The sequence below is a fragment of the Sceloporus occidentalis genome, unplaced genomic scaffold (genome assembly GCF_023333645.1).
Source record: "Sceloporus occidentalis isolate IW3139 unplaced genomic scaffold, rSceOcc1.0.p SCAF_52, whole genome shotgun sequence".
Lineage (NCBI taxonomy): Eukaryota > Metazoa > Chordata > Lepidosauria > Squamata > Phrynosomatidae > Sceloporus > Sceloporus occidentalis.
In genome coordinates this window covers 101771-163888 of record NW_028317032.1, presented here as the reverse complement: position 1 = coordinate 163888, position 62118 = coordinate 101771, and the positions used below count along the sequence as shown (strand labels likewise).

The 62118-nt window shown below is 42.2% G+C and overlaps 1 protein-coding gene across 1 annotated transcript; it reads right to left on the bottom strand.

Annotated features, from left to right (window-relative positions):
- Window positions 1-1688: 1688 nt before the first annotated feature.
- On the bottom strand, window positions 1689-49892 carry LOC149288304 (dorsal-ventral patterning tolloid-like protein 1). The gene is made up of 23 exons (XM_089491857.1): window positions 49825-49892; window positions 39395-39588; window positions 38788-38862; window positions 38183-38300; window positions 37775-37953; window positions 37415-37496; window positions 36916-37043; window positions 36458-36570; window positions 35943-36168; window positions 34647-34765; window positions 34133-34355; window positions 27756-27837; window positions 27260-27387; window positions 10238-10312; window positions 9069-9203; window positions 8871-8988; window positions 8456-8634; window positions 8163-8244; window positions 7621-7748; window positions 7180-7292; window positions 6709-6934; window positions 4997-5121; window positions 1689-1871 (listed from the first exon to the last, which is right to left on the bottom strand). The coding sequence occupies exons 1-23, from the start codon at window positions 49890-49892 to the stop codon at window positions 1689-1691; spliced, it is 3099 nt and encodes a 1032-aa protein (XP_089347983.1).
- Between the last annotated feature and the right edge of the window lie 12226 nt (window positions 49893-62118).

Sequence of the window (62118 nt, the reverse complement as noted above, 5' to 3'; positions counted from 1 at the left end):
CAGCAATAACTTGAAGTAATCATTATCTGTATGACTTTATCAGTCCCTCAGATTGTTGTGGCGGAATTTTGGCCCACTTGTCTTTACAACGTTGCTTCAGTGCATTGAGGTTTGCGGGCATTTGTTTATGCACGCAAACCTCAATGCACTGAAGCAACGTTGTAAAGACAAGTGGGCCAAAATTAAGATCCTGCCACAACATTTCAGCCGGGTTGACTTTGACTGGGCCATTGCAACACCTTGATTTTTTTCTTTTTCAGTCATTCTGTTGTAAATTTTCTGGTGTGCTTGGAATCATTGTCCTGTTGCATGACCCAATATCTGCCAAGCTTTAGCTGTCAGACATTTGGCCTCACATTTGATTCTAGAATACAGAGGAGTTCATGGTCGACTCAATCACTGCAAGGTCCCGAGGTTATGTGGCTGCAAAACAAGCCCAAATCATCACCCTTCCACCACCATGCTTGACAGTTGGTATGAAGTGTTTTTTCTGTGTATGTTAATTTACAGATTGGAGTGATCATTTCTACAATTTGCAAATTTTTCCCTGTTCTCACATCTTCAACATTTTTTAGAGAATCCCTCATGAATGCATGGTAAGCTTTTTTTACGATGGGTACTATAGCATCATGCATCTGAATATTGTTCACAACTTGTGGATATTGTTCAGAAGTTCACAATCTGGATATTGTTCCAGTGGCCAACTTTTTCACTGAAAAATCCTGATATGTAGATGGCTCTATAGTTATTCATCTATTTTATTTTGGAGACACTAATAATGCAGGGATTTTCTAGTATTAGTATAGTTTCGGTATCAGGGTCAATTTCCATATGACTTAAAAACAATTGTTGTTGTCATTATTGTTGTCATTATTGTTGTTGGGTCATTGGGTGGGAAGATACGGAGACTGAAGACCTGAATGTGCCACTAAAAAACCTCCCCAGATATCTCGTCTGATGATGCTTTATGTCCTTCAGGATACTGTTAAAAAATACAGTATAAATGATATAATAAGGTGAAGGTAAAGTGCTTTCTTCAAAACAGCTTACTTGTTGAACCTCAAGCTTACCTTTTGCTACACTAAAGGCCAATTCTCCTACTCACACTAGTGAAAAAAAACTCACAAGTGATTGTGCTCTGGCGCAATCATCATATTTTAAGCAACTCCAAAATGAGACATTGATAGAAAATCATGGTTTAACCAAAAACTCCACGGAGGGGGGGGATAAATCGACTGATCAGCTTCTGTCAGGCCCCATTCAGGCTGCGGAGCTGCTTATCTCTAGTTTCCCCTGTCTCGCTACAGTACCCGTCTCGCTACAGTTCCCCCTATGCTGTAATCCATTCCTGGATTTCCTTATGCTCTGTCCTGTACTTCTGATACTTTGTTTCCAGTCCTGCTCTTATCTTCAGCTCCTGTTTCCTTTATAAGGTGTTCCCCACCCGTTTGTTAGATTCAATGTTAAGTTTCAGCTTATTAGGCAGGGTTTAGCGCTAGGACCAGGGCCGGCCTTAGGTGTGTGCGAGCTGTGCGGCCGCACAGGGCGCCACGGCAACAGGGGCGCCGTGCGGCCGTCCCATCACCAACACCGAGGCGGCAGGGAGAGGAGGAGAGAAAGGGGCACCGAGTGGTCGCACATGAAAAAGTTTTTAGCAACCGCTCGGCCCCCTTTGTCTCCTCAGCTCCCTACCACCGCCCTGACTGTGGTGGTGAGAGCTCGTAGCCTCTGTCGTGGTGCGGCGCTTCATGATGAGCGTCGGAAAATGACGTCATATTCCGACGCTCAGCAGTGAAGCTGCGTGCACCGCGGCAGGACAGAGAGACTGAGGCCTCATGTTCCCACCACATGATTTCACCAGGGTAAGTGAACTGCAAGGGAAGGGGAAAGGGGGTACATAGTAAGAAGGGGGGAGGGGGTAGATAGTGAGAAGGGGGGTAGATAGTAAGAAGGGGAGAGAGGGGGTAGATAGTGAGAAGGGGGAGGAGATTGTGAGAAAAGGAGGTTGTAAGAATCTTGAAAGAAAGAGTGAGAATGAGTAAGAGAATTAATGTGTGGATGAATTGTGTGAATGCGTAAGGATGAATGAATTGGTATGTGCCCTCTTTTCCCTGAATCATCTGAGGATCTTGGTTCCTCTCTCCTCTCTCCATGTCCCAGTTAAGATATCCTATCCTTGCTTAAAGGAGAAGCGTCTGAGGATCTCGGCTCCTCACTCCATCCCCTGTGTTCCTTGCCTTGTTCCGGGTCCTTTGTTGTGTCCTGTACCTTGTATGTCTTGTCTGGCTATGTTTCTTGCTCAGTCCCCCTTGCTTGCTGTTACTCTGCTTAGCTTCTGTCACGGAAGCCTCTGTGCCATGGGCTCCTGGAGGGGACTGAGTGTCAGCCTCCTTCCTACAGACTATGGGCCCTGGTAAGGAGTGCCACGTTCTCCAAATCATAAGAGACTCTAAAGACTGTGGAGCTCGGAAACAGATTTGGGGTTCGTGCATTTTGGGACTGTGACGGTTCCTAGAGTCACCCTACCCCTCAGTTAATGTTATCCAGTGACATGAAGCCCTTTTGTGTGTCATTAATAAATTATTATTTCCTAACCGTTTACACACAGCACACTAAGGTCTAGAATCTAATCTAATTAAGACAATGTGTATTCCTTATTTTAGTGGTGTCTGTGCCCTATTGTATTACTGCCCTGTTGTCTCTGGGTGGTGTTTTGTATCCCAATATCTTGTTTTTTGTTAATGTGTGTTTTGCTGGATATATCCAGCCCTGTGTGTCTAAAATAAATCAGTTCTCCTCTTGTTGTACCTTAAGACTAGTCTTGCCTGGTTATTTGGGTACTGGATAGCGATATCCCTTTACTTTGCTTGGGGATATTGGCGACGGGTTGCGGTGGTTGTAGTCCTAGCGGGAGAAGTCGTCTCTTGGCGGACAGGGACAACCTGAGGTCCCTGGTCGATCCGTCACAGCTTCCTTACTCCCAGCCTGCAGCATCCTGCACATTTGTCAGTAGAGCTATGTCTCATGCCTGCTCCAGGGTGCCTGCAGGATATCACCTTTTGTTCTGGACAACATCCGCTGCTATGTCAGGGGTATGTGGCCGCACAACCCTAGGTGCTCAACACCCTGGAAAGCTCAGTCGCCCTGCACCAGGCACTGTCCATCTCCGCTACTGTGCACAGGGCCGGCCCGACAATGGAGCCGAGTGGGGCAACCGCTCCAGGCGGCACTTTTGAAGGGGCGGCACTTTGCCGCCCCAAGCCCTTTTTTTTTTTTTTTTTTTTTAACGCGAAAGAGAGAGAAAGGGGCTGTCACTACCTGCTCGGCGCCCCTCTCTCTCTCCTCTGCGGTGAGTCTTCCTGTTCGGTCTCGGTGCCGTCTTGTAATTCCGGCGCTCAGCATTACAAGCCGGCACCGAGACCGAACAGGGAGACTCGCCGCAGGACTGCTGAAAGGTAAGTACAAGGGGGGGGTGGCGGCAGGGACGGAGGGAGAGGAAGGGTAGATAAGGGGGGGCTCTCGACCCCTGGCTTGGACTTTGGACTACGTTATATGGACATTATTTCTCTGCGCTTTATTATTTTTTGTATATAAATAAAGTTGATTGCACCGCATTTATGTTTCCATCTGGTTTGTGGTTCTTGACACAATCATAGTTTTTAATAAATATGAAAAAAATAGTTTACATGTGAATTAATATTTACTAGTAAAACTTTTTTCTTATAGGGTAGTCTTATATTCAGGCTTTTTCTTTTTTCCTAAAATAATATTCAAATTTTAGGGCGTCGTCTTATAATCGAACAAATACGGTATTTCTTAATTTTTGCTGTCTGCCACTAGGGAGTGATGTTGCCTGCATCCCCTCCCTGGTACTTATGATACTGCTGGGAAGATGGGCAGGCTGCACCATCTTTAGGGCACTAACTCAGCTTCTCAGATTCTACCTGCATCCCCTTCCAGCTGCTCCTGCTGCTGCTGAGGTTGCCTACCTCCCGTCCCTGTAACCCTGTCAGTGCTTCACACTCTGCCACTGCCCATCTCCCTGCTCTCCCCAAGGATGCTGAGGGCCATACAGGATGAGGCCTCCATGCAGAAAAGTGGGGAGCTTGTGGGTGGAGACCAGCGGTGACCAGCACTTCAGCTAGGGACTTGGCTGGGGCCCTGGTGACCGACACCTAATCGTCCTTGGCCATCGATACTTGTGAGCAGAGACCAGCGGCACTCTGCCCCACTGCCAGCTCTTTCGTTGGGCTTTCAACTGCAACTTCAGTGGCCAATACTCGGGAGTCCTGCGCCACTGATCCCCTGCATGTTGGGGACAGAGGCCAGCGGCGCTCTGCCCTGATGCCAGCTCTTCTGTGAGGTTGAATCATATTCTACGTCCATGGTCTCCAGTGCATGCTGCTGAATACGTTCTAGCAGTCTTTGGTATGCCCTCCAGTTCCCACTCCTGGTTAGCCAGACTGATCAAATCCAGTTCCAGCTCTGGCAAGATCCAGCTGGTTTCTCTGGCGCCCCCAAATTTCCTAGAAGCTATATTCCTAGTCTCTTCCAACATTGCTGTCTTCCTCAAAACCCTTCCATAATAAGCCGGGGCCCTCAAAACCAAGACAAGCCGTCTTCCTCAGGACTGTATCACTCCTGGACGATTTCTCTGTCGAGGTCCAGATGGTGGTTTGGAAATGCCCCGTGAGGAGAAAGCATATCCCACAGCTACCACCAATTTGTAGTGGATCTCGTTACCTTGGCTGGATACAACCGCTTAAGTCGGCTTCCCCCCGTCAACCACCAACAACTGAGCCTCTCGCTCGTTCCCTGTCGATACCATAGTATCGGCCGCTGACTGATACTCCCCAGACTGAATGGTTGAGGGTCAACCAGGAACTACTCACTTTATTAGGGGACAAGCACACATATTTATACCAACCTCCCCCAAACAAATAGAACACAACAGTACAAGTCCCAGGAGAAATTGGGGAAATGTGGCACTCTGTACCATGGCGAAGAAGTAGTCCCAGTGGACCCCTTGTACCCATCTCCCCAAAAACAGAACCCTTTCCACTGTGGTAAGCGGGGACAGTTTAATATGGTTTATGGAGCGTGGACATTTCACTGGCAGACCTATATACAAACAATCATTAACATTTACATCTATGAACTTAATTGAAACAGGGGTATTGACAGCAAGTCCTTTCTGGCTAGAGATGTGAAATGATTGCAGGATCAGCCATGCACATTGCCACGAAATACAAAATCATAATTTCTGACGTCTAAAAACGTAAATTATGTACATATTACAGACCCAATCTCACATAATTTAAAAAAGGACAATTGCCGTTATTGAAACATCGATGTACAGAACATCTCTATACGTATTAATATTTAACATATTCATGTTGATTTCATGGATTCCTCTCATTCTTTTGTTTCATATCATTCAGGAGTCACTGCAAGACAGAGAATCAGTGTTATTATTGTATAAAGTGACTTGATACAATATTAATATGTAAATGCCCTTTCTGAATAGCAGACTTTGTAATTAAATAGACATGCCAGCCATAATCTGCAGAATTCCATTTTCATTAGCCCCTTATCCGCCCCCCCTTGGCTATTTTCCATGCAGGAGATGAATTTGTCCGAACTTTTTCTTGCACATGATATACAAATTGCCTGTATGTTCCAGTGTTGCTTGGTGAATGGCGTGGATGGGGGTCTGTTCAGATCCCCGTGCACATGCGTGAAATGCTCTCCCACTGATATGAATGGGAGCTCATTCTGCCATTGATTGGTTGGTTCAAGCAGCCAATCAGTGACAAGAATCGTCCAACCACAGGAGTGGAAGGCAGCTGGAGCTTCTACCTCAGTGAAGTGCTTTTTTGAATAATGTATTTTAAAGTACTCATAGAGCACCTTAATATGGATTCTTCTTTAGCGGGGGTGTCAGGGACAGTAAACTGTCCTTTACTAATAATTTTCACTAATATGTTCAAGTACCATATACTATCTTAGATATAAATACCAAACAGTACCTGTACAAGGAAACGGAAGAAGGCTAAGGGGGTTATGTTTTAGCAAATACTGTATATTAGGAATTTAGTTTCCCTCAAAAATGTAAGGAGGCTTCTGTAACATTTATATCACTAATCTAAATACTAATCTAATACTTTGTCACTATTTGCAAGGCCTGGATTACACGATAGGGTAGTACACATACAAATAATTACTATGAGAACTGTTTTCTAGCCAGATACCAGAAAAGTAATCAAAAGTAAGGCAGGCGCCATACCATAATCCTTTTATGTACACACACTTTATATTCCCCAGGGAGCATCACTGTCCAGAAACCTCCATAATTTCTCAGCAGGAGCAGAAAATAGCACTGGAGATCTCCCGGTTTGGCAAAATGTATTGTTTAACAGCACATAAAATTCATCAGTTATATAGGAAGAGGTATTATTTGGGCTTAATGAAGCCAGCGGCCTCACGTGTTTCATGCCGCGGGGCACTTAATCATAGGCCCATTTTGAGCTTCAGTCCTATTTTTTTGCTTCTAGCCACCATTATCAAATTTGTACTCAAACATCCGCTCTTAATAACAACTGATTTATTCAAAAGGTCATTACTTTCTTAGTTTAGTACTGAAGAACCCTCCAATTCTACCAAACTTGCCCTAAGGGGTGATGCGTTTGATTTATTATTAAATCTTACCAGTATTATAGTCAGCAGTAAATCCATTTGGAACAACTCTGTTTTTGCTCACAAATTCCACCAACATATTTGTCCCTGAAGAAAATATAGGTGGAAGTACCACATCTCCGCAGGTCTTGTCCAGAAGAACTTGGGCTGATTTACTAGCTCCATCGTAGATTTTGATGTAACTGTCATCACATCCAGTGGATTGAGGAATTTTTATGTCACGGAGCTGCAGATAGACCTTGGAGGGAAATAGATCATTTGGGGTATTGCAAACAAAACTAAACATAGAAACATAGACGGCAGATAAGAGCCATTCGGCCCATCTAGTCTGCCCATATTTCCCGACGTAAGACTCAGATCAAATCACTCTTTGAGTTAAATGGATTAACTATTACTGCTTAAATATAATAATTAAAAGTATTTAGAATAAAAAGCAGTATTATTGATGAGATTAAAAGGGCATTACAATGAGAAAACATTCACCTTGTTTTTTGGGATTTGGATCAACCACAGACAGCCGTCATCGAGTTGCTTGAGGGAGCTGCTGTTGGCTCTAAAGGATCCTGAAGGACTCATGAACTTTGAACGACAGAGATCTAAAGAAAATAGGAAAATATATTTTACTAAAATACAGTGCAAATAGTCGTATCATTAATCATACATCACTAGGATTTCTTTCTTTAATATATTCTGTCTGGCTGGTTTTGTGCTGTGGGCTGGTTTTACTAAGTGGATTTTATGTATATGGTAACAGAGGCTGCTATATAGTGTCATATGTACGTTGTTAGGAGCAGTCCACTAGAACTTAATCATATTCAAGTAACATTAAAGTATTGCATATTTTACTACTCGCATCATTATAATAGATTGCTCTAAACAGAGGGTCTTAAGCGACACGGGGTAAATCAATAGACAATGCCTTACTGCATTTGTAGAGGGTGTTCAGCTTCATGATATCGAGACTGCTCAATCCTACCCTCTGTCCAAGAGGAACTTTGGGGTCAGGTTTTGGGATTAAGGTTGTTTTGTTATGTGGACTGCTAAAGGCAGAGCTGTAACAATGGAGACAATATGTTGTTAAAACAGAGAAATCTGAGAAAATTGGAGGAATTAGAAAATGCCCTCATGTTGCAGACAGGGCCTGACTGGGAATGACTAGTCAGCCCTGGCACTTTAAGGCTTGCGGCCTCCTCTCAATCGTCTGGATTTGAGAGGCCGCTTACGTAACGTTTTTATGCGTGTGGCCAGGCATATCCAGACGGTGGCTGCACACCGCAATACCCGATCTGCCACTGGAGCAGCAGATTGGAGTGTGGAGTGATGGAGTGTGGAGCGATGGAATGTGGCGCGATGGAGTGTGGAGCAATGTCAGCCAGCGGCCCACTAGGTATTTGCCAGATTGCCAGTCAGGGCCTGCTTGCAGAGACAAGTGTCCATTCTCTTCCATGATCCAATTGTCTACCTACCTGTGGTAATGCATCACAGAGTTGTAGTCATATGGGAGATTCAGGTTATTGGTGTTCTCCTTCAAAAAGTTTTCTTGAGCACCTAAAAGATGATACATAGACACAATATAATGATACCCATTACGGTTTCCATGTCACTGACATATTATCAAAGCCATGAACCTCCCAGAACTACTCCAGATCTGTTCCCAATCATCCAATTATAGCTTTGTGTACAAAGCAGTACAGATAAAACCACAATCCTCCATGCCATTTCTGATTCACTCATGCATATTTGTGTCTGCGTTGCTCACCTTTTATGATGTTCTCCCATATGACATCGATATATTCATCCCTGTCGCTCCTGGTATGTTCGTGGTAAAAGCCAAGTGAGTGCATTATTTCATGCTGGGCTGTTCCATAGCGGACACAACCAACTTTGTCCAGACTCAGCATCTGTTTGCCACCAGTTCTTCCAATGGAGGACCAACACCTAAGAATAAAATGTTATTGTGTATGAAGAACAAAGTGAACCAATAGAAATCTCATCTCAGTGGGTAACGATAAATAGCAAGTTATGAGTCTGTATATACAGATGAAAGGCAGGAAGAAAATCACTGTTGTTGTTTTAGTCTGTACCTGCCTGGAAAAAGATACTGACGACTGTTAGAAGGTCTAGTTAGGCTATCAACACTGCATTTTGCCCCCATAGGTTAAGCTGAGACTTACCCTGATACTGGTTCTATGCTTAAATAGTCTCTTTCTGAATTCCTGCTCACAAACTTAATGCAGCTCATGACTTCTAACTCCTCCAAAGCAGACATAATCAACAATGTCTCTGAATTACCTGAGGACAGAAAGAACACATGAGTGGCTGGAATCAACATTACATGTCTCTGTTTAAAGTTAATTTCTGAGGCTACTTACTGTATTTAGAGGAAATGACATAAGGGATGTAAACTGTCCCATCTCGGGATATTGTCCACAAACAATTCTCACAGTTTTTTGCTCTGCGGGAAACTTGATAAGCAATGTCCCCTCCAATTAGAGGTTTGGGGATACCTGCAAAGAAAAGGGTCAGATTAATATTTTTATTTTTTTTACATGAGTGAATGAAAAATATAGGGTTTTTAGTAGACTTGTGTCTATTCGTATTCGGGCGAACATGCAAACGAACACGTTTTAGTTGTTCAGCCCGAATACCGAACATACGAACATGGCAATGGCAAAACGTATACGAAGACGAAGACACACAACACGAAGAATCTTCGTGTTCGTCTTCGTTTACTAATCTCCCTGGTCCCTTCCCCATCTAGCCTACCTCATCTATGCAGCATTGCAGGGGTTAACGGGAGCGGAAATCCGTAAGTTCGCCGTCAGGAGTTAAAGGGCCGTGCAGGCGACTCTATTGGTCGCCTGCAGGGGTCTCCTCTGGCATCATCAAATTGGTGGATAAGACCAGTGTTCTCCCCCGGCCAAGTTGCGGCACCAGGCTTTTTAAAGTCTGTACCAGCGACTCTATTGGTCGCCAGCAGGTGGCTCGTCTGCCATCAACCAATGAAGTGCAAGTGCATTGATGACAGAGGAGGTCCCTGCCCGCGATCAATAGAGTTGCTCGTACTGGCCTTTAAAATCCTGGCTCCAAGGCTGCTGCGTAGTGCGCACCGCGTTAACCCCGTATTAACCCCTTCTACAAAAAACGAAGAAAAAAACGAACACGAAGAATGTACACGAATATTCGCCCGAACCGAACACAGGAACAGGCGAATATTCCTGGAATATGAAGATTTTTTCCCCCACGAAGACGAACACAAAGAGTTGGCCGGTGCCCAAGTCTAGATTTTAGTCATTAAACTATAAATTTACAGGTGAGATGAAACATTAGGAAGTTTGACTTTACTTAGAGGGTGATAGATACATTGAATAGCCTACTAGCAGGATTGGTAGAGTTTAATACAGTAAGAGATGGGATAGGTACAGTATATGACTTCTGAACCTTAAACAAGACCAATGAACAAAGTTTAAAGTTGAGTAGATGTCGGATATTAAGTTATAATAAAAACAATGATTGATCTTAGTATTGATACAAATCTCACCTTTGTTCCTGTCTTCAATTTGCTCAAATATAGTCTTATGGTCATCATCCTCATAAGTGGGCTCATCATTGGTTTCTGTGAAGGAACAGGGAGGGTTTTATCATACGGAAGTGCAAAATGAGACATTTTTGTAGTAGAAGAGTACACTGGTGGATCTAACTAATGCTGGGTTGATGATCATGTTGGGATAATTCAGGACCAACTGTACTGTATTGGGAAACTAGCCAGCTGTCTTGAGTGCTGAGCTTTTGGGTCGGGGCACAACCATCATTCCCCCTTCTAGACACCAGAAACCCCTAATTTAGGCATAGTTTAATTCACTTATAAGAAGTCCAAGAGCATCAGGAGATGTATGGAGATTGGGAAGGCAGTGATCAGTAAGGGTTTACTGATAGGTCTAGTTACGGATCCAATACTTACCACTCCACTTATCCTGACCGTCCTGTGAAGATGAAAGCAGATACAGTGGGATGAGTGTAAATTAATGTGCAGGCATATCTACTCCAACAAGAAAACAAACTTTCAATGGACAAACAAGATAGAGAGAGCTTAGAACATTAAAGATAATGCAGAATCACAGCGTCTTGAAGCTATTCACTTACCCCTAAAGGAAGAGCCAGGGAAATGCTCCACCCGACAGTAAGCAGTACAAGGAACTTGGTCAGCTCCATTGTTAGATGAAGAAAAGCTCCTGACAGAGACAATGTACCGGGGCAGACATCTATATATATATATAGACCTAATGATGAGAGTGACAACCAATCAACAGGCAGCCCTGAGAGAGGCCCGCCCTCCAGGTTGGAGGGAAAAAAAAATCTACCTCGAATTACAAATTTTGGTAAAGTTAATTAAATAAATGAACATTTCCATTTAAAAATAAGAATACATGAACATTTTTATAGAAAGTAATGTTTTTTAATACATTTAAAATAAAATGTAGAAATTAAAAGCAATTTCTTTGAAATGATTTAAATTTTTGCATGTACTGTAAAACGAACAAATAGTGAAAAATAAAGCTGTTCAATTACTGTGTTCAAAAACCTTCATGGTATAAACTGATTTCATCATATTCTGTAGCGCTGTACAGTGGGATATAAAAATCAAGGGGTAAGACTGCAGCCCCTGTGATTTAGATCAATTTAGTTCAATACAGGAGTGAGGGATCCAGGAACACAGCTTGTAGATGGCTCTGGAATTTTGAGTTACACTCCTGTTAAAATAAACAAGAAATAATGCAACCTCATTGCCAGGCAGGCTGTTTTTTTGCATGCGGGGGGGGGGGCTTTCAAAAACATGACACGTTTGGGTATCCCTGGTGCATTAGGTGTTTTGGGCTAGACCGTCATCACTATCTTCAATGAGCTTCACGAGAGTTGTGTTCCACCAGCGCATTATTCTCCTATTTGTGATGTTAAAGGAATCTTGACTTAACCGATGATTTTTCCTGCAATGGTGGCAAGTTCCCAGCATGTAAATTAACTTAACTGTTATTATTATTATTATTATTGGACACTTGCATAGGGCCATAATTCCTTCATCATGGAAGAACGGACTGTGGAACGGGTGGAACAGTGGAACAGATACACCAAATGGTGAACTTAACATGTCAACTTGGCAGGTGGCTACATTATCTCTCCTTATAGACAACTACCACTGGTCTTGTCAGTGGCATATTTGTGCTGGGTGTCCAGGGCATTGTTCATGCGCAGACACATATAACGTTCCATGTTGAGAAAATTAAACTTTTGACTTCCCACCAACACAAAAACACATGATTTTTTTGTTCAGATGGAGGCATTGAAACATTCCATATACTTCCCCCCCATGCCCTATGTTTCATGAGAAATTTTCCATATGCCATTCATAACTCAACCCATGTATGTATCATTTATTCTCATGATGTGTAGCCATGTCTCGTGGCCTGTAATATTCAAGATGTTATAAGCTTAATAAATATCACAGATGGATCTAGCTTATTTTTTTTATAGTGCAGTTTATAAAAATATGAAAGTATAAAAAAAAAACAAAAACAAAAACAAAAAAACATTTGTGGCTAGGGATTCGTTTGTATTAATGGTGCTGATCTCCAACACCATCGACACCTCTGATGTGTGGCAGGTCATGGTATGATAAATCTCATTTCTAAAATACGATTCCTGTTGATTCAGAAATGAATTACCCTTTAAAAAAAAAACCCTGTTACTGTTTCATATTCTATGCAGACTCCCTGGAGGTAATTAACATTAGCTAACTGGTTGTACTGGTAGGTGCACTGGCTGTATTACCATATGAAAGCTCTTCATTTAGTTTGAGTAATTGTTCACAGTTTATTGTCTCCGTGATCATTGATTGTCCATCAGAAATTGTTTGAGGAATTTCCCAAAGACACAATATAACAGATTTGGGCTTCAGTCCCATTGCCTCACCAGTTTTTCTATATTGGTAAAACAATGGAAGTATACATAAAAGTAAAAATACAAGATGGAGAAACAAAAAAAATGTAACTTCCTTGTCTTCAGAAGAGTTTGGTCAGTTTGGAGAGTTTTTTTGTCTGAACGATACACACTGACACTACCCTCTTCACATGCACACTGTCACACTACTGTATACACATGCAAACTACATACTGCAGTCATTACTACAACAAGAGAACATAGTCTTAAATTTCCTGAGAGGGTAGTGGATGCATGGGATAGCCTTCCAGCTGAGGTGGTTGAGCTTAGTACAGTGAAGGAGTTTAAGCATGCATGGGATAGGCATAAGGCAATCCTAGATATAAAATAAACACAGGGAAGAGATGTAAGGGGGTGCTGAGTTGTTAAGGGCTCTGTAGGTCAGGGTCAAAAGTTTTAATTTGATTCTGAAGGGTAAGAGGAACCAATGAAGTGATTGGCATAGTGGAGTAGCAGATGAGGAAGGGTGACAGAGAAAGATTAATCAACACATGACATATGACACTGTGTCATGATTTATTCAACAAAAGTAAAACCAAAATGGAGAAGCTGTGTGTATAAATTTATTCAATAGCTTGTAGAAGCACCTTTAGCAGCAAAAAATAGTTTTCTGTATGGCTTTATCAGTCTCTTACATTGTTGTGGAGGAATTTTAACCTACTCTTTTTATAAATGTTGCTTCAGTTCATTGAGGTTTGCAGGCATTTGTTTATGCACAGCTCTCTTAAGGTCCCCCACAGCATTTCAATCGGGTTGAGGTCTGGACATTGACTGGGCCAGTGCAACACCTTGATTCTTTTGCAAGCATTCTGTTGTAGATTTGCTGGTGTGCTTGGGATCAATGTCCGGTTACATGGCCTTTGGATGTCCACTCCTGGAAAGATTGGCAACTGCCCTGGATGTCTACTTTTGAATAATCTTCCTTGCTGTAGAGTGATGAACTTGAAATTGTTTTCACAGATTGACTTGTTGGCGTGATCATTTCGACAATTTGCACATTTTTTGCATACATCGGGATTTTGTCCCTATGGGCAACTTCATAACTGGAAAATCCTGATATGTAGTTGCCTCAATAGTTATTCATCTATTTTTACTTTGGAGATGCTAAGATAATACAGGAATTTACGACTATTAGTATAGTTTCGGTATCAGGGTCAATTTACATATGAATGACGTAAAAACAATGGCTGTGTCATTGGATTTGAAGATACAGAGACTGAAAACCTGAGAGCGCCTCTAAAAAAACCCCAGATTTCTCGTGATGCTTTATTTCCGTTGGGATACTGGTAAAAATTATAAATGATATAATAAAGTGAAGGTAAAGTGCTTTCATAAAAGATTTTACGTGTTCAACCTCGAGCTAAGTTTATGCTAAACTAAAGGCCAACTCTTGTTTAGAGTTGTGTCTCTACCTCTGCTTACTGGAATTTAAAATGAAAGAGATTTAAAGTGAAATACCATGTGGGAGAATGTCATGCCTTCCCTTAACCTCCTATTCCATGGTGATATGTTAAAAAAAAAAAGTCAATTACCCTCTGGAACCCATCCATATCTGCCCTTTATGGACAATAAATAAAAGTCAAAAGGTTAACATAAGCATATGCTGGTTCCCATGAGGGTGGACAGTGAAAATTACAATTGAGCCTTGTGTGGTCTACGAGGGGAATGGCCCTTGGTGCCCACTATCCATGACTAGGCACCTGTAGGGTTTGGGGCCGAGTTGTCCCTTTCCAGACATGACAGCCTGAGGATTGTGGACTGTGACCCCTTACTGAACTTTGTATCATGGGGCAGGGCACAGAAGGAACATTGAGAGGGATGTTCTAGGGGGAGTATTGTCTTCTGGTTAGGACTGGACCCCAAGATTTCTGATGGCAACTCTGCGTTTGAAAATGATCATTAAAGCCCTCAAGTCCTCATCAACAAGTCCAAGGAAAAGGTCCACTCCAAACTGACACAGTGATAAAAAAGCCCAATCTAATTCACACACTGTCTAGACAGTAATACATTATATAAAATGGCAGCTGGTTGTGTCGGAGTATGTTTATATTTTAGAATCCACTACTTTCAGACACTGGGTAGATTATGTGTTTTAGGGTCATTTTTTTTCAGTTTATCCCCTTCCTTGGTTTTAAGATGACGATTTAAGATCATTGATGATAGAAACTTAGAACTTGATCACACATATGAGTCATTTGGCTTTGTCTAGTCTGCCCATTATTCCTGCTGCAGAGAATCCTTAATCAGTCCTTGGTCTTGACATAAGTTCAGGAGCCATATGCGTAACTCATGCATCTTTAAAAATCCCTCCACAATTTCTGGTGGGAGACTGTTCCGTTTATCTACCACCTTTCAGCAAAGTAAAACGTTCTTACATTATTGCCATTATTGTTTATCTATCCTTGATATATTGGTTATATTATTATTACCGAATGACCGCATAAGTTAAATGATAAAAACAGTTTTCCTACAGGCTATACCCTTCAAGTAGAGATTGATATTCTATTTTTTAGACTCCTTTTTCTATTTTTAAAAGAACAATTATTCTTTTTATTTACAGTTATTTTCATGTATGTGTGGGGGAAGTAATGACCCACATGTCACTCCGAATAACCCTGAATAACCAATTTTTTGCCCTACTCGCTATTTGGTGAAAAAGTCCTGAGTGAAAACTAGACACTAGATGCGTAAAACATCTATAATATGCCTATAGCTTCCCCAAATGGCTAATTTACACCCATGTGCCATGAGGCACCTAGACTACAATGTCCCCATGTCTAGTGCAATGTTAAGCTCCCATTGAAATCAGTGGGGATTGAATTAGAGGCTGACGGAATGAAGAAGTTGCTCTCCATACGGAGAATTCACCATTGGTAATTTTTTCAAAAGTGGGCTACACGTTACTCTTATGGATCACATAAGCCAAACTTTGAGATAAACCAATAAGCTATATCAATCGGAACAGTGTCCTAGCGATTTAATGAATAACACCATAGGAGCCTAGAAAGGGTTTTAAAATATATACTGTACTTGGAGCAAGGTCATATCTGGTTAGCCACATCATCTTATCGAAATCATCCCACCCTAAGAAAATTGCACTTTAGCCAGGTGACTTCTGCTTTATTCTTTCCAACGTTCAAAATCTTAAAACAACGCACGAAAGCAATATAGCACATATTACTTTTTTTTCATTTGTCTGATGGGAACCATGATCCAAAAAATGAAAAAAATAATCTACAAAATAATCCTTAAAATATAATCTCTTTTGAGTTTTTTCATGTTTGTATGTGTGTATGACAACTGTGTGAACCCAATCCTTCGTAGGATCCTTGGGAGGAAGGGAGCGGCATAGACATGTGTAGGTTTGGGGGTAGTGTAGGTACCCATTAATTGGTCACTAGACATGGAAAGATTTTTTTGTCCTGTTTTCCCATTTTGCTTTTGCCCAGTAAGGCACCATCTGTAGTGACACTACTTCATAAATTGCACAAAAATCTGCTGAGATCTTCTGATCAGAATCCCATTGTGTATAGTGAGGACATGGTTCTATGGAAATGAAGAAATTAAATAAATGTTAAGTCAAATCCCAGATTAAGTTAAGCACATGTTAGTGGTTAACCTAAATATCAAGGTTCAGGCCATTTGGCATAGCATTAAACTTGGGTCTATTCTTCCCAGCATCCCTATCTCAGCTCCGCTCAGAGGCCACAGCAGCGATTTTGCAAAAAGAAGATGATGTTTTAAGGAGTATTTGAGCAACTTTCGCGTCATGATTCAGACCACCAACAGCAGTGTACCCCAGTGGCGTCTCCAGCTTTCATATTTAGAGGGGGCACATGGGGGGGCAGGGACCAAAGTAAGGGGGCCAATTATGAAATGCTACATATACACTATATATATATATATATAGATATATATATATGCGTTAGACATCCATTTTTAACTACATAATATGTGCTTATCTCTTTGAAGTAAAGACCGTGGTTGAAATATGATTTCAAAATAACAGCTGAACTGGCAGTTCGTTTTCATTCTTCAATATTAGACCCTGCTGCCGATATATATTAATATTAGACCCTGCTGCCGATATATATTAATATTAGACCCTGCTGCCGATATATATTAATATGACCCTGCTGCCAATATATATATATAAATAGTAGCCGCTGCAGCCGATATATATTAATATTAGCCCCTGCAGCCAATATACTAACACCAAATACTAACACACACATGCACTCATGCTTACACCATACACTAACATACACTTACACACCATACAGTAAGCAGCACACACATGCTAACACCATAGCATGAAAGAAGGGTGTCATGCTCAGCATACCAGGGGAGACGCTGTTGCAAAGTAGAACACAGCGTCCCCACAAGAAAAAGCCAGTCGGTCTCAAAAGTTGTTCTTTCTTTCAACCAGGGGTTGCCGCAGGAGAACCTTTGGGTTAAGCCTTTTTGGTTCAAGCGGCCCTGGGACTTTTTGAAGATCCTTTCGAGATCGTGATACAGACTCAAGTCAGGAAGCCAAAGTCAGGTGGCAGGAATTAAGGATAGTCAGGATCAATGCCGAGGTCAGGTAGCCCGAGTTCAGGATAGTCAGGATCAACCCGGTCAAATACAGGAACAACATTATAGAACACACTTGGGTCAAATACACCACGGCAGGCACAGGTATGACCATCAGAGGGCAAGGTTTAATGTGTTCTGAGGCTTTATATAGGGCTCAATATGAGAAAGGGGACCAAATTTGTATTTGGAATCAAATTCAAAAGTAGATGTGTAACTCCATTCAAGACATACAGATGCGGGGGATGGCTGAGGAGGGTTCATTGGAGGAAGCTGCCACAGAAGGACAGTCCCCACTGCGTGGAACGGTGGCGCATGGACATCCGGCCGGGGGACTCCCTTGTTGGTGGAAATCAGGTAAGTGACAATGGCCTTCAAGTGAAATCAATAGTTTTAACGTCTGCCATATATTATCTCCTGCTAAGCTTAAATGGTGTTGCTGAAATGCCTCGATAGCGATACACCAAAAACCCATTCCAGAACACTCTGTGACTGCTCCAGAGAGGAGTCACAAGCACCACTGCGAGAGATTTTGCCTCTTGTAACATAGCAGTGCCTCTACAGACCCTTCTGAGGACTCTGGGCTCCCTCTGCAGGTTGAATACAGGTACTTCATTCCACCATGCAAGTCAATAAGTTAAAATGTGGAAACATTTGAAATATTTATGCAGTGATGTCACAATCAGGGAAACCATCCAATTCCAACAAAATGTTACAAAAAGTCCAAATATATATATATATATATATATATATATATATATATATATATATATATAAAGGTTTATTATTATGAGCAAGTACTAAAAATCTTCCCCAAAAATCATGGCATTTTGAATTTTGAATCTTCCCCAAAAATTGGGGCAAATTTAATTGTCTAGGTTAAAATATATCCTAAATAGGACATAGGTGCAGAGTGTCCTGATATCGAAATGGGAAAAAAAAAAAAAAATCGCACCTCCGAAATGTGGCCTTTGAGCCTCAAACTCAGGAGATGTTGCTGAACACATATTGGGGTGGTGTTTTTCAGTGACATATACCAAGGGCTGTAAATTCATACCTGAACAATGTACTGCCACTGTAATGAACCGGGTCCATACAGACGACTGTAATGACCCAGAGCGCCCAAAGATTGTGCTCAGGAGTTACTGTGCAGTAGCGGAGTTGGACAGGGCCTGGTGCAGGGAGACTGCACTCTCCCGGGTGGTGAGCATCTAAGGTTGTGCAGCCACATACCAGCGCCCTGACATAGCAGTGGATGATGACAGAACAGAGCAGAACTTGGAGATATCCTGCAGTCACCCTGGAGCAGGCTTGAGACATTGCACTGGAATCATGTGCAGGATGCTGCAGGCTGGGAGTAGGGAAGCAGAGTATATAGCAGAAACATAACAAGCAAGGGACAGGGAGAACAAGCAAGAAACATAACCAGACAAGATATACATAATACAGGGCACAACAGGGAACAAGACAAGGAATACTCAAGATTCCACCAGCAGGTTGGGGTATTTTACCAGTTTTATAGTCAGCAGCAAATCCCTTTGAAACAACTCTGTTTCTCCTCACAAATTCCACCAACATATTTGTTCCTGCAGAAATTATAGAAGGAAGTACCACATCTGCTGTCATGAGCCTTACCAGGTCAGGAAAGAGTCTCAGCTCGGGGTTAACGGTTAATTCAGATTGCTGGAAATAAGGAAAATAAGTAGACTTGTGCATTCGTCTTCGGGCGAACATGAAAACGAACACGAAGAGTGCGTTTTCTTGTTCGTTCCGAAGACACGCCGAAGAGAAGACGGCGGCGGTAAAACGTAGGCGAAGACGAAGACACACACACCACGAAGATCTTCGTGATCGTCTTCGTCTTTGTCTACCATTCCCCCCGCCCCCTTCTAACTTACCTTATCTTCGCAGCATCGCGGCAGTTCCCGGAAGTGGAAATCCGCAGGTTCGCCGTCACGGGTTACAGGGCAGTGCGAATGAGCCTATTGGTCGCCTACAGGGACCTCCTCTGGCATCAACCAATTGGTTGATGCCAGAGGAAGACCCTGCAGGTGACCAATAGGTTCACTCGCACGGTCTTTGTAAGTTAACCCCTGACAGCGAACCTATGGATTTCCAGTGGCATCTGCAGGGTAAGTTGCATGAACATGAAAAGCATAAGTTTCTTTACGTACAAGTCAGAAGGGGGGAATACCGCTCCTAAATACATCATTACTGGCAAGAGTATTGCCTTGATGATTAAAATTCTCCCTTCCATTGTCAGCTTTCGGGTTTGCCATAATTCTATTTTGCGGTTTAGTTTTTCTAAAACAATATCACATAATCTCTCTCCATTATATGCATAATCAAAAACCACTCCCAGAATTTTAATACTGTCACCTTGGGTCTGGACAGCAGGTGTCGGACTGCCATCCCAATCACCAATAGTAAAACAGTCACATTTGCTAAGATTCAGCTTAAACCCAGAGGCACATGTAAAATGCTCAGTTGTTCGAATAGCTCTTTTCAAGGACTCTGGGGTTGTGCAATATACACTATCATCATCCATGTAGCGCAGAGTTTTCACCTGTACCCCTACCCCCCCCGGGATGGGGACGCCTTTCGTAGAAGGGCTAAAAAGGGGTTCAATGGCACAGACAAAAAGAAGGGGGAAAAGCGGACATCCCTGCTTCACCCCAGATTTAAGAGAGACTTTCTGAGTTAAAAAGCCATTGATAAAAATTTTGCTAAAAGACAACTTATATAAAACATTAATACGTTGAATAAAATCATCTGGGATACACGATCAAAAGCTATTTTAAAATCAAGAGATAAAATGGCCAGTTTTTGTTTACAGTCTTTCTGATACCATATCAGATCACGTATTACATTTAGGTGTTCCCAGATAGCACGTCCTGGGATACCACAGATCTGATCTGGGTGAATAACTTTATCTATGACAGCTTTTGTTCTATTAGCTAAAATCTTGGCCATAATTTTATAGTCTCCATTCAATAGGGTGATAGACCTCCAGTTCTCCAATTTTGATCTATCACCCTTCTTAAAAAAGAGCGTAAAAATGCCTCTTGTCCAGGAAGAGGGTAACTCCTGGGCGTTAAAAGATATTAAAAAGATTGTCCCGTAAAAAATCCCAAAAACATGTATAAAATTCAATAGGGATTCCATCTGCTCCTGGGGACTTACCAGCAGAAAAGCTTTTAATTGCATCATGCAATTTGGTTAACGACAGGTTTCTGCTTAAACCCGCTTGATCATCAGGTTCTAAAACATTAGTTATGGCCCCCAGAGTATCTGTTAAAAAGGGCCGAACTATGACTTTTTCATTAAAAAGGTTTTGGTAAAACTCTTGTGACACGTTTAAAATGCTCGCAATATAGGACTGGCCTTCCACTTCTAAAATTATATTATCTTCTTAAAACATGGCCTGGAGATTAAAACCAGTAGAGGACAACATAAAACCTATGCGGGAGCTGACCTGGCCATTAGACCATGTATATCCAGGGTCAGAGGGTTTTAAATGCCTCCACGCATCTTTCAATTTAAAATCAATGATGAAATTTCTAAGCTGGCAAGAAGTTTTATCTACCTTCTGGTTCTCAACCCCTCCACTTCTATTTTCGCCCCGGTAGTATACAATTAAAATCACCTCCAACTATTAGAGGGGAAGAACCTATGGCAAAGAAGGAGATACGCTCTAAAATTTCTATTCTCTTTCTTTCTTAAGTGATGAAGCATATACATTCATAAGACGCATATTAAAACCTTAAAAACATCATCAATTAAAATTGCTCTCCCGGGAGCAATCTCAATAATATAATTTAAAACTACATGACTGAGGTAGCGCCAATGCGACGCCCTCTTTTACCCCCCTTCCCGCAATAAATACACAAAGTAAATAATATAATGCTTTATTATAGTCAACTATGGAAAAATAAGGCCACGGTGCAGTCCGCTTTACGCCTTCCACACCGTGACACAGATATAAATAACTTTATTCATAGTAAAATGAACTTTATTTGTAAACACATATAACATAGTATATAATATAGCGATGCACGTGCCGCACCACCCGACTTACTTATGACACGTGCAAGCCTTAAAACTAACAATTGTAAACCAAATATAAAGGCTACAAATCGTAACCCTAAATTGTAAACAACGACTGTAAATTACTGACCCGGCTGGCACAGGCGCAAAACCGTAAAAAACCGTAGAGACCACCGGCGTCCCCTGCACGGCAGCCATTGTCACGGCCAGGCCCGGACTGGGACAAAAAATAGGCCCGGGCATTTAAGCCTGAGCAGCCCATATTTATTTATTTATTTATTGTTAAAGCCCACCCTTCATGTACCATCTTTGCATTTAATCATTCACACAAATCATTAACACATTCATTAATGCAGTCTCACAAATCATTCAAGCAATTCATCCACACATGAATTCATTAATTGTCATACGCATTCACACAATTCATCCACACATTTATTCATTCATTCTCATACGCATTCACACTACCCCCTCTCATCATCTTATCTGGCCCTTCTCACTATGTTCCCCCTTTTCACTATGTAACCCCCTTCCCCACTTCTCAATATGTACCGCCTCTATCTATCCCCTCTCCCCCTTTCTCACTACCTAACCCCCCTCTGCCCCTTCTCACTGCAGCCCCTTCCCTCACCCAATTTACCTTGTTGCCAGAGCAAGCAGCAACTGCGACCGCGCCTGTGGCAGGGCAGGATTGACTTAGGGGCTGATGGAGCTGCAGCTCCAGGCTCCTACCTTAAAATAGGCCCAGTCAGGACCGGACTGACTGGGCCTATATGGCCGCATTAAGGCAGAGCCCCTTAAGCCCGCCGCAACTGCAACCGGGTCCGCCACTCTAAGGCAGAGCCGGCCTTAGGTGTTCTGGCGCCCTGTGCGGACTACTCCTCTGGTGCCCCCCCATCCCAAAAAAAGAAAGGAATAAAAACTTGTAACAAAACTCCCCTTTCTCACTATCTATCCCCCTGTATCACTATCTACCACCTCTGCCTCTTCTCACTGTTATCATTATATACTGAGGCAGACATTGACGGTGGTACAGCATAATACTTATCACTATATACTGAGGCAGAAATTGACGGTGGTACAGCATAACACCCATCACTCTCACACACTTACCAATCCACACCTATATACCAATCCACGCGTATATACCAATCCACACGTATATACCAATCCACACGTATATACCAATCCACACGTATATACCAATCCACACATACACCAATCCACACATACACCAATCCACACGTATATACCAATCCACACATACACCAATCCACACATATATACCAATCCACACATATATACCAATCCACACATATATACCAATCCACACATATATACCAATCCACACATATATACTAATCCACTCTCACTGAATATTTTCCTACCTTTCCTCTTTTCTCCTTACAGCTCCTTTTCCTCCTCTTCGCTCCTCTTCTTCAGTTCTTCTGTCTTCTCTGTCTTCTTCCGGTTCAGAGGGCACGGACAGCGGTGGGCGCGGCTTCAGTGTTGTGCGCCGGGATCTAACAACAAACCCCGGCGCACAGCAGCTCTTGCCGCGCGGATCACAAGGGAGCGGTATCGGAGGTCTTTAGCAGACCTCCGGCTCCCTTGAGTGATTTTAAGCCGGGTTGAACCCGGCTTAAAATCACTCAAGGGAACCGGAGGTCTGTTAAAGACCTCCGATACCGCTCCCTTGCGAGCCTGCTCCTCCAGCGGCGGACATTACTGTCCGTCTCTGGAGGGGTGCCGGGTGCCGCAAGTTGGCACCCCCTGATGAGCGGCACCCGGTGCGGACCGCCCCCTAGAGTGTGACGCCATGTGCGGTCACACACCCCAAAGGCCGGTCCTGCTCTAAGGGGCCGGGAAGCCCCCACCAGGCCGGCCTTAGGGGTTTGCGGCCGCACAGGGTTTAAATTAAAACATCGGGGTTTTTTTTCAACTTTATTTAACATCCTCCATGTTAAATAAAGTTAAAAAAAACTTTATTTAACATGGAGGATGTTAAATAAAGTTAAAAAAACCCCGATGTTTTAATTTAAACCCTGTGCGGCCGCGTTAATGCGGCCGTAGGTAGGGTAGGGGCCTGGAGCTGCAGCTCCATCAGCCCCTAAGTCAATGCGGCCCGGCCCACCGGGCAAACGCCCGGTGTGCCCGATGGCCAGTCCGGGCCTGGTCACGGCTAGGATTCACCAAGGCACAAGCCCAAGGAGTGTCCTGCACTTAGGCCGAGGGCCTGTGCACCACGGGTCAAACCACACCTAAGGTGGTTAACCCTTGCTCTATGCCAGCTTGATAACCAACCGCCAAGGAACAGAAAAAGAGGGGTGGGAGGGAGGGAAAGCTTTCCAGGTCAATTGAAAAAGTGACCTAGATGGGGTGGGCTCCCATATATATATAGTGACCCCCACCCCTAAGCACAGTAGGATGATGCACACCTATCAATTGTCAGCTCAGGGCCGTCAATCAACATTGACCGACAGCCCCCCTAGCTGACTCAGCAGATTTACTGAAAAACAGGAAATCGGGAGGGGGGAGAGGGCTGCCTGTCGTCCCCTCAGTCATGCGCCCTTCTTGCTCCATGTTCTCGCTTTCTTGTTTGTTCTTAAAAAGGATCCCAACCTCAGCGGCTTTACTATCATTTGACCCGGACCAGTAAGAGGGCCCCGCGGTCCAGTCCTTCTTTAAATGTCCTTAAGACAGTCCATGATCTATTGCACACTCCTGTAAGAAAATGATGTCCGCATTTAGAGTCTGTAAATATGCAAACAAAGCAGCCCTTCTGACAGAACTCCTCATACTCCTCACATTAAGGCTAGGTTTCCACTTGGTTTTTTTATGCTAAAAACGCCCATAAAAACGCCAATAGCGCCACCTGGCGTTTTTTTAGTGGAAAAACGCAGCAGCCAGATGTTAGCTGTTTTTCAATAGGAAATCGCAAAATGCCATTTCCACTTGGCGTTTTTCTGTCTGGCGTTTTTTCAGTCCTCTTTGGCGTTTTTCTGCTTTTTTGGGCTCTGTGGCAGTTTTTCAAAATCGCAGCATGTTCACACTCTGGCGTTTTTTCAAGGAAATCTTGGCGTTTTTCTCCAATAGACGTCTATGGGAGAGAAAAAACGCCATGAAAAAGCCATGTGGGTTTATTGCCTTGGCGTTTTTTATGGCGTTTTTTCCACAGTTACAATGCAGAGGATGGACCCAGTATCTGTGTGTCCTACGAGAAATAGGCTGAAAACAAACAGTTTCACACAAAACAAAGTCCTGGACTGGTTCATATTGAATTTTACACCATTTGGAACAAACATGCCATTACAAACAAACATACCCGACGCATCAACTGGATCCTGCGTGCCAAAAGCAACAGCAAACAATTTGCACCATCATTTGGGGCCAATCTTCCTAGAGGAGCAGACATTCGGAATAAAGCATGCCTTACAAACCACAGAAAAGAGACAAAGGGGTCTACCAAGTAAATGACATCGGGGGCAGATACTTGCCATTTATCCTAATCCCTTTTAGCTGGGTGAAACTGCTAACTTGTAAAGGCTGGAAAAACTGCCTAAGGTCAAAAAAAGCAATTTCCACAGAACGCCAGAAAAAACTCCAGAAAAAAACGCCAAAACGCAGAAAAATGCAGTGGCAGTTTTCTTGGCGTTTTTCATCAAGAAAAAAAACGCAGGACAAAAACCCAAGTGGAAACCTAGCCTAAGTGAGGCAACAGTGAGATCCAGCGAGAGCATTAGTGCATTTTATCAACGCCCCTCTCACCTTCAGAGTCCGAAATTTCTGGAACCTCCTCTTAGCTTTCTAAATACCCATCTCATTCCGTACCTTCTGTGGGCTAGATATTTTATTACATTACATATAGATATAACCAGGCTATGATAGCTTCGTCAGACACGTATGGATTATACATATGAACAGTAAGAGGGATTTCCTCACCGCCATACAACCTGAAGCAGAGTCCATCCAATCGAGGGTCAGCTTTCTTTTCTGTAGATATTATAACACACGCCGATGTTCAATAATGTTATTACATATGTACCTCTAACTTGGTCTTGCAGGCAGTAGATGTCTTTAAGATCAAGTCCAAGTGTTTTAATTAGCACCTCCTCTACAACATACTTTGTTCCTTTTTCCTCCTTCTCTCTCTCTCAGGAACTTCAATCTTGATTAAATTCCTTAGTCTCCCGTCCTTACCAGACGCAAAGTTGATAGTTGCAGGCATTTTCCTTTCACATTTTCCTTTTCATCAGAATGATGCATACTATTAGAAGTAGATAAGAGGTTATATAAACCATGTAATCCAAACGTGTAATCAGACAACGCTTCGATGTATGTGTGTTGTGTGCCTTGTCTCGATTATGCGCATGATCTAAATAAATAAAAACTCTTTCTGAGGAGAATTCGACCATTAATTCAACCAACAGTAGGCTGCCTTAAATGACTATTTTAAAACAATCAGGGCCCAAACACACCGCACGGCAAAGGCTCTCCAGCTGCACGCAGACTAACAGAGACCCAAACCAGTACACAGCCTGTGAGGTCATCACAGTCTTAATGTAAAGGCACCTAACAAACAGGGGAGTGTCCAGATATAGGCCTGGTAATCAGGTAAGTCCAGGTTAAAGTCAGACCACACAATTGCTAGGTAGAGTGACCCCTGGTGGTTGAAATAGGTAAATCATAACAAACGAAGGGTTAAACTTGAAAGATCCTGCAGTCAGGATAGAATCCTGACATCTCCGCAGGTCTTGTCTAGAAAAACACGGGCTGATTTACTAGCTCCATCGTAGATTTTGATGTAACTGTCATCACATCCAGTGGATTGAGGAATGTTGATGTCACTGAGCTGCAGAAGTAAATAGACGATTTGGAGTATTGCAAGTGAACTAAACATAGACGGCAGATAAGAGCCATTCGACCTATCTAGTCTGCCCATATTTCCTAAGTTAGGACTCAGATCTTAATCGGTCCTTGAGCTTGTCTTAATTAGGTATTAGGATAAGATATATGTAACAGGGACATAAATTAACTAATATGTATACATTAAAAAAGCTGATATTAAAGGGACATTATAATGACAAAACATTCACCTTGTTTTGGGGGATTTGGATCAACCACAGACAGCCATCATTGCGTTGTTTGAGGGAGCTGCTGTCAGCTCTGAAGGACTCATAAACTTTAAACGACAGAGATCTGAAAAAAATAGGAAAATATGTGTTACTAAAATATGGTGACAATAGTCGTATCATGAATCATAAATCACTAGGATTTCTTTCTTTAATAAATTCTGTCTGGCTGGTATTGTGCTATGGGCAGGTTTTACGTGGATTTTATGTATTGTCGTCTCCCTATGGTAACAGAAGCTGCTAGATAGTCTCCTATGTATGATGTTATGACTGTAGTAGCCTCGACTCCCGGGCTAGGCCCCCTGCAAGAACCCACAAACCTTTTCCCCAATAAAAACACGACACCATAGATTTGGGTGTAAAAGGCCACAGCCGAAATTTATTTAAATGCAGGCCATTGCCACGCTGTCCTAAAACCAAAATAGGTGCGTTAACAGGACAATGACCAACACACAGAACAATAAATAACATAAATTAACATAATTCAACATTAACCATTTAATGTAAACAGTGAGTGTCAGGTGAGACAAAATGGAGACTGCTCCAGAGGCGCCAAACCCCTAAATAGCCCACCATTAACCCCTCCCCCCACATTCAAAAAATGCTGTCAGGACCTATCCCTGCTCGGCACACAGTCAACGGCCCACTAAGGCCCATTCTGAGCACGTGGGCTTCAGGACCCGTCCACTAGAACATAATCATATTCAAACTGTTACATTAGAGCATTGCATATTTTCCTACACTCATTGTATAATAGATTACTCAAGGTAGATGGTTTTAAGTTTCAAGAAGTAACTCAATGCACAATCCCTTACTGCATTTGTAGAGGGTGTTCAGCTTCATGACATCCAGACTGCTCATTCCTACCCTCTGTCCCAGAGCAACTTTGGGGTCAGGTTTTGGGATTAAAGTTGTTTTGCCACATGGACTGCTAAAGGCAGTGCTGTAACATTGGACACAGAAAATTGGAGGAATTAGAAAATGCCCTTATGTTGCAGACAGGGCCTGACTGGGGATGACTAGTCAGCCCTGGCACTTTAAGGCTTGTGGTCACCAAATGACATAAGAGCAAACAGCATCTGGATATGAGAGGCCGCTTACATTACATTTTTATGCCCACGTAGCGTGTGGCCAGGGATATCCAGCTGGTGGCTGCACAATGCAATACCCAATCTGCCACTGGGGTAGCAGATTGGCTGCGTATGGAGTGATGTCAGCCAGTGGCCCACTAGGTATTTGCCAGATTGCCAGTCAGGGCCTGCTTGCAGAGACAAGTGTCCATTTTGTTCCATGATCCAATTGTCTACCTACCTGTGGTAATGCATCACAGAGTTGTAGTCATATGGGAGATTCAGGTTATTGGTGTTCTCCTTCAAAAAGTTTTCTTGAGTGCCTGAAAGATGATACATAGACACAATATAATGATACCCATTATGATTTATATTTCACTGACGTATTATCAAAGCCATGAAACCCCATAACTACTCCAGATATGCCTAAGCGCCCTCCGCTTTCAAGGTTCACATAGTCAATATTATTTTTAAGTGTACAGTTTATTATAGCGGGACATTTGCATAAAGAAAATACAATCATCCGATTGTGTACAAAGCAGTGCAGGTAAAACCACAATCCTCCATGATTTGTTTTTGTTCAGGTATAGCCTAAAACTGCTAAGTTTAAGATATGAATATTTGAGTCTGCGTTGCTCACCTTTTATGATGTTCTCCCATATGACATCGATATATTTATCCCTGTCGCTCCTGGTATGTTCGTGGTAAAAGCCAAGCAAGTGCATTATTTCATGCTGGGCTGTTCCATAACGGACACAACCAACTTTGTCCAGGCTCAGCCCCTCTGCTCCAGACTCCTTGGTGTCTAGTAGGGGCAGCCGGTGAACGTCTGCACGATGCGCGTAGACAACCTCTGCTGGTGGCCTGCACTTTCGCTGGAGCTTCTATGACTGAGCACCGGAAGGTCATGTGACGCCGGTGCTCCATCATAGAAGCTCCGGTGGAAGTGGAAGACAGTAACGGAGGATGTCTGCACGCATCGCACAGACGCCTGTCGGCTGACAGAGAGAAGGATCCGGGTCCCCTGCAGCGCTGCAGGGGATCTGGATCTTAGTGTTATCATAAGATATATCTTATAGTGGTATTATATTTTTCAGAGCATTTGATCTGGAAAAAACCCTCATCTTATAATTGATAAAATCGATTTAAGTAATCGATAATGAAATTCGTTGGCAACTATTTTCATTATCGATTATTATTGATTTTATCGATTAGTTGTTGCAGCCCTAATATATATATATATATATATATATATATATATATATATATATATATATATAGAACCATAACATACAATCTTAGAAGTATTGATCATGTGTACTAAGCATGCCCTAATTTAGAAAACTTCTGAAAAAAAGTACAGGGAAAAAAACATTTGTGATCATTCTACACACTTTTTTATGTGTAAACTACATATATGTTTACATCCATTTTGGACCCACCAATACTATTATTATTTACCTTTAGTATGGGACACATTTACTATGTTATCTTACATACTGAATATTACTGCAATGTGCAGGTACATTGTGTTATATTTTAGTTATAATAACAATGATACAATTCACCGGAGCACATCAAGATAGAAGGTAAATGGAAATTATGACAGTGCTCTACTCCATTGGGTAAGCATCAAAACAGATACAATGGATCTCAATTCAACAGTGTATTCGGCCCATCCGAATAAACAAAGTGAAAAGTGCTCACCAAAGAATGGTCATAAACACAGAACTTTCAAGGTAATGCATAAACTTACATGACTAAACAAGGTAATTTATATTAACTCCCCTCAGGGTCAATTAACCCAAAAAGTGTGTGTTACAATTACAAGTGACATGCACATCAATTCAATTTGCAGGTAAAAAAATCACTGAAAATGTAATACCGTATTTGCTCGAATATAAGACAAGGGTTTTTTTCAGAATGCAAATGCTCTGAAAAATACCCCTCGTCTTATATTCTAGGTAGTCTTTTAATCTGACAAGACAAACAGAGGTCTGACTATAAGACTAAGATCCAGATCCCCCGCAGCACTGCAAGAGACCTAGATCCTCCTCTCTGGCAGCTGGTGGATGTCTGCGTGATGCGCGATGAACCTCCGCTGCTGGCTGGCATTTCCTCTAGAGCTTCTATAACAGAGCGCCGGCATCACATGACCGTCCAGTGCTCCCTCATGGAATTTTTCTCAATCATAGTTTTTATTAAATATGAAAAAATAGTTTACATGTAAATTAATATATACTAGTAAAAAATTTCCTATAGGGTAGTTTTATATTCAGGCTTTTTCTTTTTTCTAAATTAATATTCATATTTTGGGAGGCATCTTATAATCAGGGTCATCTTATAATCGAGCAAATATGGTAAAACAAAAGTACAACAATACAAAATGTAATAGTACAAAAATATAACAATACTACAAAACCACTGACCAATTTATTTCTCTGTTTAGGCCTGTAGAATTATTTTCATTCTGTAGCGCTCCCAATTCCCAAACCCAAAAAGATTTGCGCTATAAGAGGGGTTTAACCCCATCTCTCCCTCACTTTTGTAAAGGGTATAGATTCTAACCCCAAAAAATCTCAAAGTAGCAGGAAGCCGTGGCCAGCCATATGATAATGTACAGCCATGGCATTTTGCTTTTCCTCATCTGTGCCCGCAATTTTAAGAACATTTCGGATAGCAGACTTATGTTCTGCCATCCTTTCTTTTAGAGGTCTCTGGGTACATCCCACATAAAACTTGGGGCATGGGCAAAAAAGCACATATACAAAATAAGTGGTACAGTTGATAAATTGGTTTGTATTTACTTTGCTTGCCCGAGATAGGTGCTTAACCTGTAGATCTAGGGGGGGAGTGCGATGACGTGACCAGGGCCATAGGAAGGGTATGCACAGCCGCCCGATCAGCAGCTGCAGCCTCCAGGACTGGTTGGGGAGATCACGGATCTCCCTAACCAGCCCAACATTAAGGAAAACATCTAAATGCATGGGCACTCTGGGCAGTTCTAGGGCATCGTTCTAGGGGCCTCGTGGTGAATTACATTGCTGCCAGCCCGAAGCCCCTAAAAAAAATAGTAGCGTCTATATAGGGGAGGGGCGATCAGAAAGGCCACCTCCCTGGGGCGGTCTTCAGAGGAGTGTAGAGGTAGCTGCACGATTGTGCTGTCCTCAACCAGTCCTGTTCATCGGGTGCCCTGTGGGAATTGCGCTGGTCTGGGTATGAGGTGTCCGATGAGCAGGGCTGGTTTGGGAGATCACAATCCCCCTCAAACCGGCCCAACATTAGGGAGTGCGAGGTCTGTCAATTCAGACCTCGGTTTCTGTGCTCCCTAACCACTACGCGCCGGCAAATGATGCAGAGCGTGGGGATATGACGTCCCCCTGGCGCTCTGCATCAATAGCCGGCGCACAGTGATGAGGGAGCACTAAAGCAGAGGCCTGGAGCGACAGACCTCACGCTCCCATGACAACATGTAAGAAAGAAGATGATGTATGATGCAGAATGATTGAAGATGACGGAAGATGAGAAAGGTAAGAGATGGGAAGAAAGGGTTGCAAGGACTGTGTATATGTGTATATAGATAGTATGTAGATAGTGAGAAAGGGGGAGAGGGGGTAGGTAGTAAGAAAAAGGGGGGCGTAGATAGTGAGATAAGGAAGGAGAGGTAGCTAGAGAGAAAGGGGGTAGTAAGAATAGTGAAATAAAAAAAGTGAGAATGAGTAAGAGAATGAATTAATGTGTGGATGAATAGTGTGAATGAGTGAAAGAATAAATTATTGTGTGAATGAATTATGTGAAAGTGTGAATTAGTGAGTGACTGTAAACGTGTTTGTATGTATCATAGATGTATAATAGATTTGTAGTAAGGCAAAGATCAAGCAGGGTGTTTGAGCCTTGGGGACAAAGATGGCACAGGGCGGGCTGTTTGGGGACAAAGTTAACTCATGATGGGATGTGTGGAGACAACAATGGCAAGCCCTATGTGTGTAATCTGGGTGCTGGTCAGGTTCTGTGTGAGCAGTGTGGACCCCAGGGCCGGCTTTGAGGTGTGCAATCTGTAAGCTATACCTGTAATTTAGGGGGTTTATCTATACCTTTAATGCTAAGTTTTTATGTGAATTCCAATTGATCTATACCTGCAAAGCTGGGTTTGTGTGTTATTGTTGATCCATATCTGCAATGCCATGTTTCCATACATTATTTTTGTATACCTGCAAATACAGGGTTTGTATGTCTTATTCAGTTGATCAATACCTGCAAAGCTGTTTCTGTGTGTTTTTTTTTTTGATCTATGCCCGCAATGCTGAGTTTACATGTGATTTCCAGTTGATCTATACCTGCAATGCTGGGTTTGTGTGTTCTATTGATCAATACTTGCAATGCTATGTTCCCATGCATTATTATTGTATACCTGCAAATACAGGATTTGTATGTCTGATTCTGTTTATTTGATCTATACCTTAAATGCCGAGTTCACATGAGAATTTCAACTGATCTATACATGCAAAGCTGGGTTTGTGTTTTCATGTGTTGATCTGTACCGGCTATGTTTCCATACATTATTTATGTATGCCTGCAATTATAGGGTTTGTATGTCTTATTCAGTTAATCTATAGCATGCAAGTGCTGTTTTATGTGTTTATTTGATCTATACCTGAACTACAGGGAGTAAGTAAAAGAAGCATGGCTTAGTGAATGAGGGGACAAAGATGATTACGGGGGAGAGGACCTCAATGTCACGGTAGGGTCAGAAGGAGGGAAGACTGCACTGACTCTCACAGTCTTCCCCTAATCTGTAGTGAGTGTGGCAAATATTTTTTATGGTGTGGTAGTGGAGGGAATTATTGCATGCTAGGGAGTGTGACCCAAAGAAATGCTTGCATAGGGTCCAATTATTTCAATATAAAATTGACAGCAAGGGCTAATACTAGTATATATTGTCAGCAGGGACTAATATTAATATACATCGGCAGCAGGATCTAATATTAAATAATGAAAACTAACTGCCAGTCTTTACTTCAAAGAGATAAGTATATATTATGTAGTTACAAATGTGTATATATATATATATATATATATATATATATATATATATATATATATATACACACACTTGTGTGTGTAATGTCATGCGCTTCCCGCAATGGCAGAAATAAAATGTGGTCACCCTAGTGTGTGTGTATGGGCAGTGTTTGTCAGCTAGTGTGTGTGTGTATTGGCAAGGGAGTGTGAGGGCGGTGTATGTGTATGCATGTGTGAATGGACAGGCTTGTGTAAGGGCAGTGTATGTGCATACGTCTGTTTATGGGCACCTGTTTGTGTTAAGGCAGTGTGTATGCACAGTTTGTGTGTAAGAACAGTGTATGTATTTGTATGTTTGTAAGCTGGTGTGTGTAAAGGCAGGGTTGTGTAAGGGCAGTGTATGTGTATATGCCTGTTAATGGGCAGGTGTGTGTAAAGGCAGTGTGTAAGGGCAGTGTATGTGTATATATGTGTGTTTATGGGCAGTTGTGTATAAGAGCAGTATATGCATATATGCGTGTTAATGGGCAGATATGTGTGTAAAGGCAGTGTGTATGTGTACATGTGTGTTTATGGACAGGTGTGTGTAAGGACAGTGTAAATAAAATAACCTCTGTAAAAAAAAATAGCTGGGGGTCACATTTTTCCCCTATCCAGCACGTTGTATTGACAAGATTCAGAATTTTGGTTAATACCAAAAAAAGGAATTTATTTCATTACTAAATTCCTGTATACAATTCCTATACAGAAGCCACCATTAACATGTACAGCTAGCAGCGTAATTGAAAGCAGGGGTTTTGAAGGTAAGTCCATTATGGCTAGAGATGTGAACTGTTTGTAGGATCCGCATTTCACATCACCAAGCAGTACAAAATCTTAATTTCTAATGTCTGTAAACATACGCAAATTATGGACCTGGTCTGACACAAAAAAGGAGAATTACAGTTATTGAAGCAGCTATGTACAGAACATATTTATACATATTAACATTGAACATCTTCATGTTGGTTTCAAGGAACACTTTCATTCTTGTGCTTCTTATAATTTAGGAGTCACTGCAAGAGAGAGAAAGAAACCAGTGTTATTATTGTATAAAGTGACTTGATTTAGAGACCTTTTACAAAGTCCTTTCTAAATAGCACCCTTTGGAATTATCAGACCACGGAGGAGGATCGCGGGTAGAGCTCCTACCTCAGTGAAGTGCTTTTTGAGTAATGCTGCATATTAAAGTGCTCATAGAACATGTTATTATACATTCTTCTTTAGTAGGGGTGTCAGAGACAGTAAACTGTCCTTTTACTATGACTGTGACTTCACATTTTCACTAATATGTGCCAGTATCGCACACTATGTATGTCTGGCTGGGGCATAAAGTGATGGCAGTTTTGGTGTACCACCATATATTATATCTTATATCTTATCTCTCAATAATGTAAGGAGGCTTCTGTAACATTTATATTGTCACTAATCAACTATGAATATTATTGTCACGGATATTTTGTCATTGTTTGGAAGGCCTGGATGATGTTCTACATGAGAAGCTCCTCCGTTTCTGGATGAATAGTTAAGGATTATAATGTCCTTTTTGCCACTTACCAAAACTATAGGATGCTTTAAATCCAGAATTGTTGGAACCAGAATCACTTTGAAATTGTACCATCATCACATTTCCGGAAGATATCAGTGCAGGGGGTACATTACTACCACAAAATGTCCCCACGACTGGGGCAGTTAAGGTTGCCCCATTAATTACTTTCAAGTAGTCATTGGAACACCTTTCAGAAGGTTGTAATTTAAAAGCAGAAAAAATCAGGGACACCTACAAAGAAAAAGACATATTCCAGGTAAGGATAACACATTTGTAGAATTAACTGTCTTTAAAAAATAAATGCTTATTCACCCTCAATAAATCACATTTTTCTAGATTGACTTTCATAGATAAGGAACCTCCATTTAGAACTATAATTAGTTAGCAAATCTGCCGGTGCTCTAAAAATAAAATGTAATAATAATAAAATATTTTCTACCAAAAGTTCCATTAGAATCTTTAGATTATGTTTAGAATCCCTGCTTTTCTGTAAGCGCAGATTCTATATTGGGGGAAACTTACCTTAGAGCCTACTGGTGCTATGATGGTCCACAGAGCATCTACATTGTTGGGATAATTGTTAGGGTACTTTGGAGACAGCAGCTCCCCATGATCTGTGACAAACGTTCCGCCGTAATCAACTGTAGAATAAAAATAATATTTTCTATCTGAACCACCATTATCAATGGTATCTTTCTACTAAAATGTCTGCTCTTAATAACAACTCATTTAATCAAAAGGCCATTACTTTCTTAAGTGACTAATAAAACCCCCAACTGTACCAAAAGTGTCCCGATGTCAGGAACCGGATCCATACAGACGACTGTAATGACCCGGCACGCCCAAAGATTGTGTGCAGGAGTTACGGTGCAGTAGCGGAGTTGCACAGGACCTGGTGCAGGGCGACAGCACTCTCCCGGTGGGCATCTAGGGTAGTGCAGTCACATACCTGCGTCCTGACATAGCAGCGGATGATGACAGAACAGAGCAGAACTGCTGCAGGCACCCTGGAGCAGGCATGAGACATAGCACTGGAATCATGTGCAGGATGCTGCAGGCTGAGAGCATGGAAGCTAAGCAGAGGATATAGCAGAAACATAGCAAGCAAGGGACAGGGAGACCAGGCATGAAACATAACAGACAAGATATACATGATACAGGGCCCTACATGGAACAAGACAAGGAATACTCAAGATCAGACATGAACAGGACAGGACACCCCTCTACCGGGGGTTCAGGACAGGACACCCCTCTACCGGGGCTACAAGACAGGACACCCCTCTACTGGGGCTACAAGACACGAAAGCACAGAGCTGACAAGACTAACCAGGCAACACATGACAAGAATACATAGAAACCACAGGACCAAACAGGACTAGCCTAGGACTACAAGATAACAATTGGAGATTCCGTCACATCTTATGGCCATAGTATGCTTAGCCCACCACTTCCTGCCTACGGAAGTACTAATAAACTGAACATTGAATCTATACACATATCAGAGAGACATACCTGTAGACTGCAGACTGAGACAAACAGAACACATGGGTGGGACACCTTATAAAGGAAACAGAGCAGAAGCAAAGAGCAAGACTGGAATCAAGGAATCAGAAGCACAGAACAGAGCATATGGAAATCCAGAAATGGACCACAGCAAGACAGGGAAACAAAAGACATGCAGCTCCGCAGCCTGGGTAGAGCGTGACACCCGAGAGGTTCATGTCCCAAAATTACATCTCATTTAAATGCTTTTATTCTCATTATGATGATAGTGATGCCTTTGATTTATCAATAAATTAGCAGGTTGGGGGATCTTACCAGTATTATAGTCCGCAGTAAATCCCTTTGGAACAACTCTGTTTTTGCTCATAAATTCCACCAACATCTTTGTTCCTGAAGAAATTATAGGTGGAATTAGCACATTTCCGCAGGTCTTGTCCAGAAGAATTTGGGCTGATTTACTAGCTCCATCGTAGATTTTGATGTAACTGTCATCACATCCAGTGGATTGTGGAATGTCGATGTCACTGAGCTGCAGATAAACCTGGGAAAGAAAAAAGACCATATTGCAAATGAACTAAACGTAGAAACATAGACGGCAGATAAGAGCCATTCGGCCCATCTAGTCTGCCCATATTTCCCGATGACTCTTAATCGGTACTTTAGCCTGTCCTAATTAAATATTAGGATTCTATCTATCGATCTATCTATCTATCTATCTATCTACCTAAAACAAGGGAAATTAATTAACTAATAATATTTATAAATTATTTGGAATAAAAAGCAATATTATTGATGAGATTAAATGGGCATTACAATGAGAAAACATTTACCTTGTTTTTTGGGATTTGGATCAACCACAGACAGCCGTCATCGAGTTGCTTGAGGGAGCTGCTGTCAGCTCTGAAGGATCCTGAAGGACTCATAAACTTTGAACGACAAAGGTCTAAAGAAAATAGGAAAATATGTTTTACTTAAATACGGTACAAATAGTCATATAATGAATCATACATGACTAGGATTTATTTATTTTTCAGAAATTCTGTCTGGCTGGTATTGTGCTATGGGCTAGTTTTACGTGGATTTTATCTATTGTCGCCTCCCTATCATGGTAACAGAGGCTGCTATATAGTGTCATATACATGATGTTAGGACCTGTCCACTAGAACTTAATTCTATTTAAACCGTTACATTAAAGCATTGCATATTTTACTATTCGCATCATTATAATAGATTGCTCTAGACAGAAGGTCTTAAGTGACAAGAGGTAAATCAATGGACAATCCCTTACTGCATTTGTAGAGGGTGTTCAGCTTCATGACATCCAGACTGCTCATTCCTACCCTCTGTCCAAGAGGAACTTTGGGGTCAGGTTTTGGGAGTAATGTTGTTTTGCCGCGTGGACTGCTAAAGGCAGAGCTGGAAAATGGACACAATATATTGTTAGAACAGAGAAGTCTGAGAAAATTGGAGGAATTAGAAAATGCCTTTATTTTGCAGACAGGGCCTGACTGGGGATGACTAGTTGGCCCTGGCACTTTAAGGCTTGCGGCTGCCAAATGACATATGAGCAGCCATCATCTGGATATGAGAGGCAGCATAATATGTTAGATTTTTATGCGTGTACTAAGGCACATTCAGACGGTGACTGCACACTGCAATACCCGATGTGCGACCTGAGCAGCAGATTGGATGAGTATGGAGTGATGTCAGCCAGTGGCCCACCAGGTATTTGCCAGATTGCCAGTCAGGGCCTGCTTGCAAAGACAAGTGTCCAATTGTCTACCTACCTGTGATAATGCATCACAGAGTTATAGTCATATGGGAGATTAAGGTTATTGGTGTCTTCCTTCCAAAAGTTTTCTTCGGCACCTAAAACATGATACATAGACACAATATAATGATACCCATTATGGTTTCCATGTCACCGATATATTATCAAAGCCATGCAACCTCCAGAACTACTACATTGATGCCTAAGCGCCCTCCTTAGTCTGTTCCCATATAGAAAGTACAATCATCCAATTATTGCTTTGTGCACAAAGCAGTGCAGGTAAAATCACAATCTTCAATGCCATGTCTGATTTAGTTAGGTATAGTCTAATAACTGCTAAGTTTAACATTTGTAAATTTGTGTCCGAGTTGCTCACCTTTTATGATGTTCTCCCATATGACATCGATATAGTCATCCCTGTCGCTCCTGGTATGTTCGTGGTAAAAGCCAAGCGAGTGCATTATTTCATGCTGGGCTGTTCCATAGCTGACACAACCAACTTTGTCCAGGCTCACCATCTGTTTGCCACCAGTTCTTCCAATGTAAGACCAACACCTAAGAAAGAAAATGTTATTGAATGAGGAACAAAGTGAGCCTGAAAAGCAGCAGGTAATGAGTCTGTATATACTGATGAAAGGCGGAATGCAAATCCCTATTAATCTTGACTTGAGGTCTTTAAAGTTTTAGTCTGCACCTGCCTGGAAAAAGATACCGACGACTGTTAGAAGGTCTAGTTAGGTTATCAACACTGCATTTTGCCCCCATAGGTTAAGCTGAGACTTACCCTGATCCTGGTTCTATGCTTAAATAGTCTCTTTCTGAATTCCTGCTCACAAACTTAATGCAGCTCATGACTTCTAACTCCTCCAAAGCAGACATAATCAACGATGTCTCTGAATTACCTGAGGACAAAAGGAACACATGAGTGTATGGAAGAAACATTACATGTCTCTGTTTAAAATCAATTTCTGAGGCTACTTACTGTATTTAGAGGAAATGACATAAGGGATATAAACTGTCCCATCTCGGGATATTGTCCACAAACAATTCTCACAGTTTATTGCCCCGCGGGAAACTTGATAAGCAATGTCCCCTCCAATTAGGGGTTTGGCGACATCTGCAATGAAAAGGGGCAATTAGCAAAATAATGTTAAAAAAAGAATGGGTGATAGATACATTGAATATTCTACTAGCAGGATTGGTGGAGGTTAATACAGTAATAAAATTTAAACATGCATGGGATAAGCATATGACCGAATAAAGTGTGAAGTTTACAACAGGAGAAATGGGTAGACTAGATGGATCAAATGGTTCTTATCTGTCAGATTTTATGTTTCTACATTCCATAATAAAAGTAATGATTGGTCTTAGTATTTATACAAATCTCACCTTTGTTCCTGTCTTCGATTTGCTCAAATATAGTCTTATGGTCATCATCCTCATTAGTAAGATCATCATTGGTTTCTGTAAAGGAACAGGAAGAATTGTATTATATGGAAGTGCAAAATGAGACATTTTTGTAGTAGAAGAGTACACTGGTGGATCTAAATAACGTTGGGTTGATAACCGTGTTGGGATAATTCAGTGCTTGAGTGCTGAGCTTTCGGCTTGGGGTACCACCAACATTCCCCCTTCTGTTAGTAAGTTAGGTGCTTTCAGTAAAGCGGTGAAGACACTAAAACCTTCAAGTTTAGCCTAAGGTTAATTTATTTATAAGAAGTCCAAGAGCATCAGGAGATGTATGGAGATTGGGAAGGCAGTGATCAGTGAGGGTTTACTGATAGGATAGGTCTAGTTACTAAAATCATACTTACTACTCCATTTATTGTGACCGTCCTGCGAAAATGAAAGCAGATACAGTGGGATTAGTGTAAATTAATGTGCAGGCATATCTACTCCAACAAGAAAACAAACTTTTAATGGACAAACGAGATAGAGAGAGCTTAGAACATTAAAGATAATGCAGAATCACAGCGTCTTGAAGCTATTCACTTACCCCTAAAGGAAGAGCCAGGGAAATGCTCCACCCGACAGTAAGCAGTACAAGGAACTTGGTCACCTCCATTGTTAGATGAAGAAAAGCTCCTGACTGAGATGGACAAGGGTACACATATATTCACCCCACGATGAGAAGGCCAACCAATCAACAGGCACTGCTGAGAATGGCCCGCCCGAGAATGGCCCGCCCACCTGTGTAAAAACAAAGGGGTAGGAGGAAAAAGTAATTATTTTTCGAATTGTAGGTTCTAATTACGTTAATTAAATTTATTTTATAGATCAGTGAAATCTTGTTCTTAGATACTTGAACATTTCAATTTATAAATGAAAATTTTCATGGAAATTAATATTTTTCTAAGATTAAAATAAAATTCAGAATACAAAAGGCAGTTTATTGGAAACGTTTTTATTTTTTACATGCACTGTTAAATTGAGAAATTAAGTGATTAGAAGTGTTCGATTATTAATTGTTTAAATGTCAACCATTCTTTAGTATACTGTGGCATACAGGCCCGGACTGGCCATCGGGCACACCGGGCGTTTGCCCGGTGGGCCGGGCCGCATTGACTTAGGGGCTGATGGAGCTGCAGCTCCAGGCCCCTACCCTACCTACGGCCGCATTAACGCGGCCACACAGGGTTTAAATTAAAACATCGGGGTTTTTTTAACTTTATTTAACATGCTCCATGTTAAATAAAGTTTTTTTTTTACTTTATTTAACATGGAGGATGTTAAATAAAGTTGAAAAAAAACCCCGATGTTTTAATTTAAACCCTGTGCGAGCAGGACCGGCCTTTGGGGTGTGCGACCGCACAGGGCGTCACACTCTAGGGGGCGGTCCGCACCGGGTGCCGCTCATCAGGGGGTGCCAACTTGCGGCACCCGGCACCCCTCCAGAGACGGACAGTAATGTCCGCCGCTGGAGGAGCAGGCTCGCAAGGGAGCGGTATCGGAGGTCTTTAACAGACCTCCGGTTCCCTTGAGTGATTTTAAGCCGGGTTCAACCCGGCTTAAAATCACTCAAGGGAGCCGGAGGTCTGCTAAAGACCTCCGATACCGCTCCCTTGTGATCCGCGCGGCAAGAGCTGCTGTGCGCCGGGGTTTGTTGTTAGATCCCGGCGCACAACACTGAAGCCGCGCCCACCGCTGTCCGTGCCCTCTGACCCGGAAGAAGACAGAAGAACTGAAGAAGAGGAGCGAAGAGGAGGAAAAGGAGCTGTAAGGAGAAAAGAGGAAAGGTAGGAAAATATTCAGTGAGAGTGGATTAGTATATATGTGTGGATTGGTATATACGTGTGGATTGGTGTATACGTGTGGATTGGTATATACGTGGTGATTGGTGTATACGCGTGGATTGGTATATACGTGAGGATTGGTAAGTGTGTGAGAGTGATGGGTGTTATGCTGTACCACCGTCAATTTCTGCCTCAGTATATAGTGATAAGTATTATGCTGTACCACCGTCAATGTCTGCCTCAGTATATAATGATAACAGTGAGAAGAGGCAGAGGTGGTAGATAGTGATACAGGGGGATAGATAGTGAGAAAGGGGAGTTTTGTTACAAGTTTTTATTCCTTTCTTTTTTTGGGATGGGGGGGCACCAGAGGAGTAGTCCGCACAGGGCGCCAGAACACCTAAGGCCGGCTCTGCCTTAGAGTGGCGGACCCGGTTGCAGTTGCGGCGGGCTTAAGGGGCTCTGCCTTAATGCGGCCATATAGGCCCAGTCAGTCCGGTCCTGACTGGGCCTATTTTAAGGTAGGAGCCTGGAGCTGCAGCTCCATCAGCCCCTAAGTCAATCCTGCCCTGCCACAGGCGCAGTCGCAGTTGCTGCTTGCTCTGGCAACAAGGTAAATAGGGTGAGGGAAGGGGCTGCAGTGAGAAGGGGCAGAGGGGGGTTAGGTAGTGAGAAAGGGGGAGAGGGGATAGATAGAGGCGGTACATATTGAGAAGTGGGGAAGGGGGTTATATAGTGAAAAGGGGGAACATAGTGAGAAGGGGCAGATAAGATGATGAGAGGGGGTAGTGTGAATGCGTATGAGAATGAATGAATAAATGTGTGGATGAATTGTGTGAATGCGTATGACAATTAATGAATTCATGTGTGGATGAATTGCTTGAATGATTTGTGAGACTGCATTAATGAATGTGTTAATGATTTGTGTGAATGATTAAATGCAAAGATGGTACATGAAGGGTGGGCTTTAACAATAAATAAATAAATAAATATGGGCTGCTCAGGCTTAAATGCCCGGGCCTATTTTTTGTCCCAGTCCGGGCCTGGTGGCATACATTGATTTCATATGAAGTTTAATTAAGATGCAGTAAATATCAATACAATGAGGGCAGTTCAAATCAAGGGGTAAAACTGCAGCCCCTGTAATTTAGGGGGCCCCTAAAATACGACATATTTAGAAAACCCTAGTCATTTTTGGCTAGAGCTTCACAATCTCATCACCATCCTTGTTGAGCATCAAGAACATTGTATTCCAACAGAGCATTAGTAGCCTTTTCCTTAAAAAATAAATATACAATTGTTTATGTCTATGTTTATGTTTTTATTTAAATGAATCTTGAATTTATTTGTGAGAAGTGCGGAGGCTTAAAAGATTGGGTTAAATTAAGTTAAATTACTTTGAGTGTTGGCTAATTTTTCCTGCAATGGTAGAAAGCTCACCTAACTATGGATTTCCCAGCAAGCGAACTAACTTTACTATTATTATTATTATTCCTATTAGATGGGGCCATAATTTATTCGTCATGGAAGCCATTTTCAACATCAACGGTGGATTAGGCCGGCAGAAAAGTTATGGTGGATTTATGAATCAACTCCAAAGAAAAAAAGTATTCCCAAAATACTTCACACATTGCCAGGTGGCTAAACTACTTTCCTATTGGCAGCTCTCAGTGGCATATTTGTAGTGGGCACTCGGGGGATTCCTCATGCGCAGACATATATAAAATTCCATGCTGAGAAAGTACTTCTCAAGGCAAAACCATAAGTTATTTTTTGTTCAGAGGAAGGCATTGAAATTTGCAATCAACCTATTCCCCCCAAAGCCTTTATTTTATTGGACAATTTTGTATGCCATACATAACTCAACGCGTGTGCCACTTATTCTCATTCACTAAGATGTATTTTACTGGCCATGTTGAAAACGTTATCAAATTAAAAAATATTACAGTTGGATCCAGTGTTCTTGATTTGTTTTTTATTAGTACAACTTATAGTATAGGTATTCATTTTAAAAACATTTGTGGCTATAGGTCTAAAGGGATTCATTTGTATTGATAGTGGTGGCCTCCAACACCGTTAGACACCTTTGATGGGTGGCAGGTCCTGTTATGCCTAGAACTCATTTCTAAAATAAGATTCCCGTTGATTCAGAAAATAATTACCTTTTAAACAAAACAAAAAACTCTCTTTGCAAATGTTTGAAAACTCCCTGAAGGTTCATAGAAGATATTGAGTTTAGAACTGACACATTAGCAAACTGGTTGCACTGCCAGGTGCCTGGCTGTATTACCATACTAAAGCTCTTTACTTAGTTTCACTCATTGTTTACAACTTAATGTCTCTGTCTTAATTGATTGAACGTTGAAGTGTCCTCTGATTCATTTAGTAATTTGCCAAATAAATAATTTAGGGCTCGTTCGAGTTTCAATTCCCATAATTAATATTGGTAAAAATGTTCATCTTTGTAGCAATAACTCATTTGGGTTTTGTTTGTTTTTTACATAAAAAAAGATTAAAGTATCATATGTATACATAGAAAAAACAATATTAGATTTGTTTTCAAGTGACACTTTCCAAGTTATATTTCCAATGTTAACCTTGGGCAATCCAGGAAGGACATCATTTGAATTTAATTGTGACACTTTTTGATAAGTTGCACAAGGGCCTACTAACACTTTCTTCTCTTTGGTGATCACATAATTCAATCGAACTGGAAAATGGAACTCAGAAGTTTTATGGAACTTTTAAGTCATGTTAAAGAAATAATTATTGGAAAAAAACAGGGGTCATATAGAGGATGATCTCAGGGTGGTAAAGGGTCAACCTACCTCCCATCCAAGTGGGAATGGGGGAGTTAAAATATCATAGGTGATCATATAGTAGGAATGAAGCCCACCCTTGTCTTCCTCCTTCCATGCCCACATCCCATACCCAGTGGGTAATAAGTCAGAAATACCTTCAGGGGGTATATAGCTTTCCAATGCTATATCCAGTGCTGGTGAAAAAGCGCAGGAAATGATTGCTACGGCTGACTGATTGATGGCCAAGCAGCTGCATGAAAATTGTCCAAATACTCCTGATTGTCAGCTTTACAGAAATATATACTTTTCTGGGTATTTTTTGGTTTCTTTGTTCAATCCCATCATACCAAACGTAAAAATTAAACAATTTTGAAACCATAACATACACCTCATAATATGTCCCCTACAACTGCTGTATTCTGTAACTTATATTCTATATAAATGAGGTATTTCTGAAATCATGACACCTGAATTAATACATTTTGAGGGTATTTTCTGTGAATTTAAGGGTGTGAGGATTCAGAGGGGAAAATATATGAATTTTTGCTTTATTTTTCTCTAGTTTTTACTAAATTACTCATCCTAAATTTTCAGCGAATCATGAAACTATCGTATCAAAATAAAGCTCTATCTCGCCATGAAAACACAATATATATTTTACTTGGGTACACTATTCACAGGAAAGGGGAATAATGGCTGAACCGACATATGGCAAAATAGCTCTTGGACATTAGGAACCAAAAACCCCTGAAAGTGAAGGGGTAAATCTCGATATATACTATATTAAAAAGACCACTGGCGGTATGTACAATAACCATCATTAAAGTTAATATGTAGTGTTTTGCTGCACCAAGATAGAAAGCAGAAACCACATATTGATAAAGGCCGTCTGGTAGTGGGCACCAAAGTGTGTGTATGGTGTATGTGAATAATGGTATCGTGTGACAATTTATTTCCCTGTATACTATTTTATGTTTAAATCCCCTCCCTGTATCAACCCCTACCGCTCCTGGTGGGAGGCTGTTCCATTAATCTACCACCCTCTCAGTAAAGTAAAACTTCCTTCCATTACATCTAAACCTCTGACCCTCTAGATAATGTCCGCTTGTTTCTCCTCCTTAAAAATAAACTACTTTGTTAAATCTCTTTAAGTATTTAAATGTTTCTCTTCTTTCCTCCAAGCCTTTAATCAGTGAGGATTAATTAGCAGTAGCTGGCGGAATGTAGTAGTTGGTTTTCGTATGGATCGCAACCGCTCTGAATATTTTGATACGTGGGCTACAGGTTGCCCTTATGTGTATATTAAGCCAAACTCCTGGACAACCAAGTATCACTTATGTGGTTGGCACTGAAAGGGTTAAATCAAATGGTATGACCCATGCAAGACAAGTTATGTGTTACCATTCTCTATGAATACACCTTTGGATTTAAATGGCATTGTACAAATAAATGCAAATTTTGCACACAAAAAAAATCTATTGATGTGACAATAATCACTTGCGAATGCCTGGTAATAAATAATATCAGTTGGTGCCAAATGCCGATGTGATTAGTACCAGCATCAGGAGACGGACTTAGGCACCAAGAAGCCTTGGAGACCCTCTAAGAGTTGGTTGTCCACCAGCATTCCTCCCCATGAACTCCGTATATGCATAACCTTTCATATGGAGATTAACACAGCCAGCGACACACAAAGGTTTCCCTGTTGGGCTAATAATGGCCTTTCTGGGAGACAATGAAGTAATCCCTAGTATCACCCGTACTAATTCCTTGTACATGGAATATTCCACTTGGACATAATGTGGGAATCTTCTGGGAGTCTCCTGGGATTGGTTTCCCAAGACATAAACAAATCTCTCATTTTACTAATGCATGGAAATCCCTCCAATACTGGGTCCAAACCAAAGAAATTCATGTAAATAGAGATAGCTATATATCCAGATATTCCAGTCGCGCATACCATATTGTATATTATTACTCCTTATAGCCTATTGGACAGAAAAAGGGTGCCTATTCTCAATATTCATTCTTGTTCATACACACTACATAGCCTGCGGTCATGCACATAACGTACATATACGCCTGTGCATTTGCATACATCTCAATTGCGCCTGAACAATGTGTCTTATTAGATCTTGCTCATTTTTTTTTTAAACTTCTTTTATTCAAAAAGGGTAGTACATAGAAAATACAAAACAAAGTACAAAAATACAAAAGTCACACAGAACAATGATCCCAATTATAGAGACATAAGATACATAGCCAACTGCTGCACCACGAAACGAAGGACATCCTTCCAAAACCTCTCAACACCCGGACATGTCCAGAGGCCATGAAATAAATCTGCCTCTGAAACCCCACACTTCTGGTCTCCGAAACAGCATACTACGCGTTTCGCCTTTACAAAGGCTTTTTCAAAGTGTTAAAGAGTTTAACACTTTGAAAAAGCCTTTGTAAAGGCGAAACGCGTAGTGTGCTGTTTTATACAATTTTATACTTTTTATTCTGTAAAGTATAAATAAATAACCTTATTACATTGCTCCTGGGACCATTTTCTTTTTTTATGAAGAAGGACGCCTGCTGTTCCAATATCCTTGGTGGGGATCATACCACCTACACCTGTAGGAAAGAGCAACCTTCAAATTGCTCTTAACCAGAGCCGGCCTTAAGTGTTCTGGCGCCCTGTGCGGACTACTCCTCTGGTGCCCCCTTCTCACTATGCCCCCTCTGTCCCTTCTCACTATGCCCCCCCTCTGCCCCTTCTCACTATGCCCCCCCTGCCCCTTCTCACTATCCCCCTGCCCTCTGCCCCTTCTAACTATCTACTCCCTCTCCCTACTTCTCATTATCCTCACTTACCTTGTTGCTGGAGTCCTGCGGTGGGAGCGGGAGGCATCCGTCTTCCCGCTCTGCCGCGGTGCTGGCATTTCATGTTGAGAGCCGGAATATGATGTTATATTCGGCGCTCAACATGAAATGCCGGCACTGCGACGGAGTCACGCGCGCCGAACGATTGCTGAAAACTTCACGAGCAACCACTTGGCGCCCCCTTTTTTTTTTTAAACTTTATTTTACATGAAGGATGTTAAATAAAGTTTAAAAAAAAACCCTGATGTTTTAATTTAAGTGTCGGGCAGGCGGGACTACACCATTGCTGCTATTTCTTCCTTAGGCGAGGATTGTATCGCCCATACGTGCATTTTGGAGCTAGGATATTTTTATCTTTTTATATATAGCTGGAGTACAAACATACTACACTATTGTGCTGCTTTTCTTTTTTCTATTTTATATTGTTGAAGCGCAACCACTACCCACTTTGTGAATTTCTACTATCAATCAAGCCAAGAAGAGGAAACCTTGGCAAGTGGGCTGCTGCTCTATTTTATGAACTTTAAAGGACTTTTAAGAATTTGTTTTATACGTTTTTAACAAAGAATTACCTTTAGAAAGTCCTGTCTAGTGCTTTTTCCATCCCCCTTGTTTTATATTTCAATGTATCAATTAGCATAAACAACAATTATGAAGTTAAAATCACTAGGCAAACTAATGTTAATATTTTCTTTTGGACATGGACTTGCGCACCATGCCCTCACCAACCTGTAAGTCAAACAACTGTAAGCTCCCTTTACCTCCCTTATTCACACAAACCATCTCTCCAATCCTCCAATTGCCCCGAAAAACCCCAAACGCAAAAGCCGCAGCTTTACCACCAGTAACCTTCTCACCATGCTCACTGACTGGGGCCTCCTCTGTTCTGGTATCCCCCTTATTCCTAAACCCCTTCAAAGCCTGCCTGAGGAAAAAATGCTTTGTCAAGTCACCCTAACCATTTAAATTAAACAGGAACATTCGGATGCAACGTGGACACGTTACATTACACTACATTTATTTACAAAGCGCCGGCAGATTCCGGAGAGCTGTTACAGTCAGAAGAACAATTTAGAAACACATACAATAACAAACTGGTGCAAAGTAGAAGAGGGCCCTGCTCTTGCGAGTTTACAATTTAGTCGGTGGTTGAGGGGGGTGAGACAATAGGAGAGGACTGCTTGGATGAGTATGAGTTGATCTGGTTTCAATGATGTGTTGAAGCTGTTGATTGTTCAGATGGCTTGATTATGATGATGGTTGGGTGTACTGGGAAGGAATGTTGTACGCTTCCCTGAACAGATGGGTTTTCAGAGAGGTTTTGAAAGTCGCGTACAAGAGGGGTGCGGCGAGGGTGAAATCATGAATACGGGAGTGGGAAGAGGTAACAACAGTAGAAGATAGCCGTAGGTCGTGAGAGTAGCGAAGTGCCGGGTAGGGATGTATTTGGATAGGAGGGTAGAGATGTAAGGGGGTGCTGAGTTGTTGAGGGTCAGAAATTTGATTCTGGAAGGTATGGGGAGCCAATGAAGTGATTGACATAGTGGGACAGAGGATGAGGAACGGCGGCAGAGAAAAAATAATCTGGCTGCAGTGTTAAGGATGGATTGAAGCGGTGAAAGGCGGGAGAGACCGGTTAGTAGGGAGTTGCAATAATCCAGGCGGGATATCACAAGAGAGTGGATTAGTAAATTGGTGGTGTCTTGTGTGAGGAAAGGATGGACTCGGGAGATGTTTCTCAGGTGGAGGCGGCAGGATTTGGTGAAGGACTGGATGTGAGGGATGAAGGAGAGAGCAGAGTCAAGGGTGACACCAAAGCAGCGAACCTGGTCTGTTGGTTGGATAGTGGCGTTGTCAACAGTGATAGAGACATCAGGAAAAGTAAACAGAGCAGATGGCGGGATTACCACAAGTTCGGTTTTAGAGACGTTGAGCTTTAGGTAACAGGACGCCATCCATTATGCTGATAGACAGTCAGTGAGGCGAGTTAGAAGAGAGGGGGAAAGGTCAGGAGCAGAAATATAGATTAGGGTGTATAGGTGGTACTGGAAACCAAAGGAAGAAATAAGTTGTCCGAGGGAAGAAGTGTAGATGGAGAATAGCAGAGGCCCAAGAACTGAGCCTTTTTTATGGATGCAACGGGTAGTTCGGGGCTTGGTGCATATTTTGATGGCACGTGTCCATTGATGCACAGTATGACCTTTTTAGAGTTGTTTTCGTTTTTGGTGTCATTATGAACACTAGTGCATGATGCTAATAATATGTCAGCCGAATCAAGGCTAGTGGTGCCATTGTTACACAGATGTGCACTGCTCTGTATGTCACTTAATGTAGTTTTTCAGGGCCTGACATGTTCCAGGTTTTCAGAACACCCCCTGCGATACAAGACGAAACACAAACCGCAACAACGTGTCCATCCTCTCTACATCCGAGACAACCTCTCTCATCCAAGCTACTGCCTGGACCCACCCATCTCAAACCTTTGCATATGCTGCCCACGTCCCCTGTGCCAGCGATCCTCTAACTAATCCCACAAAGAAGCGATACCACATCTCTTTTGGACAGCTTTGCCCTTTCTCCTTTCCAGCAGAGAGAGAGAGTCTCTTACGGCATTCTGAAAACCTGGAACTTGTCAGGCCCTGAAAAAACCCCACTCCCCACACGTCTCTCCTCCCCCGAGGCCCCCCAGTCTAGCCCCTACAAGCCCTCTCTACTAGCCCTACCTCCTGCACCCCACGAGCTACCAAAAAAACTCAGCAGACTTGTCTTACACTCCTGTTGGCACTTTCCCTCTCCCTTACCCTTTCTCCACTCAGGAGCACTACTCCTCTTCCACCAGCAGGGGTCACCATCCTCCCTCTGCTTTCCTGCATCTTTATAGCATGGAAACATAGAAAGTGACAGCATATAAGAACCATTCGGCTCATCATGGTGACCAAAAAACGTCACTGGCCTAACTACAGGGGCCTGTGACCCCTTCTTCCTGTATCCTCATACCGGTATAAAATTGTTTAGAAAGGGCCCTTCCACCCTCGACCGCACCGATCGTGGTCGGAAGGGTCCTTTCTAAACTATTTTGAACCGGCACAGGGAGACAGGAACGTATCAGGGGCACGTGAGGGCGAGGGCGGGATATATCTGTTTGTATATATTTATATATTGATGTGTACTTCTGTGTGTGTGTTTGAGCATGTATGTGCACATGTGTATGTGTGTTTCAGATCAGGCATGTGTACTTGCATGTGTTTGAGCATGTATATGTACTTGTGTGTGTGTGAGAGCATGCATGTGTACTTGTGTGTGTTTGAGAGCATGGCAGTGTAATTGTGTAAGTGGGGTGAGATGGAGTGTGTATTAGTGAGTATGAGTAAGTGTGTGTAATTTGTGTAAGTGTATTTAAATATGTTGTATGTTGGAAGGGGGGTCAAAGAAGATACAGGCCAGTTTGGGGGCAATGATAGCACAGACTAGCTGTTGAAGTTGGGGGGACCCGGTGCAATTTTTCCAGTGTTTTCCAGTTATACCCCTGGTCACCATTGTCATTGTTCTTCTTCTCGCCTCCTTCAACGGCTACCGTGTTTGCTCCAGCCATCCTGCCAGACCTTCTAACAGCACCTCCGAATCCTCGAAGGCCTGTTGCATCCACCACCTGCTACATCATCAGCCAGTTCACCTCCAGGATAGCCCGTGCCTCCATTGTCACCCCAGATGTGCTCCTCCTGAGACCCCGCTGCCTCTTCCGTTGCCCAGATGGTTGCCCTGCTCGCCTCCTCTACCACCAGCTTGCCTCCAGGCTCAGCGGCTGCAGCGGCCTAGACCTCCTCACCCGCTGCACTTCCCCTCCATAAAGGCCTTCAACAGTGATTTTTTTTTGTCTATTCTGTTTTTATCTGCCCTTTAGCTTTCATTTAAGCTATTATATTATCATTCATTCACGTTAAGGGCATACATATCATCAGACATTTTTTATAATGATTCCAGTCTTAAGTTAGCAGTAGAAAGAGGAAAGCGCTTATGCCGTTGTACAGATCACCGGTGAGACCTCACTTGGAGTATTGTGTACAGTACTGGAGACCGGCTCTCCAGAAGGATATAAAAATGCTGGAGAAAGTTTAGGGCTACTAAAATGGTTCATGGATTACAGCATAAAACTTTCAATGAGAGAGACAGGGGAACAGAGGAGTAGGTACTCACTGGATACAAGTGTATCACCATCAATAATAAATATGAAAAAAAGCAGAAGACTCAGCCAGGATAATGGTCAAGGTGTTTCCATTAATAAGGAGGAGAACTGTTTTTGACCATTATCCTGGCAGAGTCTTCTGCTTTTTTTCATATTTATTATTGATTAATTGTTAATATGCACAAAAGTATAATACAGAGGGAAGTGAGTCAAACATAAGATCAAACAGGTACATCTGAGATATGACAGAAGTCGATACAGTAATACATTTTGATACAAATGTCATGCATTGGAAGTATAATCATTGTCCATTGGAATGGAAACAACATCAGAGGGTGTAAGTACCCGTAATAACACCTGACCAGACTAAGAAACCAATAATCTTCACAGTCCCGACTGGGGATTACGGATATAAAAAATGTACAGAATAATAAACAAAGAAAACATCAAACCGAAAACTGGTGTGCGGTATGCTGTGTAGTTATGTTAGGTGTGTTTGTCAATTGACTTTAGTGTTTAAAGTGAGATATGGGCCTCCAGGGTAAAAAAAAAGGGGGCGTCACATCTAAAGACGAGGAAATTCCAAGTCTCAATCTGTCTAATATCTAGATATTATTACCCAAAATTGTAAGGAAGGTAGGAGAGGCGATAAAATCCTGCCACGGGAGCCATTTTAAATCATTTTTATAGCTGAATCTTTTAGAGGACATGGTCAAACTTTCCATTTGACATACAAATGACATCTTGTTTAGCCAGTCCCTAATAGGCGGAGACCTGGGCTGCTTCCAGAACCGGGGAATTACTGATTTAGCCGTGCTAACGATATAGAAGGTAAGGGATCCCTTATATCTCCCATAAGGTATATCGTTATGGTGTAGAAGGAATGCTTCAGGGGAGTACTGGAAATTTGGGTCTTCTACAATATGAATGACCTGTAGAATCTTATCCCAGAACACCCTAATAAGGGGGCAGGACCACCACCACAGTTGTAAATAAGTCCCTGAATCAGAACCGCAGCGCCAACAAAGCGGTGATACATGTGGGAGAAAATGATGACGTTCCGCCGGTACTTTGTACCATCTGACAAGAAGTTTGAAGGCTGATTCTAGGCTAACGCCCAGGTCTCTTTCCCACAAGCTCATATAATACGGTTTGGTATCTGAAGAGAAGTATTAGTATGGCGTAAATTTTTGATAAAAGATGTGTGGGGTCACCTTTGGCAACACACAACCTCTCAAGAGGAGTAAGGGACCTGTTTACATTAGAGTCCAAGAATAAGGGGGCAACAAAATGTTTAATCTGGTGAAATATAAATTGTAAATGGAATGTGTGATGGGGATACACTTGTATCCAGTGAGTACCTAGTCCTCTGTTCCCCTGTCTCTTTCATTGAGTCCTTCTATATCGTCTTTCATTGAGAGCTTTTTGAATATTTATTGTTGCTACTTACAGAGTGGAGTTCATATTTATAAGCAGCTCCGGTGATCATTTGCTATATTACAGGATAAAACTTAACAGGACAGGTTAAAGGATCTTAACATATATAGCCTGGAAGAAAGACGTGACAGGGGGGATATGATAGAAACATTTAAATACTTAAAGGGAATCAACAAGATAAAGGAAGAGAGTTTACTACCACAACAAGAGGACATAACCATAAACTAGAGGGGCAAAGGTTTAATGGTAACATCAGGAAATATTACTTTACAGAAAGGGTAGTGGACGCATGGAATAGCCTTCCAGCAGAAGTGGAAGATGTTAATACAGTAAAGACATTTAAGCAAGCATGGGATAGGGATAAGGCCAGGTACTAGGTTGGGCAGACTGGATGTGCCTAATGGTTCTTATCTGCCGTCACTTTCTATGTTTCTATGTTTTGAAGTTAATGTTTTACACACACATGTAGATCTTTTCAACTACACAGTGTTATTAAATGTTATCATTTTACACATATATAAACACTGATACATTTGTTATAAGTAATATTTATTTATCTTTATATATCATTTGTAGAATTGATTATATTATATGGTTGCTGGTTCTATTTTTTGCTTTAGTAATGCTGGATCCACACGTGCAAGACAACAGATCCCGAGAACAAATAAATTGTGTATTATAAAAAAGACACTTATATATATATATATATATATATATATATATATATAGTGACCACCCAGAACCAACTGGCCAATGATCCCTTGACCCATTACCCTAAGCCCACCTCCTCGCACAGTCAAGGCCCTTTTAGCTAAGCTGTGCGCTGTTCCACAGGCTACATTTTGGCAAGACCGTTATTTTAATAGCAACTATTCTCCAAAAGTCATGTGATATGCAACTTGGACAACACATCTGGAGATCCTGTTTCAACTGCTTCACTAGTTAAGAATAATTGAGATTGTGAATACAGTTAGGAGCTGAATTCCCAGGTAAGAAAGATTTGAATTTTGATGGTAAGATTTCCAAAGTATCTGACGGAAGATACTTATACTTATGATGTGACAGTTGACCAAAAAGAAGGAAATAATTATGTAAATTATCTGCAAATAATCCCAATTAAGTTTATAAATTCTCTGACATTTCTAAGGGCTCAAGGAACAGCAAATATAAAAGTAGGGATATTGGACATCCCTGTCATGTCCCATTGGTGGTATTAAGTAGTTTAGATCAGAAACCTGCTATGTTAACCTGCAGGCTTTTGGTATAGTGCTGTTAATGTTATGATACATAAATCAGGAAAAACAAAATGCATCAAAGTCTGTCGCATTAACCCCCAGTGAAGGCGGTCAAATGCCTTTTTGCATCTAAAGAGAAGTCCTGAAGGGGTTAATATGCCCCAAGGGAGGGCGACATGACTGTGGTTGGATGGGACATAAACCAACTGGTTAAGGGGTGAAAAGTTTAAGAGGCGTGTTGCTGGGCAAGGTGGGCTGGGCTCACTGAATAGCGGGAAGTCATGTTATTTATAGGGGAGCCCTATAAGGAATTATTTGTCAGAAAATTTTACAAAGGAAAGTTGTCCCACTCTCCCTTCCCTCTTTATAAGTTTTTTTTTTTTTCAATTCACCGTTTATTGCAGGGAAAACATGACATAACACAAAATCACAGTAAAAGCATTATACAATCAGAGTCTATATTGGACACGAGGGATAGGAGGAGATGAGACCTCCTTCACACAAGCATAACTCCGACATATACAAACATGTTCCATAGAAAGTCAGCAGACATATGTGCCACAGTATAGTCGCATTCCATAAACAGTGAGTAGATGCGGATTATTGCTAGTGACATCAACAAGGAAAGTACCTAGAGTATACAGAAAATCGAAGGGTAGTACAGAGGCCCAGACAAGGCACCATGCGTCTCTGTGCTCTAGGTAAGGCGGAGACGGAAGCAACCTACAAATAAACCTAACAAAACGCGGAAGGGAAGAACATATGAAACAAAATAAAATGAAATAAAATAAAATTAAACTAGATGTATTGGACTGACATCGGGAAACCTACATAGTCAGGAGAGGCGAGCAGTAGCTCAAGGCCCGAGAGAGACAGGGCTATTGGCTAGGGAGGAGACATAAGCACGCCAGGGATACCACAAGAGCTCGACCGAGTGGTCGTGTCCCCTGGCTGCCCCAGTGAGAGTCTCCATTTGGTAAATAAATTCAACCTGGTGAAACCAGGCCGACATGGAGGGAGGACTGGCAGACTTCCAGAAACGAGGAAGAGTGGCGAGAGCAGCATTAAGCAGGTGAAATTTGAGGGAGCCTTTGTAGGACTTATACGGGTCAGTGGTGTGATGCAAAAGCACGGAAGCTGGGGTGGCCACAAATGACAGGTCCGCCACCGCACGGATGACTGAGGACACTTTATCCCAGAAAGGCTGAATTGCCGAGCATGACCACCAGATAGGATAGAGGGAGCCCAGGGAAGTAGTACATCACCAGCACATAGGGGAAATTTGTGGAAGGAACCTACGGAGATCAACGGGGACTTTGTACCACCGGGTAATGAGTTTAAAGAGAGTTTCCTGCACTCTGCTAGAGACGGTCCCCTTGAGAGCAATCAGAAGCGACCGTTCCCACTCCTCGAGAGAAAGAGAGATCCCGAGATCCCCCTCCCAGAGACCAAAATAGTAGGGCTTAGTGAGGGCCATCGGCTTAAGCTGAATGGCATAGAGGGCAGAAAGAACATGCGAAGGTTCCTTATCCGCTAGACACATTTGTTCAAACACGGTAGGAGCACGAGACCCACCAGCAAGGGCACCAGAGGAGGTAAGAAAGTGCTTAATCTGGTGATACAGGAAGACCACCTGAAATGGGTTGGCTGTGGAACCCGTCAAGTCTTCCAACGACCGGAAGGTGGTGCCTTGAGATACATGGCAGACCCTAAGTATAGTTACAGAGGGAGGGAGAAGCGACGACATACGACTGGCAACCCGCCCCGGCACGAAATCCGGATGTCCCGAAATAGGGAAGAGAGGAGAGGGAACCGACGAGATACCGCCTATTTGTACAGCCCCCCGGAAAGCCTTCAAGGTGGGCGTAACCAATGGGTGAGGCGCCAAAGTAACATAACGCTGTGGGTCCACAATCCAGGGTAGAACCTCTAGGGGGCAGGAGAGAGCTGCCGCCTCAATCTGGAGCCAGGGCCGTCTCGAGCCCACAGACCACTCGACCACACGGCGAAGATGGGCATCCCTCCAGTATAACTCCAGGTTGGGAAGACCCAACCCCCCAGACGTTTTGGGCCTCGTCAGGTAAGAGAAAGAGAGCCGGGCAGGTTTGCCCCGCCAAATATAACGGAGGAAGGCCCTATGGCATTTACGAAAGTAGGAGCGGGGGAGGAAAATGGGCAGCGTCTGAAAAAGGTAAAGAAAGCGGGGGAGGACGTTCATTTTGAGGACACTAACCCTGCCAAACCAGGACACATGGGGGAATGCCCACTTAGTCAGGTCGGCATGGAGGGTGGTTAAAGGGGGGTCAAAGTTCAGGGCCTTAATTTTATGCAAGTCCGAGGGAATAAGGACGCCAAGATATTTGATATAGTCCTCCTTCCAACGAAAGGGCATGTTAGTGCGGATATGATGAGAAACGTCCGGAGGGAGGTGGAACCCCATCACCTCGGACTTGGACAAATTGATTTTATAATTAGAAAGGTAGTGGAAATGTTCAAGCAAGGACAACAGCGCAGGAAGAGAATGAAGCGGGTCCGAAAGCGTCACAAGGACGTCATCAGCAAACAGCGAAATCACATGGGATTGTCCCGAAATATCAATACCCTTAATCTCCGGATGGGCGCGCACCGCCTCAGCAAAAGGCTCAACCGCCAGAAGGAATAGGAGCGGAGAAAGTGGACAACCTTGGCGTGTTCCGTTGGACAAAGCTACCCCCCCAGACTGAATACCATTTACAGTAACACGGGCCATGGGGGATGTGTACAGGGCTCGAATACAGGTCAGAAAATGCATACCCAGACCAATCCCCTCCAGGACCTTAAAAAGGAAAGACCAGGAGACGCGATCAAATGCCTTTTCGGCATCCATAGAGGCAAGGACCATAGGGGTCCGGTAGTGTTGGACATGCGTGATAATATCTAGAACTTTAATGGTATTGTCCCTCGCCTCTCGCCCTGGGACAAAACCGACCTGGTCCGGATGGATCAATTCCGGTAGGAGGGGACGAAGGCGATTAGCTAATACTTTAACAAAAAGCTTAACGTCGGCATTGATCAATGAGATCGGCCTGTAGCTACTGCAGAGGTCCAGGTTCTTATCAGGCTTAGGGATGACCACTATACTGGCATCCAGAGCGCGCGGATCGAAGAGCTCTCCCCCAGCAACAGCATTAAAATGAGAAACCAAACGGGGACCTAGGAGGGGAAGAAACTTCTTATAGTATGTAGCAGAGAAACCATCGGGGCCAGGACTCTTGCCCGAGGGCGAGCCCCTAACCGCCGATTCAATCTCGGAGAGCGTAAACGGGTTCTCAAGCACTCTACTGTCCTCTGACGTAAGGACTCTCCGGAGATGTGTACCTAGGAAGTCAGCAGTGGCCTGAGAGACAGCTGTCGGGGGATCAGGGGCAGGGGGAAGGTTATAAAGGGAGGAATAATAATGCTGGAAACACTCAGCAATCTTATGGGATTGGAAATGCACCCGATTGTGTCTATCGCGTAGCCTGAGCAAATAGCTCTGGGCCCTCTTTGCCCTCAAGGCCTTAGCTAGTAATTTACCTGGCTTGTCCCCGAATTCGTAAAATTTGTGGCGGGTCAGGAGAAAGTTGCGTCTGATACGTGTGTCGAGCAAAGATGCCAAGCGCATCCGGAGGGAGGTGAGTTGAAGTTGCAGGGACGGATGGGGTGTCAACTTGTGTCTCACTTCCAACTGCGTTATCTCCCTGGTAAGGGACAAGATGGAATCTAACCTCAAACGCTTCGCCGCGGCCCCCATGCCAATTAAGTGACCCCTCATTACTGCCTTGTGAGCTTCCCATACGACCGTCTCTGAAACGTCCGGAGTGGAGTTCTCCGCAAAATAAGCAGTGATATGGGAGGACAAAGTGGATACATTACGGGGATCATCTAGCAGGGACTCGTTGAGCCTCCAACTCCACTGAGATGAAGGGAGTGCGGACACCGAAATGGACATAGACACAGGAGCGTGGTCGCTGATAGTGGAAGGGCCTATCTCAGCAGAGCGCAGGGAAGGAAGGTGAAAGTGGGACACGAAAAAGGTGTCAATCCTGGAGTAGACAACATGAGGCGACGAAAAGTGGGTATAGTCTCTGCCGTCTGGGTGTAAAACCCGCCAGGCATCAATGAGTTGGGTCAATTTAAGATGTTGAATACGGAATATGGGACCTGCATATTAGACATGCATTTTTAACTACATAATATGTACTTATCCCTTTGAAGTAAAGACTATGACTGAAATATGATTTCAAAATAACAGCCGAACTGGCAGTTTCTTTAATATTAGCCCCTGCGGCCGATATATATTAATATTAGACTCTGCTGCCGATATATATATAAATATTAGCCCCTGCTACCGATATATATTACTATTAGACCCTGCTGCCAATATACATTACTTTTAGCCCCTGCTGCCAATATATACCGGTAAATCTTAGATCCTGCTGCCAATATTTATATAAATATTAGACCCTGCTGCCAATTGCTAGCATTGCAGGTATAGATCAACAGAACACACAAGCCCAGCATTGCAGGTATAGATCAACTAGAAATCACATGTAAACTCAGCACTAAGGGTATAGATCAAATAATCACATTGAAACAGCATTGCAGGTATTGATCAACTGAAAAAAGACATACAAACCCTGTATTTGCAGGTATACATAAATAATGTATGGAGACATAGCATAGCAGATATGGATCAACTAAATAACACACAAACCTAGCTTTGCAGGTATAGATCAATTGGAATTTGCATAAAAACTTAGCATTAACGATATAGTTAAAATCCCCTAAATTCTAGGCATAGATCACAGGATGCATACCCCAAAGCCAGCCCTGGCGTCCACGCTGCCCACATAGAACCTAAACCAGCACCCAGATAACACACATAAGACTTGCCATCTTTGTCCCCAAACAGCCCAGCTTGAGTCAACTTTGTCCCCAAACAACCCGTCCTATGCCATCTGTGCCCCATAAACATCCTGGCTGTGCCATCTTGGTCCCTAAGGCTCAAACACCCTGCTTGTGCCATCTTTGCCTTTCCACAAATCAATTATATATCTATGATACACACAAACACTTTTACAGTTACTCACTAATTCACACTTTCATTCACATAATTCATTCACACAATCATTTATTCTCTCACTCATTCACACAAATCATTTACACATATTCGTTAATGCATTTTCACAAACCCATTAATTATGTCACCTATTCAGACAATTCATCCACACATTAATTCATACTCTCCCTCATTCAGATAACTCATCCACACATTAATTCATACTCTCCCTCATTCAGATAATTCATCCATACATTAAATCATACTCTCACTCATTCAGACAATTCATCCACACATTAATTCATACTCTCACTCATTCAAACAATTCGTCCACACATTAATTATTTCATTCTCTCACTCATTCACACAATCAATCCACACTCTAATTCATTCTCTCACTCATTCTCACTCTTTATTTATGTTAATATTCTTACTACCCTCTTTCTCACCTCTTACCCCCTCTCCCCCCCTTTTCTGGCTATCTACCCCTCTCCCCCTTTTCTCACTATCTACCCCCTCTCCCCCTTTTCTCACTATCTACCCCCCTCTTCCCCTTTTCTCACTATCTACCCCCTCTCCCCCCTTTTCTCACTATCGACCCCCTCTCCCCCTTTTATCACTATCTACCCTCTCGCCGGTGAGACATTATCTGAGTTACCAATAATTTATTATTACTTTTAAATAATAATAATAATAATAATAATATTATCAAGCCCTTGTTCAATGATAAATTCAGTTTCTGTATGTATTTTTGTTCATAATACATACAATTTGTAATTACATTATTTTAAAATGGTAGAGAGCCGCCCCTTGGGATATGTGCAGATCCAGCATGGAAGGTTTTGATAAACCTTAATACCGTATTTCAAGGGATCAATTTAGCTGCCCCCAGGGTATCATACCCCGGTTCTTTTACCTGTTTCTCTGTATATTGTTTTCCTGTTGCGGAGTCTCCACGCTAAAATAACTAGTATGGCTTTGAGGAGTCAAAACAACAGCAATAAGATGCTAATGTTTCAAACCACACGTGCACATTTTGTCTTTGCCCAAAAGATCAGGATAAACCACTAAAACGGCATTCCTGACATGCCGTTTGTACAGAGCCGTAGCTAGCTCCTTTTGCGCCCGAGGCAAAAATGGAAAATTGTGCCCCCCAGCTATTTTTTTCACAGAGGTTATTTTATTTACACACATTTACACATACACACTGCCTTTACACACACATCTGCCCTTACACAAGCCTGTCCATACACACATGTATACACATACATCGCCCTCACACTTCCCTGCCTTTACACACATACATATATACACACACACACACACTGGCTTACAAACACTGCCCATACACACACTGCCCATACACACACGCTAGGGTGGCCACATTTTATTTCTGCCATTGAGGGAAGCGCATGAGATTATACACACAGGTATATATATTATTTTATTTAACATGAAGGATGTTAAATAAAGTTTCAAAAAACAAACAAAAAAACCCGATGTTTAAATTTAAGTCCCGGCTGCTGGTATGGCGCCCTGTGCAGCCACACAAGTCGCACACCCCTAAGACCGGCCCTGCTTGTACCTGATCCTGACTTGTTCCTGGCTTCCAGCCAAGTGCCCTGCCAGTGGGCTCCCAAGCCGAGTGCCCTGCCAGTGGGCCTCCTGCCTTCAGCCCTTCCAGTGGGCTTCCTGCCTTCAGCCCTTCCAGTGGGCTTCCTGTCGTGGGCCCTGCCAGTGGGCTTCCAGCCGTGCGCCCTGCCATCGGGCTTCCAGCCACAGAGACTTATTACCTGTATTTACTTGTCTTGCCAGTTGCCTCAATATAGCCTATATCATAGTATCCTCCCTGTGGTGTCTTTCTTTGCGCCTGTCTGTACCTTCCCTCAGCCATGAGGCATCGTGGGGTACAGATGGAACTCCAAGTTCCCCCTGTGACTGGGCTCCTACCCGACCTGCTTACCCGGTTCCTGACAATAAGAGAAGGTCAGGGATACCTAGTAGACAATGACACAGTCCTGGTTAGCAGAGAACATTTCAGAGATGGATTATGAGTCTATAGAGGAGAACATAAGGTCTTTGATGGACCTTCAGTCTGTCCCCACACAGGCAGGTCATTTTGTAGGAAATAAAATTACACTTGCCATTCTCATTAAGCAGCAAGATCCACTTTGGACACAATACAGACTACTTACTTTATGTTTTGACTTTCAACACCTTTAACACATTTTTGGATCAGGTTTTCAGTGCTAATATCTTACCTTAGATCCTTGCGGGGCTATGATGATATATAGAGCATCCACATTATTGGGGTAATACCCTCTGACCCGTTATTTGTGATGAAAGTTTCTCCATAGGTAACTGTGAACAAAAGAAGATAATTTCATGCAACTTAATGTAACACCTGCAGGCTACAATTGTAGCAAGTGCTATTTATCTGTACCTCTCCTTATATTTTCAGATACTAAGTATAAAGACCGGAAAGAGAGAACATTCTTAAGGCCCTGGGTCAGGGTGATCTGTTATGAGATCTTTGAGAAATATTTCTATTAATCACTGTGGGTGAGCACAAGATTTTAGATGAGTTTGCAGAGAACCTTCAACGGTGTTCCATGTGTCTGATTTCCCATCTAAAACTAGAAAAAATACTCGAGGATGGAATTGGTGCCATGCCTTCTCATGATTGTGACTGTTTTGATAATTTAATGGAACAACATTTACTTTAGTCTTTATTGAAAGATTATGTATTGTTTCTAGTAAACAAAATATCCACCGTGTTCTTAACATTCTTGAAGGGTTTTTGACATCTTGTGGGTACGTCCTTATGGAAGAGTTAAAAAAAGTCAATAACATGAAGAGAAAAAATTATGATAAAAATTAACTTTTATGAGATTAAATTAAAAACCTCAATTTTAACAATTATGTTTTTCATGGCATTATATGTTTTTTTTTATATTTGATGGATGGGGGATCTAATACCAACCAATTGAGGTTTTTAATTTAATTTAATCTAATAAAAGTACATTTTATGATATTGTTTTTTCCTCTTTGTTATTGGTGTTTAGATGGACGGGGTTTTTCAAGACTCTGAGATGAGGTTTTTTTTGTGGATGCAGCAAAATCTTCAATATTATTAAAAAAGTCAATTTACCAAAAATTCCTGTTTTTGCTATTATGCATATTATTAAAATTGAAAGGGATACAGAATGTGAGTATGTGATTAATATGAAATAAAAACAATTAAAGCAAGATTTCTGATCAACTAATTCTAGTTTCATATTAACCTTTTGACTTGGCATCAGAATCAACCAAAGACAACGGCGATCCTGTCCAAACGAAAGGCCATCGGTGGAGAAAGATCCTGAAGGATTTGTTAATTTTGTCCCTGAAGAAGTGAAAAAAAATTATATTATACAATCCTAACACGGAATAATATTTTTGTAGATTTATCATATCGACCATTGCAGGGTAGGGTCTCATGTTTTCCAATCAGAAAGCATTATTACTTTTAAATGCAGTACATTTTAAAAAATGCATCAGAAAAGTACCTACTGCATTTATAGAGTGTATTCATTTCATCAGATCAAGAGGGCTTATTCCCCTTGTTTGTCCGATGGGCACCTTGGGGTCAGGTTTTGGAAATATTGTGGTTGTTCCAGAAGGGTAGGAATAAGCAGTGCTATTGGGAGATAAATATATTAGATATTACTCAAGAGGAACTGGAATAAAACACTCTGTTGCAATGTCTTGATACAGAATTCTACTTGCCTTGGGTAGTGCCATAGGCAAGGTCCAAATTGTTGGACTATCTAATCTTAAAGTTGGGCTGATTTACTGCAAGCAGAGAGACAGATATAAGATAATGAGACCAGACCATGTTAAA

Bases quoted from the DNA above. Each gene is read 5' to 3' on its own strand.
- LOC149288304 (XM_089491857.1), bottom strand. From the start codon at position 49,892: ATGGCTGGAGCAAACACGGTAGCCGTTGAAGGAGGCGAGAAGAAGAAC. The intron at 34,766-35,942 runs GTAAGATCCCCC...TTTATTCTACAG, and splicing joins TACTGCGGACTATAATACTG to TTGATTACGGCGGAACGTTT. The intron at 8,989-9,068 runs GTAAGTAGCCTC...TTCTGTCCTCAG, and splicing joins TGTCATTTCCTCTAAATACA to GTAATTCAGAGACATTGTTG.